The sequence below is a fragment of the Colius striatus genome, chromosome 4 (genome assembly GCF_028858725.1).
Source record: "Colius striatus isolate bColStr4 chromosome 4, bColStr4.1.hap1, whole genome shotgun sequence".
NCBI lineage: Eukaryota > Metazoa > Chordata > Aves > Coliiformes > Coliidae > Colius > Colius striatus.
In genome coordinates this window covers 73,178,761-73,234,689 of record NC_084762.1, presented here as the reverse complement: position 1 = coordinate 73,234,689, position 55,929 = coordinate 73,178,761, and the positions used below count along the sequence as shown (strand labels likewise).

The 55,929-nt window shown below is 44.5% G+C and overlaps 4 protein-coding genes across 10 annotated transcripts in view; 2 read left to right on the top strand and 2 right to left on the bottom strand.

Moving 5' to 3' along the window:
- The window catches only part of TP53INP1 (tumor protein p53 inducible nuclear protein 1), an 11,921-nt gene extending 8,182 nt beyond the window's left edge, over nucleotides 1-3,739 (top strand). For 3 of the 4 annotated variants that reach the window (XM_061995653.1, XM_061995650.1, XM_061995652.1), the window contains exon 4: nucleotides 241-3,739. In XM_061995653.1, the coding sequence (XP_061851637.1) occupies nucleotides 241-490 (250 nt within the window). In that variant the 3' untranslated portion in view covers nucleotides 491-3,739. The remainder of the gene's footprint in view (nucleotides 1-240) is intronic. The other variant, XM_061995654.1, reaches the window with a different exon arrangement.
- A 10,223-nt stretch (nucleotides 3,740-13,962) lies between these two features.
- On the bottom strand, nucleotides 13,963-14,922 carry LOC133625376 (collagen alpha-1(I) chain-like). Its single transcript, XM_061995890.1, has one exon. It carries the CDS (start codon nucleotides 14,920-14,922, stop codon nucleotides 13,963-13,965), a length of 960 nt encoding a protein of 319 aa, XP_061851874.1.
- Nucleotides 14,923-15,268: 346 nt separating this feature from the next.
- Nucleotides 15,269-28,175, top strand: CCNE2 (cyclin E2). Of its 2 annotated transcripts, XM_061994514.1 has the most exons (11): nucleotides 15,269-15,310; nucleotides 15,404-15,512; nucleotides 15,699-15,758; nucleotides 18,039-18,190; nucleotides 19,768-19,903; nucleotides 22,513-22,659; nucleotides 23,905-24,000; nucleotides 24,757-24,891; nucleotides 25,660-25,771; nucleotides 26,432-26,586; nucleotides 26,950-28,175. In XM_061994514.1, exons 1-11 carry the CDS (start codon nucleotides 15,297-15,299, stop codon nucleotides 27,049-27,051), a joined length of 1,218 nt encoding a protein of 405 aa, XP_061850498.1. In that variant the 5' UTR covers nucleotides 15,269-15,296; the 3' UTR covers nucleotides 27,052-28,175. The 2 variants fall into 2 exon arrangements, with proteins under 2 accessions (XP_061850498.1, XP_061850499.1); XM_061994515.1 differs by lacking the exon at nucleotides 15,699-15,758.
- INTS8 (integrator complex subunit 8) lies at nucleotides 28,133-53,820 on the bottom strand. 3 transcript variants are annotated; one of them, XM_061994511.1, is made up of 27 exons: nucleotides 53,600-53,820; nucleotides 51,985-52,159; nucleotides 48,620-48,760; nucleotides 48,123-48,194; nucleotides 46,989-47,040; nucleotides 45,879-46,061; nucleotides 45,292-45,399; nucleotides 44,421-44,576; nucleotides 43,846-43,946; nucleotides 42,373-42,514; nucleotides 41,183-41,253; nucleotides 40,871-41,046; nucleotides 39,269-39,402; nucleotides 38,539-38,649; nucleotides 37,652-37,853; nucleotides 36,964-37,085; nucleotides 35,741-35,925; nucleotides 34,291-34,324; nucleotides 33,584-33,640; nucleotides 33,440-33,501; nucleotides 32,232-32,350; nucleotides 30,363-30,466; nucleotides 29,545-29,595; nucleotides 28,850-28,923; nucleotides 28,709-28,773; nucleotides 28,572-28,615; nucleotides 28,133-28,399 (listed from the first exon to the last, which is right to left on the bottom strand). In XM_061994511.1, the coding sequence occupies exons 1-27, from the start codon at nucleotides 53,727-53,729 to the stop codon at nucleotides 28,283-28,285; spliced, it is 2,988 nt and encodes a 995-aa protein (XP_061850495.1). In that variant the 5' UTR covers nucleotides 53,730-53,820; the 3' UTR covers nucleotides 28,133-28,282. The 3 variants fall into 3 exon arrangements, with proteins under 3 accessions (XP_061850495.1, XP_061850497.1, XP_061850496.1); XM_061994512.1 differs by lacking the exons at nucleotides 28,133-28,399; nucleotides 28,572-28,615 and having other exon boundaries at nucleotides 30,363-30,425; XM_061994513.1 differs by lacking the exons at nucleotides 48,123-48,194; nucleotides 48,620-48,760; nucleotides 51,985-52,159; nucleotides 53,600-53,820 and adding an exon at nucleotides 46,554-46,621.
- Nucleotides 53,821-55,929: the final 2,109 nt, after the last annotated feature.

Here is a 55,929-nt window from a genome sequence, read left to right as displayed (position 1 = left end):
AATAGTGTGGGATGTCCAGAGTCCAAGGGCTATTGCATGCATTCACACAAAAATGAGTTAGCAGCACTACCCACTACACAACCAGTGGGATTTTTCTAAACCAGCTTGACTTTGCCTCAGCCCAAATCTATGTCCGTTTTGAAATGCTGGATGTTGAAATCCATGTTCTGCCCTTCATAGTTGACATATCTTTCCAATGCACCTCAGTAATGACTAGTAATCTGCTTGTTGCCTTTCTAGACTGGAGGCCCGAAGTGAAACAGGACAGCGTGTTCACTGCTACGTCGCAGGTCTTGCTACTCGTTCAACTTTTCTGGAAAAAACCAAGAGCTTTCGTCCTACCCACTGGATAAAAGAACATAATGCAAGACACTATCTCAACCGAAACAGTCTCCGTCGACAAAACCTTACCAGGGATTGCCACTCTCGGCAACTCAAGCACAACGGACTGTTTGTTCACCAGCCTTGCCAGCGTCAGTTCAATTACTGATGGCTCTTGTGGTTTTAATCTATAGTCTAATTGTTTTTAGATTGCTCTTGTTTTCATGCATAGGTAAGCGTGGTCAATCTTGAAGCCGATCGTCAGTCCCTCAAACACAATCATAACTCATGTCGCGTTCTCTTCAAGTGACACACAAACCTCCGAACGCCTTGCAGCAAGTCCTAAACGTTGGTGTTAAATATCAGTGTCTCAGAAGCCTCTCAGTGCAATAGTTTGTGTGCTGTTTTATAAACTACAATGTATAGTTGGGTTCTTAGCTGGTGGTTTAAAGACACTTGACTGAGATGGAAATCGGTCACAATTCACATTAATCCAAGCAGAGTTAGAAAACTCGAGGTTAGCCGTGTGCTTTAACGACCAGTACGTGGGAGCTCGTGTGTCTGTCTGCATTCAGCATATACAATTACTTTCTAACAAGGAGATACTATAGCTGCTGGTAGATATTACATAGCTATGCTGAACTGTTACAGGAAGGTCAGCTAACCTAAGTTGCCTAGTGCCTACTTGTGTTAGTGGAGTCTGTGTAGGTGTGTTGGGTACTTGATATGAGTGTCAGAAAAGGGTTAAGTGTTCCCCTGATGATGTTGCAGTATGATATGGCACTGGTGTTACAGATGTAGTACCTCACAGTGGAGTGGAGTGAAATGGAAGGAAAAGTGGACCTGTGGGTTAAGTGCAGATGCACAACCCGGAGAGCTGAACTGGGTTCTACTTGGTACAGTTCCGAATTCTTATACTCCCTTTCTCTAACCCTTTCTGTCTTTGAGAGATATATTTTCCCCTATTCTCTTCTATTGAATCTCTAGTCCAGTTAAAGGAAAAAGATGATGGATCAACCGTTATTTTAGTCCCAGTGGTGGCTGACTGCTCTTTAAAGAAGTCAGGCTGATGGATGGCTGTTTCTGAGCTGCTAATTGCTGTTAGATCATATCATATTTACAGATTGAGAGTAGCTCAAAATGTAGTTGGAAGAAAGGTTTTACTAGAAGCTCTTTTAATTTTCTCTCTTTATCTCAATGAAGATACAGTCTGAGTTAGTTGTGACTGGAAATGAAGGCCAGTGCGTGGCAGGGATAAGAGATTGCTAAAAAATAATCTTACAGGAAAATAGTCTTACAGAACAATACTTACAGAACTAAACAGTGATAACACGGTATATAGAAATCAAGACAGATCAGCAGTGGTTGTTCTCCTAGCCCACTGTGGGCAGAAGGACCGGATAGCAATTCTGTGGGCCAACAGGAAAGAAAAGCCATTCAAAACTAATACGTTGTTTTATTCGGAACACTGTGCAAGATGTCTTGGAAGTTGGCAGGGACTTAAAGCAACTTAAACTTCACCTGTTAACAAACAATTTATATTACACAGCAGCCGTGTGGCATGCTAAAACCTGATAGACCGATCTGGGAAGTAGATTGAATGATTAATGAGGTAAGGAAGCAGAAATCTGCACTGAAAGAAGGTGGGGGGAAATATAAGTAAGTTTATCTCCCTTTCTCTCGCTACTTAATGTGACCCCTTTGTTTCCTTGTGTGTAGTGTCTAGGGTATTAAAGCGTTAACATTGCATTCAACCACGTCTTCCAGTAGTCTTTATACAGAGGTTAGTATAAGGAGTCATGTGCAGAGTCTTTGGAATTAGGGAATTCACGATAATGTGAGTTACTTCAGACCTATGAAATATCTAAAAATTCAGCCAAATGCTTCGGTCTCACTGGAACAAAACCCCAACAATTTGGATTGACTTTGATGTAATGGTACTGCTGCACATTCTGCAGCTGAAATTGTTGTGGAACGTACTCAGTGTACAGGAAAGACCATTTATAACCTCTGTTTCACTACAGATGTGCTGCTTCACTGGGGTTAGTTAGGATTGTTGTAAAGGGATCTCAACAAATAGTTCAACTTATAAAAGCAAGAGGTGCTTTCCTGGATACGCTAGTCTCATTTTTATCATGCATTGAACTTGCATGAATGACAAAAGAAGACAAAATTGGTCACATAATGTTTCCAAAACAAAAGATTTTGTTACTGCTCTTTTCAGCAATATGTGCCCATGTCCATGTAACAGTTCTTTTGTGGTCCAAATACTCTGGTTTAGCTGCATAGAGCTGTAGTTTTACCAATTTCTCATCTGTTCACAAGTACTCTTACTTGCCTTAGATTACCTACCTTTATCACTCCAACTTTTTGCCCAGCTTAAACTTCCTTTTCCTCACTGCCAACTTTCTAGCTCAGGAAAATTCTCTGCTTTCCTGTATTTTTTCTTATATAAAGTAACTTCTTTCCTTCAGCTTTAATTTTCTTAAAGTGAAATGAAGGAAGGTGGAGTCTCCACCTCCCCGTGTTGGAAGGCGTAAGTAATCCTTTAACTGTTAAAACGGGGAGATGGAGTTGAGAGTATAAGGCTCTTGGACATTACAATGAGCCTTGGTCTGTTCTTCTCAGTGGGCAAGTAAATGCAACTTTAGACTGCTCCTAGAGTTGGGAGATACTGATCTTTTTATACTACATTACTAGATGACTTTCTGGTGATGAAAACCTATATCTTTCAGGATATAAACTATGTTGTTGCACAAAGCTGTGCTTCTCAATTTGTAATATTGGAAACCATATTATTGTGTGAGAGAGTACTGCATCAATGGCTTTTTGTTAATTTGTTCTATGTATTTATGTTGGTCTAGCCCTGTTTTGTGCCTGGAGCTATTGGGCAATTAGATTTGTTTTGGTTTTCTGTTTTAATAGTGAGCTGTGTTGCTTTTTATATGGTTTTTGAATTGTATTAAAGTGTGTGTTTTATCTTGTAAAAGCGGAGGCCTTGCACTGTCTCGTACTGATTGATATTCACAAATCTCGCTGAAAATGTATTTTCATACGTATTGGTCAATAGATTTGCATTTTAAACTGTGCCTTCTACACAGCAAACTTGAAGATTCAAAAGGGACATTTCAGTTGGGGTTAATACTGTACATCAGTCTATGCATATATGGCAGCTTCTCTCCAGAGCCACTTCTCTATTTGTAGCAGTCCTTTTGATATGGAAGAATGTCTGGCTCTTATTTTTAATAGATTAACACAAGCTGGAAAATGACAAAATACAGCACTTTGCCAAAAAGTAGCATTGCTTAACCGGTGTGTATTTACTAAAGCGATCTTCTGTATTTTGTTTTCATAGTGTGTCCTGCACACCACAGGGAGACGTGATCTTAACTCTCAATAAAAAATGGCCTATTAAAAATTGCTGTCTGGTCTGTTGTGTTGCAGGTTGGTCAAAATCCAAGTGCCTGAGCATCCTGTTCAGCTGTGGCAGGTACAGGTACGGAGTAGCTTGAAACGCCACCTTAGATTTCCAGAGGACAGACTTTGCATTGTTTAGGAAGTTGGTAGCCAGTGTCCCTTGGGAGAGAAGGACCAAGGCTCAACTAGAAGTTAAGCTGGCCACTACTGTAAAAGACAATGTTTCTACAAATATATTGGCATCAAAAGGAGGCCTAAGGGGAATCTTCCCCCTTTAATAGATGAAAAGGGAAACCTAGTAAATAAGGATGAAGAAAAGGCTGAGGTACTTAATGCCTTCTTTGCCTCAGTCTTCAATAATAAAACCAGCTCTTCTCAGGGCACTTGTTCATCAGAGCCAGAAGATGGGGACAGACTGAAGCTGTCTTAGTGCAAGGGGAAATGGTGTGTGACCTGCTGCTCCACCTCAACACACACAAGTTGATGGGGCTGGACAAAATGTAACTGAGGATGCTGAGGGAATTGGTAGAAGTGCTCACCAAACCACTCTCCATCATCCACCGGCAGTCCTGGCTCATGAGGGAGGTCCCAGAGGACTGGAGGATGGCAAATGTGACACTCATCTACAAGAATGGTCAGAAGGAGGATCCTGGGAACTACAGGCCTGTCAGTCTGACCTTGGTGCCAAAGAAGGTTATGGAACAACTCATCCTGAGTGCCGTCCTGAGGCACATGTAGGGTTCAGGGCCAGCCAACATGGCTTTATGAAGGGCAGGTCCTGTTTGACCAATTTAATCTCCTTCCGTGACAAGATGACACACTTAGTGGATGAGGGAAAGTCTTAAGGCCTTTGACACAGTCTCCCACAGCATCCTCCTGGAGAAACTGGCTGCTAATGGCTTGGATGGACCTACTCTGTAGTGAGTCGCAAACTGTCTGGATGGGCAGGCCCAGAGAGTCGTAGTGAATGGAGTTAAATCCAGTTAGTGGCAGGTCACCAGTGGTGTTCCCCAGGGCTCAGTGCTGGGGCCTGTTTTGTTTAATGTCTTTGTCAGTGATCTGGATGAGGGAATTGAATGCACCCGCAGTAAATTCACAAATGACACCAAGCTGGGCTGACATGTAGATCTGCTTGAGGACAGGAAGACCCTTCAGAGGGACCTGGATGAGCTGGATAGATGGGCCAAGACAAAATGCATGAGGTTCAACAAGGCCAAATGCCAGGTCCTGCACTTGGGCCACAACAACCCCAGGCGATGCTACAGGCTTGGGACAGAGTGGCTTGAGAGCTGCCCCAAGGAAAAGGACCTGGATTATTAATTGACAGCCAGCTGAAGGTGAGCCAACAGTGTGCCCAGGTGGTCAAGAAGCCCAATGGCATCCTGGCCTGTATCAAAAATAGTGTGACCAGCAGGACCGAGTGATTATCCCCCTGTACTTGGTGCTGGTGAGGCTGCACCTTGAATACTGTGTCCAGCTCTGGGCCCCTCACTACAAGAGGGACATTGAGGTGCTGGAACATGGCCAGAGACAGGCAACAAGGCTGGTGAAGGGTCTAGAGAACAAGTCTTATGAGGAGTGGCTGAGGGAACTGGGGATGTTTAGCCTGGAGAAGAGGAGGCTGAGAGGAGGAGATATGATCACTCTCTACAACTACCCTTCAGTAGTGAGATGGGGGTTGTTCCCTTCTCCCCAGTAACAAGTGACAGAACATGAGGAAATGGGTTCAAGTTGCAACAGGTGAGGTTTAGATTGGACGTTAGAACTATTTCATGGGGAGAGTTGTTAAGCATTGGAAGGGGCTGCCTGGGGAGACGGTGGAGTCACCATCCCTAGAGATATTTAATAGACATATAAATGAAGTACTGAGGGACGTGGTTTAGTTTAGTGATGGGCTTGGCAGTATGAGATGAGTGGTTGGATTTGATAATCAGCATCTTCATCAATGACCTGGATGAGGGGACACAGTGTTACCCTCAGCAAGTTCACTGATGACACCAAATCGTGAGGACTGACTGATGGCCCAGAAGGCTGTGCTGCCATTCAGCGGGGTCTCGACTGGCTTGAGAGGAACCTCATGAGGTTCAAGAAGGACAAGTGCAGAGTCCTGCCTCTGGGAAGGAACAACCCCATGAACGAGTACAGGCTGGGAATCGAACTGCTGAATAGCAGCTCTGCAGAGAGAGACCTGGGAGTCCTGTTTGATAATAAACTGACCATGAGCCAGGAATGTGCCCTTATGGCCAAGAAGGCCAATGGCATCCTGGGATGCATCAAGAAGAGTGTGGCCAGCAGGTCAAGTGAGGTTCTGCTCCCCCTCTACTCTGCCCTGGTGAGGCCTCATCTGCAGTCCTGTGTCCAGTTCTGGGCTCCTCAGCTCAAAAGGGACAGAGAACTTCTAGAGAGAGTCCAGTGCAAGGCCACCAAGATGATCAGGGGACTGGAACATCTTTCATACAAGGAGAGGCTGTGGGAACTGGGGCTGTTTAGTCTGGAGAAGAGGAGATTGAGGGAAGATCTTATTAACATTTATAAATATCTAAAAGGTAGATGTCAGGAGGTTGGGACATCCCTTTTTTCTATTGTATCTGGCAACAGTATAGGGGGTAATGGGATGAAGCTGGAACACAAAAAGTTCCACTGAAACATAAGAAAAAACTATTTCACTGTTCAGGTTAGGGAGCCCTGGCACAGGCTGCCCAGAGGGGTTGTGGAGTCTCCTTCTGTGGAGGTCTTTGAGACCCACCTGGACCTGTTCCTGTGACCTGATCTAGGTGACCCTTCTTTTGCAGAGGAGTCGGACTAGATGATCTCTAAAGGTCCTTTCCACCCCTACCATTCTATGATTCTATCTTAAAGGTCTTTTCCAACCGTAACGTTTCTGTGATCTTGCCAAAGTGTATGAACACCTAACTGAGATAATGAAGAAGTGGGACAGGCTCTTCTCTAGTGAAGAGCGCCCAGTGAAAGGACAAAAGACAATGAGTGCAAGCAGAAACATGGGAAATTTGTTTTAAATGTAAGAAATAGGCTCACTAGTCTTCTCCATGTTGTTCTTTTGGCTTTTTCTGAAACTGCATGAATTAACTTTTTTTTTTCCCCTCCAGTCATCAGGGATCCTTCATTTCTGTAGCTTTTCAAAGATCACAGAAAATGGCCTTGCAAGGACATCAGCCAGCTGCCTTAGTGTGTTGGATGCAGGCTGCTGGGCTCCCTGGACTTGTATGGGCTGAGTTGTTCTCACTCACTGAACAAACTGGGTGACAAAATGATCCATTTAACTGACAGCAATGAAAGGGAATTTGTGCAACAAAGCATCTGTCTTCCCAGAGCAAGCACTAAGTAAAACCTTTCCTTTTCAAATGTAGATTTTGGAGCTATACATTTATTAAAGCAGCCTTATTAAAGCCTGTGCTGAGAGCTGTACAGTATTCTGCAGGAGAAAGTTTGACCAATTATGCCTGCATAATCATATCCATACAGATAAGCTAACATAGCTATACTGATAGTGTTCCTCTTGGGGGTGCTTAGTTCAGACTTAATGCAGATTTTTTTAATTTAGATTGGACAGTTTCCAAAACATCCTGAACTAGTGTTTTTTAAAACTTTATTTTGCCAAAGCAAGAACATTCATATAAAGAGTCATATCAATGTAACCCTGTTTACTTGAGTTCTTACCCTACATTCTGATTTTCCTGTTTGTATAGTGTACTAATTTACTAATCACTGTTCTTTCTGACACTTAGCACTGATGGAGGCACTCTGTTTCCTCGTGGAGTTGTTCAGTATCTGCTTTCTTTGTCTCCTTTACTTCTTTCGGTGCATGTTTATAACCACAAAAGTATCTCTCTCCACTGTTGAGAGATACTTGCAAGGAGAGTTCAGGCTTTTTGACACATGCAGATCTGACTCATCTAAAGGGCAAGCCAGTGCTGCTGCAGCACTGTTGTTCCCATGATGTGGTCATGATAGATAAGTCTTAGAATAAATGGGACTGAACTGAAACTTAACAGGATGTGAATAAAATTTGGTTTCTCAGCCAGCCTTTTTCTTCATGTAAAATACTGTCCTGGAGCTACTGCTGTATAATTAATACCTCAGAAGTTAATGTTTCTCAATTTGTTCCAGAGTTTTGTGGGCAGATTGATAGTTGGAGACTCAAATATCTTAATGAGGCAGATAACTATACTGTCATTTAATGGGCAAGCTAGCAAAAAGAAAAATAGCCAGAAAAATAAAACCCTGATAAGAGTAACAAGACTAGGCTAGTGGCCAGGAACAGCCTTCAGATCTCAACTTGCAGACATGGGCTGTGCCATAAGTCTATACCTTCTGAAGCGCAGCCTTCACATTGTTGTGTCCAAGCAAGATGATCCAGTCAGTCAGTATAATAAGAAATACAATTACGTTCAAAAATCAGCTTATCTAAGCACTAAAAGAATTGCAAATTCCCTGAAACGAGACTCTGCAGAGAATTAGTAGAAATAATTAGTAGGGGCCTCAGGCTTTTGGGATATGTGGTAATTGCCAACAGCTGTCATTTTTTGTAAGGTGAATAAAAGAGATGAGATTGTGATTAGGAAAGGGGATATTGACATAGGTAAAGGTATCCACTTATCTACTTCCAGCACTGAGTTTCAGCTCCAGCTCCTGTCTGTGGTGTGAGACTGAGGAATAGGAAATGGAAATGTCTTATTAAATGAGGAGTGAGAGAAAATTGACTTCTGTAGCAGGTGATAAACTACCAGGAAGCTCAATTAGTACATACATCTTTACCAGTGTCAGGCAGTTTGTGATGGAGTATTACCTCCTGCACATCAACTTTGCTTTAGAGAGATTCACGATGTACCCTAAACATAGCCAAGATCGGGGCTATGGAGAATCATAAGTCTCAGTCTCCAAGTGATTAAGAAGTGTTTACTACAATGTCTGGAAGCTAGAGCATCAACAGTAAATGGTCTTCACTTGTGTTCTGGGAGGGAAAGTCCTGAGCCCAGGGCCCAAGAGCTGTAGGTTTGATGAGGTGATGTGATTCATCTGAATGAGGAGACACATGGAGACGCATACAGTCCTAGGTCAGAGGCTGAAGTAGGGACAAGAGGAGGTTTTTTTCTGCAGTCAGGTGCTTGCTTCTTCTGGCAGCAGGGGGAAAGACTGTTTCCTAACATGCTGCCCACCTAGGATATCATGGTGAGCAAAAGTTAGTCTATTTTGTTTTTAAAAATACTGTAGTATTGTCCTGATTATGTTCTACATGGCTCTTTTCTATGACTGAAATCCCTTCTTTTTCCCTGCCTACACTTACTTCCCGGTCCAAAAAGGTGTCATGTTTACAGAGCAGGGGTGAAGCGATGCTGGGAAATATGAGGAAGAAATTTGTGTCTTATTATTTCTTTGAGCTGCAGATAGGAGATTCAACACTGGGGTAAGTGAAGATAGACTCAGTGTTTGGCTGTTAGCTACAGGTGATGCTTGCCACTGCAAAGATGCTGTCCTTACTGAGGTGTGACTGTGGGCTTTGTTTAGGAGATCAGCCATATGGATTGTGCGTTAAAGGTGTTTTACCTTTGGTGTGTTAAGTGGGAATTAATATTTATTGTATAATACTAATTATAATATTTATTCCAAGCTTCTTACTGCTGAGGGAGATATATAATCTACTAATGAGAGCTAGAAGGCTCTTTGGTTTGTTTTATGACTGCTGGGAAGTGATGGCATCTACTTCTGAATGCTGGTTTAAAAGGTTGGTAACTCTTACTCTCTCTGCTCCATTCCCCCCCCGCCCCCCACCAAGTGTGCCTTGAAAATATTGTCAGAGGAAATACTTGTGTTGTGCTGTTACAAGTCTGACTTTGAAAATTGTAAGGGAACTGTTAAATTATTCTTGATCTCTACTTGAGGTTTCTTCCTCTGTTACAGAAATAACCCTTAGTACTGGTTACCTTAAGCTGGTCTGATTGTCATAAAGGCTGCTTCTCAATAGCTGGTCATTGCCTATGCTCTGTGTTGCTTGTGTTGACCTGGTGTTCACAGTTATGAGTGAAATGTTTGTTCCACGTTGTATTTTAGCTAACAGGTTCTTAATAACTGTAATATGGTCTCTCACCCCACCAAATCAAAAAAAAACACCCCAAAAACATCTAAAATAAGTAAATCTTGTAAGGTCTTAAAAGTATTCCTTAACGCATTTTAAATTGGATCATGCTTTGTTTCAAAAAGACTCTGAAATGGGGCAAGCAGGAAAGTAGTAGGATATTATAGTTCCACTAGAAAACAAGGGGTTTGAAATCTCAGGGTTTCAAATTGTCCCATGTTGTTCAACAGAAAAAAACATTACAGTTTGGGAAGGCTGCAACTTCCTACTAAAGGATTCCTCTTCAGGAGAGGTCTAAAGGCTTTAATGGTGCTTTGCTTAGGTTATGTAGCTGGAGCCATTCTGCAATAAATAAGCTTAAAATTCCTCTCAAAACCAATGAAGTTCATCCACACAAGAGTCCTGGAGCAGGTTTTTTCCCTTAACTAAGTTACAGAAGAAAGTCTAGCATATAAGTGAATGCCCATAGTGGAGCTGGGTGAAAATATTTATAACAAAATACTGCTCCCTTCCTTGAGAACAACCATGTGGATTTAGAAGCTCTGGGAAAATGGCAGTATTAAACACACTCAGTAACTAGATTGATCCTCATGGCTTTTGATCTGTGCCCCATAGATCACTGATAGGCTCTGGACTCCTTCAAAGAGGGATAACCAAGAAAAGCAACACCAGCTGTGTAAGGAAGGTCCTGTAATTCCCACCTTTCTAATGGAGTTCACAACTTCTCTAGAATGTATCTAGAAGTGGTAATTAGGAAAAAGAAAACCACTAGACTAATCTGAAAGGACTTATCAGATCCAACACAAATCATAGAATCATTGTGGTTGGAAAAGACCTTTAAGGTTAAGTCCAACCACTAACTTAACACTGCCAAGCCCATTACCAAACTAAACCATATCCTTTAGCCAGGGAGAAGGGGGTCTTACCCTGCAGCCAGTTGCTTATTGTTTAGTAGTTGTAGTGTATTTTTAGAAGATTAAAAAAAATCTTCTCTCTTACACTCATTCTCTCTAAAGAGTCATCCACATAATGAATGAGGATGTACTGTATGTTAACTGACTTGGAAATGTCCCAGTGTGGACTAAGTCACTTTAGTTTTATTGCCACATCAAAAGGTCAGCATGTTAGCTTGCATTAAAATAATAATTTCACTGTCTGCAGCAGGAATTTATTACACACTACTTTCTGAGTTCTTTTTTCTGTACTGCTGAAAACCCATTCATGGCAGCCTGACCTACTCAGTTTTTAGCTGCTACTCACTTCTCAGTATCTACCAGTGCCGTGGAATTTATTCCTGGTGCACCAAAGCTGCTTTGTTGCTTAGAGGCTGGCTGCCACCAAACTCTAACTTGACATCTGTGAGGGGTGGAGGTTTCTTAGGGAAAAAAAAATTGCTTTTTCTCTCCCCTTTTGCTAGCCTCTTCATCAAGTTCCAGTTGGTTTAACAAGTTGGCTATAGAAGGGTTTCAAGGTCAGCAAGTCAGTTAAAGGCCTGAGGTTAGAGTTAGGTCAAGTTTGCCCAAACTCAGGAGACCATCTTCTTTCTGAAGCTAGTGGAGTGAAAGATACACTTCCAGACAGCAGGATGTGTCTTATTGGTGGACTTCAGTGGAAATCAACTAGCAGAGCTACCCGAGTATCTACTTCAGGCATCCCAAATCATGACATGACTTTGACTTCTTGAAGTGAGCTGGTGCAACAAAGGCAGTTGACAAAGATCGTTTCTAAGTGCCAGTGAACTTGAACAGATGACAGTGGTTTGTGGATTTTTTTTTTAAACTTTTGAACCATAACTCAATTTTCTCATGACTTTCTCCATGATAATGACTGGAACGGACACTTTGCAGAGCTGAGTAGGCTGAGTGGCTGCAATGTCCAACTTCATGCATTTGTTGTGCATGCTGCTTTACTTGAAGTTTGCAGGACTCATTGTCCCCACTCCATCAGGTGCTGTAAGCACTCACAATTGAGACATGGCCCTTGCTGACCAAAATTTGTGGCCTGTTAAACTGTTGTTAGTGACCCTACTATCACATCTCTGCCTTTGGTGGTCTGCACTGTCTTTTCTCTTGCCCTTTAAAATGACAAAAGCTAGGAGAAAGTAAGCAACAAAACCTTTCATTCTGAAATGATATATATTTGGAGGTGAAAAATATGTTTACTCTTTAATAGCTTTACACTTGGGGAAAGAAAAAGCAGAAGTGAAAAGATGTTGATGAGGTGGATTTACTTGAAGGCATCTGCATCTTTGTGCTGTTTTGTGGCATGTGTGCTCTGCACTGCAAGGCAGGAGAGGAGAGGGAAAGTATCACTTGTTTCTCATCAACAAAATGGTTGCAGGTGCTCTGCTTTGAGGTGAGAGAGGTGTTTTAAAGAAAAGTATGTGTTCGAAGCACTGCTAAGTACCTTGTACTGTGAGGTTTGGTTGCTTTTGGAGTAGTGTGGGTTTTGCTTTTTTTCCTGAACATTTGTTAAGAAAACTTCACACCACCCTTGGGCAACGTGACCCAGTGACTGGGAGGCATGCCTAGCACTGAGGGTGAGCTCCAGCATCCTCTCCTGATAGAGAAGGGCATTTGGGGGCGGGTGCTCCCATGGGACTCGATGGCAGCAGTGGGGGAGGCCTGGCTGACAGTTGTGGAAAGCTGCTGGGTAAGGGACAAGGCCGTCCACGGCAAACTATGTGCTGGGGAGAGGCTCGTTTTCTCCGGGGCTGAATTTCTCTGCGGTTAAGTGCACGGCAAAAATGGAGAGAGAGAGAGATGGGACCCCAGGGAAGGTTTGGGACGTTAAGGCTCGGGTCCCTCGCGGCAGAGCCGGGCGCCTTCGTGGGGCGCAGCAGGGTGAAGGCTGTCCTTCTGTGGTGAGAAGCGAGCCGGGCGGCGAGTGACATCCCCCGCGCGGGACGCGCGGTGTCCGTGGGCTGGTGCCTCACCACGGGCAGAAGGGACCTTCCGCCGGGGTGTGCGGGTTGAGCGCCCCGCCTGGCACGCTCCTCGATGGCGGGCGCTGATGGGGCGGCAGGACGCCTCGGCCGGCGGGAGGAGCCGCCCGCCCTCAGGCCGCGGCGGGGGCGGCGCGGGGCGCGCGGCGCGGCCGTGTTTACATTCCGCCGCCCGCTGCACGTTGCCGCTGAGCGCCGCGCTCCCATTGGCGGCGGCGGGCGCCGGCCCCGCCCCGGGGCGGGCGGGCTGCGGCCCGCCGGCAGCGCGGCGTGAGCGGCGCGTGGGGCCGCCGGCAGAGCCGCCCCGCCACGGCCCGCACCCGGGACTCGATGCAGCGGATCGGGATGACGGTGCCAGAGGCGCCCCGCCAGCAGCGCCCGGGTGGAGTGGGGGAGAGGGGCGGCGGGCGGGTATCTCTGTGGCAGCCCTTTTCCCGGCACTGGCCGCCGCGCTCCCGGGACGCCTCCGCCGAGAGACCTGGGGCGGGCGGGACTCGGGGGTGTCCAAGCAGCAGCGGCGGCGAGCTGGGGAGCTGGTGGGCCTGTGGCGGCCCCGCGGCAAAGGGGCGGCGCTGGGGCGAGCGGGGCGCGGGCGCTGTCGGAGGGCGGGCGGCCGGCAGGCGGGGGAGCTGTCTGCCGCCCTCGCACATGCGCAGCGCGGGCCCGGGCCGCGCTATATAGCGACTTGGCGCCGGCGCCAGCTGAGCAGCGCGGCCCGGGCGGCGGCGGCAGAGGTGCGCGGGGCGGGAGTGGGGGGTGGCGGCGGGAGAGGGTCCCGCCGGTGGAGATGGAGGGTGGCTGTCGCGACTGCGACGATAATTATGATGGGGGTGGTGGTGGTTACGATGGTGATGATCGTGGTAGTAGCGATGGTGATGGGTAATGATGGTAGCAGTGGCGGTACCGGTACCGGCAGACCCGGTGCCGGTGTGATGGGTGCAGTCGCGGCCGCGAGGCAGCGGCCGGGAGAAGGAGCGGTGAGGCGGGCTGCCCGCCCGGCATCGTTTTGGAGGGAGAGCGTCTGAGGAAAGCTGGGGTGAGGGGCTGATGGATGACCGCACGCACCCCCATCAGCCCCAGTGGTGTCCTCCCGCCCGGGGCAGGGAGCGCGGCGGGCACTGCGGCGATGGCCCGGGCGGGCGCGGCGGGCCGGGGTGTCGGCGGGAACCCGCCATCGCTTTTCCCCTTAGTCCCTCCACCCCACGTCGGGGCCGCCCAGCGGTAGAGAGCCCCGTGGGGCTGGCGGGAGGCGGGCTGCGGGGTTTTGGAGGGAGACGGGCGCGATGGGGGCGGGGAAGCCGGCCGAGCCGCTTGGCGGGCTGACCCCGGTCGCCGTCCCGCGCCGCACGCCCTCACCCCACACTGGCCCTGGCGGGTCCCAGCTTCCCTCGCTCTGGCCTTCAAGACAGGGGCCTGGCGCGGAAGGTTCCTGGCGGGGACGCTGCCCTTCGCAGCCCCCGATGCCCGCGCTGCCCCAGCCCGCGCTGTGGAAGCGTGCCCTGCAGAGGGAGAGTGTCCTGGCGGCGGGGGCAGGGCGGTGTGATTGCCCCCCGGTGCGAGGGTGCCGTGCCGGCAGCCCCTCCTTCCCCTTCAGGTTTTGGAGGGAGCCTCCATAGCGGCAAGGCGGGAGCGCGGGAGACGGGTGCCGCGGTCCTGCTCCGCTCCCTGCCCCCTCACGCGTCCCCTCAGAGTCCCTCAGCTGTGGCGGCTCGGGGGGCAGGCGGCGGCTCGGCTTCTTTTGGAGGGAGAGCGAAGGCGGCAGCGGCGCTGCCACCCCTCTCCGTCCCCCCGGGCTGACCCCTGCCGCGCCCCGGGGCTGGCCGAGGCTCCCCCCGGCCCGGCGCAGCGCAGGCCGCCGCCTCCCCGCTCGCTGCAAATTGGCGCGGAACCGGTGCGGCGGGAGCGCGGGCGGAGGCGGGCGGGCGGCTGGCTCGGCTCTGCACGGCACGGCCCATCCCTGCAGGTGTGGGGGGCCGGCGGCGAAATCGCCCTGCAGGGAGCCGCAGCACCGGCAGAAAGTGTGTCTGTGTGGGTGCCTGGTGGCTGCGGCGTGCGGGGTGTAGAAGGGAGTAGGGGGGGAGGTCACAGCCCCGGGGAGCTCCAACGTCCTCTTTCGTGGGAAATATCCCCCACGCCCCCACATCATTTTGTGTGGGAAATATCCTTTTACAGCTACCCTCCGTGCCCCGGGGCTAGACGAGCCCAGCTAGCTTGTGCCAAACTGGCCACTGGCATATGTGGGCATCCCTGTGTAGCCTGCTTCAGCAGAGTAACCCCCCAAAAGGACATGGAGCTGTGTGTGATTATATACTACAGATACCACAGATGTCTTCTGCTCAGGTGTTCCTCTAACCAGCAAAATATTTGTGCCTTTCTCAGTCGTATAAACACTGTGGCTCTTATGATGCCTATTTTGCGTCTTATGCAAAATAAAGGACTTGGTCCTAGCTTCTTGAGGGTACATTGACTGAGCCAGTGTTCTTTCTTTGATCCAGGTAGAGAGCTTGCAACCCAAAGAAGATGTCAAGACGGAGGTAAGCTGTTAGCATTGTAATTCACCAAGCTTATCTGTATTCATCTAACAACTGCTGCTCTCCTAACCTCTAGTATCTTTTTGCTCTTTGCAGTAGCCGTTTGCAAGCCAAGCAGCAGCAGCCACTGTCATGTCAAGAAGAGTCTCCACAAGAACTACAGGCATCAGAACATCTCCAGACTAGAAAAAGGAGAACAGTAGAGGTAACTGATTTGGGCGATTTGAGAAGTTTAATAATAATTCTGCAGTGCATTTGGATGGGAGAATCTTTATTCTGTGGCATTAGAGTGGAGTTAGAAAGTGAGGCAAGAGTAGCAAGGTTTTCCTGTGGCTTTAGAAGTGTTTGTGCTGGTCATCATCAAGTTATTGATGTGTGTCTCTCTTCTCAGCAGGAGATCAAGAAAAGAGAAGATGGGAAAATAGCTAAAAAACATCAATATGAAATTAAGGTAAATCAATCCTGAATACTGGTTCAAACTGTGTGAGGGAGTCCATCAGGTTTACATTGGTGGATGTGCAGTTGTGCCTTCCATGCTAGAAAGTATTGGGTAGGGGAAGTTTCTACCTTCAGATATTAAAAAATTACGGGAGCTCAGTACCTTAGCATCTTTTCCATATGTTTTCACTTTTTTACTCATAGCTGTGTTGCAGATAAAGGGTCTTTCAATGTGGAAACCACTAAACAGTAAAGTTAGGTATAAAAATGAGAGTAAAGCCAGGTATTTCAGAACAGTACCATCTGCAGAACAGGTAAGGCCTGGAGACAAGTCTCAACAAGATCAGTGCACTTGTTTTAACTTTAGGTGTGGTTTCACGGCCATTTAGTGAAGAAGACTCATAACCATGTGGCCCCTCTTTACTTTCATTTAACAGTTCTTTTGATTCTTTAAATAAGTTTAGGAGTCTGTTTTAACTAACATAGGCTACCCCTAAACCAAGTGAAGGACTTCAGAGTTGCTTATTTTAAAATGAATTAGTAAAATAATGTAACTTTCTCTTGCAGTCTTGTTTGCAGTTACTTTGTAAAACAAATGACACTAGCAGCTATGGTGAAGCAAAGCTTGTGATTGTGAAGTTGTCTTTGCAGACTTAGTGTAGGGAAAAACACTGTGTAAGTACATCAGCCGTACCTGGGGTGAAACCGTGGGTCACAACTTACCTTTACCGAAAAGATGGGTATCCCGCTCCACTGCCTTTCCTTCCTTGATAGCTGGCCATGCACTCCATCCCCTGCCTTGCTCCATTTTTTGTCCTCTTCAAATGAAACAATATGCAGGTTCAACTTGCTATTTGGCACTACAAAATAAGGGGTATGACTTGGGCAATGAGAGTCACAAGAGAGAAGAAGCAGCAGCGTCTCCCTCTTGTAGCTATGTGCTGTTAAGATCAATCCTGTTGGAATATGTAACTTCACTCTTAGGGTACTTAAATCCAACTATGAATAGGTTTAGGTAAGCTAAGGAAATCGCGTGTAGTTTGGCTTACAAAACAGCTCTTCAGGAAAAGTTTCTGTGTTCAGGGGCAGGTGTTGCCATTCTTTGTGAATGGAATCCCCTCTCACTTCACAGAGCAAAATTAAAGGTGTCTGTCACCATTTTGAAGGCTGTCAGCCATTACAGCATTGCCTGAATGCTTTATGCACCCATTACCTCCTTGGACTGGTTATGTACAACCAAATAAGTAGCAGTGAAACAACTGACAAAGTAATAGACAATTCCTTCTCTGAAGCTTTCTCCATGAATAACTTTGCACTCTTCACCTTTTGAGTCATTTCATTCTATATTTGGTGGCCATCAGAGGGCCACTGAGATGATCAGGGGACTGAAGCATCTTTCTTATGAGGAAAGGCTGTGGGATCTGGGACTCTTCAGTCCGGAGGAGACTGAGGGGAGACCTCGTTAACACAAGTGTTTAAAAAATGTGTGTCAAGAGGGTGAAATGGCACTTTTTTTTTTTTTTGTAGTGTCCAGTGACAGGATAGGGGGTAATGGACAAAAGTTGAAACTCAAAACTCACTGTTCAGGTGATGGAGCCCTGGCACAGGCTGCCCAGGGAGGGTGTGGAGTTTCCTTCTCTGGAGGCTTTCAAAACCCGCCTGGATGCATTCCTGTGCGACCTGATCTAGGTGGACCTGCTTCTGCTGGGGGGTTGGACTGTGTATGATCTTTAGAGGTCCCTTCCAACCCCTACCATTCTGTGATTCTGTGATATTTGGCATTGGCAAGCTGTGAGAGATAGTTCACAGCTGCTGCTTGCTCAGTGGGTATCTAGCTCTGGAGCTGAGATGGGTGGCTCCTCTCTGGAGTGCTTAATTGGAAGATAACCAGTTGCTGAATTTCCACTGAGAGACAGTAGAACCCCCACCCTCTCCTTTCTTTTCCCTTTGAGTAGATAAGTAGATAGGACCAGCAAGCTAATGTTTTAGTAGCAGTGAGTACCTTTGCCTTATGTACTGTAACTGAGCAATGGATGAGTTACTTGTGGGTTCAAAAGTCTTCCTCAAAGCTGAGTTTCCCAAACTTATCATGTTTGTCTTTACGGGTTCTATCTTGACTATGAAAGACTTTGCTGGCATTTAATCTCTTTCTTGGTTTCAGTACTTGAATCTATGCTGAGGTCCAGAAAGACTTAACACATGTTACAGATAGTGTTTTTGTTACTGTAATCTCTAACCTTTCTTGTTCTCAGAGTAAAACCAGCACTTAAAGAATCCCTCATTTATGTTGCAGAGTTGTTGGCCACCCGCAATAACAGGCGGCATCTCACCTTGCATCATTATTGAAACGCCTCACAAAGAGTCAGTAACCACTGACTTCTCCAGATTCAAAAAGTACAGGTTCAGAAACCTCTTCATAAATCCATCACCTTTGCCAGAACTCACGTAAGTTTACCTGGTGCACCAGTTGGTGTTTCATCAAGTCTGCTGGACTACTGTAGTAAAGTATGTTGTTGTGCTGTGTTTGTATACAAGTGGGTAGTAGTCAACCCATACCTCTGCTTGTCTCCTTAAAAATGGACAAATATGCAAATAAACTTGTGGCAACATTGCTGCCCAGGAAGCTTACTGATGCAGTGCAGTGTGCTTGGTGCAGTCACAGTTGTAGAACGTTTCCCTTCTGCAGGGGGATAGATTAGCTGACTCAATTGGACTGTTCAGTTTCTGAACTTCTCAGCCATTCAGGTGTGTTAGATGAGCACACACTGGTTGTTCTTTCTGTCAGCCTGGTGTTTAATGAAAGAGTTGTTAAATTTACTGTAGTGCATTAGGGAAGACTGCTGAGGTGAGTGGGAAGAGAAGTGTAACATGGAGCATTACTTTAAGAGGCCCTTTCCTCTTTGTTCTGGCCAAAAGCACTGGGAGATGCTGCATGGTGATGTTTAGCCCCAGTGCAAAGCGATGGGTCTCTCACAATCTGTTCACTGAGTTTCACACTCAACTGCTCTTCTGCCATGTTGCTCCCAAGCCAGCTGAACTGTGCTTGAAACAACAGGGTGCTGTTCTCTGGACCTACCAAACCCCATTTGTGGGTGTGCTGGAAAGCTTAGTGCAAAGCAGGTTTTAAAAAAATAATAATAAAACCGCTGGTGAATGAGGGAGTCTCCTGCACTCCTTGAGCAAGGGGTGGGAAACTGCTGAATCCCAGTCCCGATTGATAATACACTAACCATGAGCCAGCAATGTGCCCTCGTGGCCAAGAAGGCCAAAGGCATCCTGGGATGCAACAAGAAGAATGTGGCCGGCAGGTCAAGGGAGGTTCTACTCCCCTCTACTCTGCCCTGGTGAGACCTCATCTGGAGTCTTGTGGCTTCTGGGCTCCTCAGCTCAAGAGGGACAGAGAACTTCTGGAGAGAGCCCAGCGCAGGGCCACCAAGATGATCAGGGGAATGGAACATCTTTCATACAAGGAAAGGCTGCAGGAACTGGGGCTGTTTAGTCTGGAGAAGAGGAGACTGAGGGGGGATCTCATGAATATTTACAAGTATCTAAATGGTGGGTGTCAGGAGGTTGGGGCAGCCCTTTTTTCTATTGTATCTAGTGACAGGACAGGTAATGGGATAAAGGTGGAACACAAAAAGTTCCATTTAAGCATAAGAAAAAAACTATTTCCACTGTTTAGATGAGGGAGGGCTTTTACTTTCCTTATGGGGGAGTGTTTGGTCCTTATCTTGCTCTGTGAGCAGCCACCTAATTAGGTAAAATAGGGAACTGATTTTATGTGCAGCTTTGGGATGCATTTTGTATTGTGCTGCCTGTTCTGCAAAGCTGGACTTGCTGACAGCCTTGGCAAGCTGCTGGTGTAAAACATTCCAGGTATAACCTGCAGCTTTCTATTTACCATAAGGATCTTTTGGTATGTAGGTCTTGTTCCTGAATATCTGTAACAAATAATGTTTTTATACTCCTTTTGTGAAGGTGCATGTGTACTTAACAATACTTTGTGTAACTTTGTTCCACAGCTGGGGAAATTCCAAAGATGTCTGGCTCAACATCCTGAAGAAGGAGAGCAGATACACTCATTGCAAGCATTTCACATCGCTACATTCTAGTTTGCAACCTCACATGAGATCGATACTGCTGGACTGGCTCTTAGAGGTGAGTTCTTTCGGTTATTTTGCCTTGTGTTAGGCCCGTGAAACAGGCAGATAACAGCACAGCTTTGATGTAAAGATCTAATAGCAAAATGTATGATAATAAGTGCCAAATCCAGCATGCAACAAAAGGCTTCTGAGTTACTTGGTGAGCTACGTACAGGCCTTCTCCAGCAGGAGACGCTGACCCTTCCCCACAGGGCAGCAAGCAGTAGTGCTTCATTTTTGCTTTTGCCATGCTACTTCCTGCAAAGGGGAAAAATCTTGAGACACTCATAATTGAAATGGCTGTAGGTAACCTATGGAGTTCTAACTTCACATCTTAGGCATTATCTAAGCCATGACACAACTGCATCTGTACTGAGGATGTGAGTTACCACCCTGACCCTCTCTGCATCAAGAGCTCTTAGATGTTAGCTCCTGACACTATTTTCTGACTTATTAGTGACTTCTTAATTCTATCCTATGATGAGGGCAAAAGAAAGCAGTGCATTATTGGCTGACTTCTGAGAGCTCATGGTACAGACAGCTTCTTGTTTGGAAAGGATTACAAATCATATTCCAGCTTCATGGCTTTACTTCAGACTATTCCAGTTGTCAAATGAAGTGGAAGCTCTCCAGCCTGGCAACCTCTGTGAAGGAACATTGGTATTGTAAACAGAGAGCTGTCTTCTGGAGGCGTTTCCAAGAACTCTGTGTTGGGCATGTTCAGCCACCACTGCCAAAAGCAGCGTTGGGCTTGTGCAATCCTTGCCCAGCATCAGAAGGGATCTTGCAGGTTTACCAGGTCCTCAGGGGCACCATAGCTGCCGGGGGGAACACTGCTGATAGCAGGGAATCTCAAGGGAAAGGTTTGGGGGTTTATTCTTAAAAAATAGGGTCTGACTGTAAGAACTACTCCAACTGTGTACTTGGCTGCTTCCTCCAACGTGTAACTTGCATAGCACCATTACAGGGGGCAGTTGTTACTTTTTAAAAAAACCTATAAATCTTTAACTCTTAGGAAATTGTCAGCAAAAGCAAAATGTCAGTGAGGGCCTTGTTGAGTTCAATGGCTCTATATGCCGCAGCGGATTAAAAACCGGGCAACTTTGAGACGACTTCAGCGGCCCCTAACACTGTCTTCTGGAACATCACAACTGAGATGCTATTTAACGTGACAGCGTGGTAGTGTTTAGGCAGTACACTTTCACAGGAACTCCTCCATTTATTCCTGAGTGAGCCCCATCTGTACATTTTTCAGTTTGCAGGAGATGTCAATAATATCAGTCACACAGCAGCTGGCAAATATTGGATCAAGCCTAAAGGAGTGAGCTGTGGTGTTGCTACCAACCAGCTGTGTTTTTGATGGTCGGGAAGGGTTTTAATTTGCAAAGGGGCTTTCAACCTTATCTTAAGAAACAGCTAGTAGTAGTGAGACTTTATTCTGACTTTATATCCAAAGTGAAGTAATAGAGCACTTGTGATCTGTTTCTCGGGTCTTCTTTCCTGGTGGCTGTACACAGATCGCGAGTACTGTACAGATACCTAACTAGTCTCTAGTTGTGGGAGGGATACAGAGCTTGGAGAAGCTAGAGCTGTGCAGCCCCACCCCAATCCAGCTGGAGATGAGAGGAAAAAGCAAGTGCCCGTGTAAGGTGCCTGGGCAGGCTCCTCTCATTTCTGTGGCACTGTGGTACAAGGCTGTGCAAGTGTTGGATCTGTCCCTACCAGGGAAGCATGTGGGGCAGGCGCCTGCCTGGGGAGCTGTGGGGTCAGCAGCCCTGGGGCTAGGGCAACGCTCCCACCTCACCAGCACGGCCCCTGCCAGCAGCAGCTCCCATTCTTGGCTGCTGGAGAGCCACAGGCCTCAAGTCTTCCAGTGTCTCTCCTCTACAAGGAGTACAGGCAGGATCTGCTCGATGGCTCCAGCTTGAGCTCTGAGCCCAGAGTATTCTTAATCAAGCAAACTACTGGGCCTTTTTTGCTGGTTTGGGATGTTTTTTTTTAATTCCCTCCCAGTAAGGCTTTCTTGTCTCTGTGGGAAATTGTTTGCACTCACTTGTAGGGAAACTGGATCCCATTTCATTTGGAAGAATTCTGCTCTGTACGTATGTTAGTGCATCATGGACAATCTGTTTAGGTGGGCACATCAGGAGTGCCACATACTAACCACTGCATCCTAACACATGGTTTGTGATGGCTTGTGTTGTACTATTACAAATATTATAGACTACTTACAAATATTTGAAAGGTGGATGTCAAGAGGATGGGGCAACACTTTTTTCTGTTGTCTCTTAGTCATAGGACTAGGGGTAATGGAAAAAAGCTGGAACACAGAAAATTCTGCTTTAAACGTAAGGAGAAACTACTTCACTGTTCAGGTGAGGGAGCCCTGGCACAGGCTGCCCAGGGAGGGTGTGGAATCTCCTTCTCTGGAGGTTTTCAAACCCATCTGGGTACGTTCCTATGTGACCTGATCTAGGCTTTAGCAGGAGGGTTGGACTGGATCATCTCTAGAGGTCCCTTCAGACCCCAACCATTCTGTGGTTCTGTGATGAACGTTTGAATACTCTGATGTGTGTATGTGGTTTGATAATAGAAAACTGATGGATTTTTTTTTTCCTGTTGCAGGTGTGTGAGGTGTATGCACTCCACAGGGAAACCTTCTACCTGGCTCAAGACTTTTTTGATAGATTCATGTTGACACAGAAGAACATTAACAAGAGCATGCTTCAACTCATAGGAATTACCTCACTGTTCATTGCCTCCAAACTTGAGGTAAGAAGCTCTGATACAGGGAGGAGGATGTGCAGTGTGGAATAGCTAAAAAGACAGCAGTGACATAATTATTTCTTTTTTCTGAGTGTTTTGGGCTTGGTGGTGTGTATACGACACTGAAGGTCAGAAGGGGAAGTTTATTTCTCTCCCTCATCTGTGCGTATGTCAGCCTCTTGGAGCACAGTCTTGGTGCTCCCTTTCGTCAGCAGCAGGGAAGGAGGCCACGAAACTTAAGAGGGATGCAGATACGCTAGGAGTAGTTCTGTTTTGGTGTGTCTTTTTCCAAGTACACAGCAGCTGGCAAACAATCTCAGGAATGGGCATGGGACTTGAACAAAAGCAAGCCTAAGTTTCAGACCGCGTGTGTATCAGGCTGACAGCCCTGTAAACCTATTTAACAGAGTTTCGGTGTTTTTTCAAGTGCAGTGATGGTGATGCCTTGTGTAGACTATACCTCTATGAGCCAAGGGCCTGTGTTTTGCATAGTGCACAGTAGGAAAACTTGAGATATTCAGTTTCCACACTTGGAAGCCCCTGATCTAGCTGCTGTTCCTAAAGCCAAGGTGGTGTGCTATGAGCAGTTGTCTGTCCTAAGGAAGTGTGGGGGCACCAGGCCATGGAGCCAGCTGGTAGCAAAGCAGTTCTGTGGGCAAGTTCTCTTTGCCTAGCATACCTACCTACACGTGGCCTCAGCTGCTGTGACAGGCTTGGCAAATTCCTTTTAAGAGTGTCTGCGCTGTGGGTGTTGCTAGTCACAGTTGCTGTGGGGTTTTCTCTCATCTTTGAGGGTTTTTTTTGTGTTTTGTTTTGTTTTTTAAGTCTGTGACTGCATTGAGCAGTGATGTTGCAGGTGGCCTGAGCCAGCAAGCCGTTTCTAAGGCAGCTGTGTGCTGTAGAAGAACCAAGGTGGGGTATGGTTTTGCATCAAAGAGGAAGGGCTGAGTGGAAAGCTATGTCAGTGAAAGGCTGTTCTGATTGCTTGGGCAGCATTTATTTCCCCAAAAGTGCTGCAATAAATCTATTGTGTTTTGCAACAGATAATGTGCAGCCTAGTGGTTTTTAGTATCTCCTCATCCTGTGTAAGTTCTAAGTCACTTCCTATAACAACAAAAAACTCTGTTCTGGCATAGCAATGTTAATATTTCAGTACGGACTGAAGAGCAGTTGCCAGTGCAGAAAAGGCTTGAGCTTTATCTAGAATTGTAAGGCACTCTAATGTTCATTTTCCCCCTCCTCACTTTATAGGAGATCTATGCTCCCAAAATACAGGAATTTGCTTACGTCACTGATGGTGCTTGCAGTGAAGATGACATTGTGAGAATGGAACTTATTATGTTAAAGGTAATAACTTTGCTATGTTTCTAAGTGATGGCTAAAAGACTGTCCAGCTGAGCCTTGTGTTTGGATGCTACTTATTTACTTAAAACCAGAATATGTTTCGTATGTCCCTGTTTCTGCAAAGCAATGAAGACTTCATTGTGTGGGCAGTGATCTCTGAAGCCCCTGGCTGGGGTGAAGTGCCCGTCTGTTAGAGAGGGATGGATTTTTCATGCTTGGATGAAAGTAAAGGCTTTTCACAGGTAGAGCCAGCCGGGGCAGACCAGGAGGCTGGCGCTGGAGTGACACTTGCCAGGGTCCTTTACTGAGAACAGGGGCCTCCAGGAGAGCCAGGTGAAGATCTGACTCTGCTCAGTGCTCACCCTGTCAAGAAGGACCTGTCTTGGCCATCACAGAGCTCCATATACTTTTATTCTTCTGTAATGGATGTGAGCTGCAGGTTCGGGCAGCTGGTCTGAGGGGGGAAAACACTCCCACTGCCCACCTTCTGAGGGGGAAGCTACGGCAGATCCAGCTGCACAGGTGTAGGGCTATAGATACCCGTTGATGTTGATTGTAATACAGCCTGTCCAAAAAGTAGTGAGAGCCTAATCTAAAATGAATACACGTACTTGAAACTGCACATCATCTTTAGTGTAGTTTGAGGATTGGTGACGTAAGCTGAGCAAACCCAGCAGGGGAGGCATGGGAAAAGAGGTCAGAGCCCAAAACTGTCAGTGCGTGGTTCAGGGTGCTTAACTTTGTGTTCAACATCTGCAGGCTTTAAAATGGGAACTCTGTCCAGTGACAGTCGTCTCTTGGCTGAACCTCTACCTTCAAGTGGATGCTCTGAAGGATGTTCTGAAAGTGCTGCTACCTCAGTATTCTCAGGAGAAGTTCATTCAGATAGCGCAGGTGGGTAGTGAGCTCTGTCACACAGTGCTTTTTGGAGGGATTGCCAGCACAGCTGAACATTATGTCTCAAAAGGCACTCAAGAATGCTTTTCCCGGTTTTACCTCAGCTGTTACTTTGTTAAGGAATGTACAAGTTTGTGCTGCTGGTACTGGCTTTTGGGGACAAGCTCATGTAGCGTTCTCAGTGCCCCACCTCACCTATTTTTCTGTGCACTGGAAAATTCCAAACCCATCTTGTGTTTTTAATTGCTGCACTAGAGTGTTCTGTACGCAGCAGCAGCGCTGGCAGGAGAGTGGGTGAGTGGTGAGGCTGGGGACCATGGGCTGCCTGTGGCTGCAGTGCCTGTAGCAGTGTTTCTCTGCAGTGGCCTGGAAGGTCGGCTGCGGAGACCTTTGGCTGTTTTGAAACTGCTGTGGTGCAGTTTTACGGGCTCTTGGTGTGTCTTGGGGCGGCTTTACTGAAGAGAAGGCTGGTCTAAGTCACCAGGCTGCTGGGTGTCTCTGCTGAGAGTGTAAAGGCGCACTTTAATCTGTCCAGGCAAAATGTTGTGCATATTACTGATAAAAAGTGCAAATGTGTTTGCACCACTGCTCTGTGAGACCCACTTTCACTGCAGCTGGTGCCAGAAGTAAATGAGCTGCAGGCAGCCGATGCTGCACCTCTCAGCTATCTTCCTGTGCCTGGCTGCAGGAGGGCGGCTGCTGTGGCAGCTGCTGAGCCAGGCTACAGTAGCATCTTGTTAAGTCTTGTAACTCTGATTTCCTCAGCTCTTGGACCTGTGCATCCTGGACGTGAATTCTTTGGACTTCCAGTACAGAACACTGGCTGCGGCAGCACTCTGCCACTACACCTCCATTGAAGTAGTGAAGAAAGCTTCAGGTGAGAAGCCTTGTGACGCTTGGGCATGTTGGGCAGGGAATTCTGGCAGCTGTCACAGACCTGAAGCTGCCAACAGCCTGTGGGTTTACCAGGCTGCCAAAGAGCAAAAGCTACCTTGACACCCAGAGTTTGTTCTGTTCTGTCAGGTTTCTCCACACCCCCCTCCAGTTTCGCTTCCTTCCCACCACTATTTCAGATGTTACAAAGACCAGAGAAAGAAGAAAATGCCTTTAAAAGGCAGAGCCTTTGCTAAAGGAATGAAGCAGAGTGATCATTCTTGCTTTTGGGTCAACACTGCTCTGTAACTTCCAGTTGGTTTGGGAATCATTAGATAGATATAATTTGGCTTCTTTTTCCATAGAAGACTTGTGACAACAGTGCATGTTTTTACACTGTGACCCAAAAGCCTGTCTTCAAGGTGAACAAGTCCCTTCAGCCTCCCCATGTGTGCAACAGGAACCCTTCTGGCCAGGGGAGGCCTGTGCTTGCCCTCCCCAGCAATGACGTGCTTAAGCAACAAGCACACGGAGACGCTGGGAGAACACTTCTGAATTTGTATTTGCAGTGTTATTTGTCATCCTTTCTAAATTTAGGACCATGTTGGAACACTGTACAACTCCTTGATGGTTTCTGAACACATCACTATGTCCTACCCTCTAGGTTTGGAGTGGGAGAGCATTTCAGAGTGCATGGAATGGATGGTTCCCTTTGCAAATGTGGCCAAAAAGATCCCAGTGAAGCTGAAGAACTTCAAGAAAGTTGCAGCAGAAGATCGACATAATATCCAAACACACACCAATTACTTGGACATGCTGGTAGGTGGTTCGGGAGTGTGTTACACCCCTCGGAGACAGCTAAGGGTGGTCAACACCTTCCTGCCCTCACCCAGTGTGAGTGGCAGTACCTGACAGTCTGTGCCTGGCTCCTGCTTCATGACCCTATAATCTAGACCTGTTTTACTGTAACACTGGCAGGACAGAACCAAAGGCTTGGGTTCCAAGTAGATAGAATCTTTACCTTGCTGTGCAACATCACCTTGCTTTGTTATTCAGTATCCTAACTAACTCTGCTTCTACAGTTCAGGTACTATAGTGTGAGGAAGCCCAGCCCAGTACTAGTGAAACAGAATAGAACTTTGTTACAGCTCTTCACTGTCCTCTTCCTCCCCCAACACGCAGGAAGAAGTTAATAATGGAGTAGCAGCTACTGCCCCTGGTCAGTTATCACCTGTGACAATAGGAGGAATCATAACCCCTCCCAAAAGTACAGAGAAGAAATGAAATATGGACAACAGTCACAAACACTTTCAGAAACAGGTCTTGGTGCTTCAGAACACGACCCCCCTCAAGGTAACTCAGGCTCTTTACTGCTCTTCAAGACTTGGGAAAGAAAAGCCTCGGAGCAGCAGAGGGAACACCAGTGTCTTCCTACAGACTGGACAAGTTAGACCAAGCATCTCCCCAGGCTGTCCCAGGAGCCTGGGCTACTTTGGTTCCTTCTCAGACACAACTTAGTTTAACTCTGACCATTCCTAACTAACTTATGAATTTTTAGAACTTTTTTTAAAGGGCTGAGTGGAGGTTTGTCCACTCAGCTGTCAGCCTTGCTTCAACTTGGGCTAGTGCTACACGCGACCTCAAGGGCAGCTTCTACCGATCACCTCCTCTGGACCTGTTTTCTTCCCTTCCTGGGCCAGGCTGGAGCTCAGTGTGGTTCTGGGCCCTGGGGGGCCAGGCTGCCCTCTGCCTTGCACTGGCTCCTTGGGGGGCTGACAGGGGTCAAGTGGCGCTCCAGGACGTGTGTCTCGCTGACCCTGGGCAGTGGCAGAGGCCTGTCTGCCACTCTCCTGGAACTGGGAAGAGCAGAGCCTAGCTGGAAGGGCTACTGCCCCACAGCACCCAGCCACTTACCTTGCAGCAACAAGGAAGGCACCAAGAACTGCAGAGGATATGGCCAGAAGCAAGCTACTGGTGCTCTACAACCACTCCCTGCCTAGGAACAGTATTTTAAACTGTGGAGCTGTCTTTTGTCAGTGTTTATAAACAGCATTAACTACTGCATTTTCCTTGGAATATTCACTACCTCTGACTCACTTCTGTGATGAAGGGACAGTCCTGGAAAAGATTCCTGTTGGTGGTCTCCTTCCTTTCATGATGGCCCTGGAGGTGGGGCACAGGGAGGAGCAAGTTTGAGATGACCCAGAGCAGTCCCAGAAGCTGCACGAGAGAATTGGTGCTCCCTCCTCCACCTTACCGTCAGGTCACCCTAACTTGGCAAACTTGAAGTCATGTTTTCAAACAAGCCATGTGGAACTAGCTGAAGTTGCTTCCAGCCTTCTGTACAGTTTGTAAAAATAAGGGGTTTATGATAAGATTTCATTTATTTCTAAAAACAAAGCTACTGGACTGTAAATGTTGTAAAAAAAATTAAATGAATTTACAAAATAACAACCACCTCGTGGAAGGTATTTTTTCCACTGCCACACATTTCTAACAGGCGCCCAGCTTTAGCCTAGAAGTACAGTTTTGCCATTGCTTGGAGAAACTTCTTTTTCCTCCTCTGGGCAGCAAGCTGCAGGACCTCCTCCGGGTTGCTGGCATTCAGCTCAGTCTGACCAATGGCTTTGATCTGGAAAGAACAGAGGAGATGGTGCTGGAAGCAGCTCCTCAGGCAGAGTGAAGCCCCTCCAGCGCCAGGGAGGGCTGGAAGAGGCTCTGCTACTCCCCCAGCAGCCCCAGCAGCACCCATGCTCCACGGCCAATTGCCCAGTCAGGCAGCCCCCAGCCCTGGCTGCACTTACAGCTATCTGCCGCTTGTCCGTCTCGCCTCGCTTGTGGTGGAGATCTGAGTGTGAGTCAAGAAAAGGCACTCGGGTGGGGGAAGGGACTGGCTCTGCCCATGCCCATTTTCTGCAGGGGTGTTCTAGTGAAAGGATACAGGTCAAATACTCCAAGATGGTGACATCCCAGATGTACTCGTAATAGGAGTCCATGGCATCGTGGCTGCCAGAAAGCACAGGTCAGGTTAGTCACAGTCATCACTCGTGCAGCTGCATTTACTCCCTGCTCTAAGCTGTACCTGTTTTGTTCCTGCAGTGCCTTGAATGCAGTTTTATAGTCCACTTCTCTGAGGAACTGGCACAAAATGGCCACCTGGAAGGCAAAGCTCACAGTGACTGGGACAGCCTGAATGCCCCAGGCTGTCACCCCAGCAGTCTCCTCCTCTTCCCAGGCTCCTGCACTGCAACAGCACACACAGCTCGTGCCCAAATACCAACACGAGCAGCTAAGAGTAAGAAAATACTTTCTATTCACAGCTAAAGAGACTGACTCAGCTTCCAGGTTTTAAATGCCCTTGAGTAACTTACATCACAGCCTAACAAAAGCCTTGTCACTTCTTGGGCATCAACCACCCCCCTTGAACACCACTGGCCATGTAAGGTTATCCTGAAGAACAGGGACAGGTTCCCACCACCACCCCACAGACATTACACCAACTACAAAAAAATGCCTTTTTTTTTTTTTTGTAAAGTGTGTAGCCTAAGAAAAATGGGACCCAAAACTTCCAGACTTTCTATTTTTTACATTTCCACGGACATGTTTATTTGCTCATTAATTTCCATCCTTGGGGTGTCCTAGAAGCAACAGTAACACCACCAAAGTCTGCCTTACAGCACCTTGCACTCACAAGGAAAGCTGCATGAGGTCTTACATGTCATAAAAGTCCCCTTTTTTAACATCAACATGTTTATAAACAGAGGTTTCACTTCTTACCTGGGTGTGACAGTTGAGTAAAGAACAACACTTGATCATTCTTTTTATCACCTGCAGAATGGTCAAAAGACAAAACACAAGTTTTGAGATGCCAGTACTGGAACACAAACAGCAATTTCCATTCTTTTTTAAATACAAAGGAGCAGCAAAACAGCCACCCATGTTCTCACCTCCCTGACACCTCCTGGTGTTTGGCACAGCCACTGACCTCTGGGCTCATGGCAGAGCTCAGCACCCGGCTCCTGCCTGAGGGGCACAGAGCACAGCTGGGGCTCTGGGCAGCAGCTGGGAGCTGTTGCCACCCCAATGCCACTGCAGCCCAGCATAGGGCACAGCCTTGCTGGGGCTGGGAATGTTCAGGGCACCAGCCAGTGTCTGACGCACAGGGAAACAGTTTTTCCCAGGGCCAGCTGCTTCCTAAGGCCTGCTGAAGGGCAGTGGCTCCCTAATGCTCCAGGCAAATGGCTGGGGATGGCCACACCAACATCACACTGTGCTGTCCCTGCTCCTAGCCCTGCCATTTGCTCCCGATCACGCTGCAGCCCAACACTAGCACAATTCCCACTGGGAGCTCTGCACCTCCAGTCTATGAGCTAACAGAAAAGCCTCTGGCCTTCAGCAGAGCAGCAGCCTCAGGCTTGCCATGGCCTCCAAGCAACCAGCAAAGCAAACCAGACCTATGAGCATTCATACCCCTACATGCATCAAGACATAAAACTGTACAGGTGACAGGAACACATGCATGTTGGTTTCTATGGATTCAGTCAGGTATTCTACACAGAGAGCTTTCTGTAGATCTAGATCCCATTTGAACTCACCTGGTCTGTGTACACATCTGGTGGTACCATCTTGTTGAAGAAGTCTGAGCACACGGCTCCTGCCTGTAGATAATAGTGAAGGGCTGCAGAATACTGATTCGTTGCTGCAGCACAAAAAAGCAAAATAAGGTCTCAAAAGCAAACACAGCAGTTATTTCCAAGACTCAGATCAAACGCTTACAGAATTATTAGATACGGTGTCTCACAGCCAGATGCTACTGGGACAGTGACTTGCATAAGAAACAGACACTCGGGAGGTGGTAAACCAGCGACAGGCAGAGAACTACGCAATCAGGAAAAGCGGCAATACAGGCAAAGTCCGGCCTTAGGAGAATTACTTTTCACTTTCTGGGTATTTAATCTTCAATCCATCAACTTTAGGAAGGAAAACAAGTTTGCTCTCATTGAAGTAAGCAGGCAGGTGGTTGTGGAGTTTAGTTTGTGTGAGATAGGGGGGGCCAGCTGGTGCCACCACACACACCTCACAGCACTTGTCTTACTCCCAGTAAGTGCTCACTGAACGGAGGCACAGACAGCACCGGCCAGAGCATCCTGCTCATCCACACTGCTGCTGAAACAGACCTGGCTGTGTGCCAGCAGTGCTCCAGCCTGAAAGCTGCTCTTTCAGGTGCCTTTCTGAGATAAATATCCTCCTTTCTAGGATACTGCTGCACTATGCCCAAGCAGGAAACACTGACAATTTATGACCCTGCATCATCCTCCCATGTATGAGGGGACAGCAATAAACATTGGATTAAGACCCCTGCCCTCACCCCAAGGGTTATAAAGCATCTTCTAGACACATTTGCCTCCTTTGAATGCAACAGGCTAGGATTTCTGCACTACAATATTACTGCACACCACAGACATGCTTCCAGTCCAAAAAAAAGAGGTCTGGAAATGTGCCCCTTGCCTTCTTTTGACAGCCCAGATGGCAGAGGCACGGCACACACCCCATTTTATTGCCAGAAACAATCAATCTGGCCTAGATGCTAAATTTCACTAGAGTAGTCTCAACAGATAACTGAAGTGGAAGAGATGCCCAGCTCCCTCTGAGGCTGGCTATGGGAACATCCCTCTCTAGACACACACCAGGCTGCATCACACTTGTCTGATATCTTCTGATAGTTCATTCTCCAGCAGCTACCTCTCTGCCCTCTCTCTATGAAGTCAGCCCCAGGAACTGAATCTAGACTAGGCAATAACTGAACAAAGCCAAGTACCACATTGGCTGGGCCAGGCTTCCCCAAGTGGCTGCTGCCCTGGCACAGCAGCAGGGAGGCAGGTGGTTTGTCATGGTGCCCACAACCTGAAACATTTTATGTCCCAGTTCCAGTGCCTGGTCTCAGCTGAGGAGCATCAATATGTGCTGGGGAAGTGGTGGGTGCAGGGACAACAGGCAAGAGCCAGATCAGGAGTTCATGCTTCTTCACAAATCCTAGACACTTCCCATACAAAAACACAGGCCCTCTCCACTCGCCTCAGCTTCTGCTCCAGTGAAGCTCATCTCCACATTTAAAAGCACACACTAGTCACACAACTTTCCCTTCACTCAGTAAAAGACCTGAATGTTAGGAGTTGGCATAATTATACTACACAAGGGCCAACACACTAAAAAAAATGTGAAATTAAGGATGACTCTTGAAGTTTCTCTTACTTGAAAGCATGTTTGCACCAGCCACCAAAAGCTGTCTCTCTGTAGGTTTAGCCTCTCAAATTCACCTACAACTGTGCATCCAAAGATTTTACACTCATATCACTTCAGCTTCTTCTCGTAAGAGGAAACAGAAGGAGCGATTAGTCAAGCAAATCTCCGAGAAGCAGGGTACCCCAACACACAGGCTAGAAACAGACACTGGTTTCACTTACCAAAATAAATATCTGCCTGAATAATTAACCAGAAGTGGTTGTTTGCATTGATAGTCAACGCATAGCTGACCAGCTCTTTTACTGTAACAGCCACAGCTTCGAAGTCCACTGACTGAAGACTAAAGAAAAAAAGGAAGAAAAACAATTCCTAAATGACTCTTTGGATTGCCAGGTTTTTTTTTTAAACCCCCATCTGATTTCCAGTCTAGTTTAAGTCCAAAGGACCTCACATTCCCTGTGAAGCAAAAGTAACCCATATAAATGTTTGATGTTGACCAAGACTGCTGTTGGATCATACCCATGCAATAAATCTGACAGAACACATCCACCCTTCACACATTTGGAAAAAGAGACAGAACTTCACCTGTGGCTGACACCATAGAAGGTTTCTGTGCAAGAATGTGTTTTTTAGTTTCAAGAAGTTTGAAGACAACACCTGAAACCACTACAAATTTACCCCAACATCTGCATGAATGGCTACAGACAGCAGTCTCTAAACCTGTGTCACTGGCTTGGAAAGGAGGGCACACTGCTGGGGCAGCCCCTCCCAAAACTCACATGGAATCTCTATTTTTTAAACTATCTTTTTTTCTCACCCTACTGTCAAATTCTGGTAACAGTGACGAGCACCTTCTTCTGCTTGGCCCACAGTAGACACTGAAAGCTACATCAGTAACAAGGAGGCTACTCAAATCAGACCAATTAAAGACAGATTACCTGCACTAAGCATCACACTCTCTCATAAGAGTCACATCTCCTGATGCATTCACAGGACCTACAGCAGTGAGATTCTGGCCTCACAGAGCCTCTAAACTTCAGTGGAGAAACACAGCTCAACTCAGCCAGGTCAATACATACTATATGTCACTTAGTATTTTGGCAATTACTCAAATACACCTAAAAAACACTTGTATTAAAACAAATAGTTCTCATTAATCTGTTCTGTAGCTCACATAGTCACTCTAACCCAGCAAAGCACACGGCTAAAACACTCCTCAGGTTCTCACACACACATGCCCATCAGGACCACCAAATTAGGAGCAAAAACCTCGGTACAAATCAGCCCCATCTGCCACAACCTGAGGGTCAGCGATGCCCTCACTTGGCAGAGTTCACGGGCACACACAGTAGCCAACACACAGTAACTGGAAACAAACTAATTACATAAACATGCACTTTGAAATTTGCATTTTTAACCATCTTCTTACTTGGGGATGGATGAGGGCCAGATGGAAATGTGCTCTGCTGCAATGTCATTCACAATATCTTCCTAAGAGAAGAAAGATGGTAAGAGAAATCACAAAGAGGAAGGTTTCAGGAAAGCCAGGGAGATGTTTATGGTATATACTAACCCGGACATTGTGAAGCTTGACAAACAGAGACAATATTGTAGTTAAAACCAACGGCTCCTGTAAAGGAAAAAAAAGTATTCCCGTGAACTAACAAAACCCCACTTTCCTCCTTGAGCTTTAAAGCTAGCTAAGAAATTCTTACATCTCTGCAATTTCCTGTTGAAATAGGGCAATAATTTAAGAATACTGTTACACAAGGATATTATAAGTTTCTGTAAGGAGTCTTTAATTACTTCAGATCATCCTGAACAACTCCTTGGACATAAACTTTACTTAGGTTTTTACACACCTTCATGCTGTTTCTGTGGCCACTACCTAACCTTAAACTTCAGCTCCGTCTCCTACAACTTTCCAAGCCTTTACAAACCAATAAGCTATAAACAACTACTCTTCCTCTTACTTATGCTGCTTAGCTATGACACAAATAGCAGCTTCCTTCTCCCTACCAAAGGAATGCTTTGCTTCCTAACAGCTGCAGTAAAAGATACTCCTGGCATCAACAGATCTGCACTGTCACAATTTAGAAGTTTTATTTTTTTCCAAGCTACCCCCCAGTGCTGTATGGCAGATATGGCAAAGTCTTCAGCCCTGCAAAACACATAGATGGCTATCAGGTTCCTGGAACTTAGCAGGTAAAGTCCAGAAAAATAGGATATCCAAGTAAAGTTCTGGCTGCAAAACACATTGATGAGACCCCTGTAACTTACCCGAAGTTTTTTGATGAAGGACAGCAATTCACTCCTAAATGAGGGACACAAATACCCGTGTAAGTAATCATTCACACAAAGAATCTACCCAATCTTCATACACTGGAGAGTCAGTAAAACAGACTCTTCACCTACCAAGAGGCCTTTCACCACTAAGGTTACAAGTGTAGGGTATGTAGCTGAAAACATTCAAGCAGGTCATTCACTTTTAGTACAGTCACTAGCAAGTTTTACTCTCACATGTATACCTGGTTAAATAAGAGGTATCTGTTAGTCCATCAAGCTGTAAGTCAGCAAATCTTTGCAGTGAGCCAATCACTGACTCTAAAGAGGAGAGCAAATGAACTGCACTGCAACTCCGCAAGCTAGGATTGCCACAATGACCTGTAGGCTTATGGAGGGTACATAAGGATCATTTCTAACATATGTCCATGTCCCTGTCATCATGCCACATCAGAAGCTGTCATCATAAGACCATCCAGACAAGCACAGCCTGTTTGGAAAAGGTTTTACTGCTTCTTTTCCAGAATAGAAACAGGGCCACTGCCCTTTGCTGTTTGAGTCAGAGGGGTCAGAAAAGGTTCAGTATCCTCGAATACACCTCTGCTGCTTCCTTTTCCCTGCCAGAGTACACAGCTGGGACCTACAGCAAGCACATAAGCCCCTCACCCATCCCACAGAAGCAGACACGGCTGGCCTTCAGGTACACATTAACCTGGGCAGCTCGAGGAAGGTAAAGAAACATCAGTAGCTTCACAGGGGCACCTTTCCCCGGTTTTTAACATGGAAAGCTGTTTGGTATAAACAGATAACCCATAAATTACTGTAACAGGCAACTTATAATCAGGCTTGGACTTCAGAAAAGGCTGAACACACTTAATGAGTAGAGAAGACAGCAAATCAATCAATCAGTCAGTTAAGGTTAAGACTGGCAGAGGTTAGGCAACTAACAGTGAAATTTCTCCCCAGCAGCTCAGCTCAACTAGAATTTCATTTTAAGACTGAATAACATTTAACTTTAGATTCAGAAACTAAAAACCAGGTACAGCCCCGTGTGGTGAGCTAGGTGTTTAATACAGTTATAAAAGCAGTCAACTGATACAGTCAATGGAGTCTGGGGAGCAATTCTGTTGGAGGTGAAGCAGACCTGTCCTCTGGGTGCCCCTGACGTTACCAAAGATCTGCACTGTTTATGACAGAGGCACAGGCACATGCACTCCTGTGTCTATCCATCAACCTGAGCCCCACACCTGCTCCTTCTCCTGTCTCCAGAAAGGCAATCCCACACTTCCCTGACAATACCCAGCAGCACCAGCGGGCAGATTGCTCACTCAGATGAGACCTTCAGCCGCTGCCACCACTCATGTTGGAATCCAGACAAGTTCTGAAGGGAACACAGGGTCAAATACAGAATCCAAACAATCTTTAAAAGTAATTTAATAAAACACACCTGTACATAATTCCCAGTGTAGACTCCCTGTGCTTTATCAAACTCACTCTGCCATCATTGCCCCGTTTGTGCTGGTTGGACACACTGCAGATTTGTACAACAACTTCCCAAAGGTCTTTAGCTGTCCGTCTGCTTTCTTTGGGACCGGGAAGTTCTTTGCATGTAGCAGCCAGCAACTGTCCCAGCTATGCAGTGCAACGGAAAAAACACAGTAACTACAGCTTCTCTGGATGTTGACTTCAGCAGAGGAATTATTGGCATTTAAAACAGCTAACAAAGCTATTTTAAGTTATAAACTAGAGTAATGCACCTAAACTTGGTGTCAGAGGACACTGAAGAGGAACCTGCAAGACAGGAATTAAACAGAGGATTTTTCCCTTTTAGTTTCCTTAGAGTGTATTATTACTACAGGCTCCAGAGAACAACCTTTACACTCTACTTAAGCATACTGCAAATGATCTAAACCCCATAAAATATATTACAAAGACTGGCTCCCTAGAACTCCCTTAAGTGTCATATAATAACTAATCTGGACTGCAAGTGGCACCTTCAGCTATGCAGGCAAACCTCAAAATGGAAATTAGGGAATACCACAGGGAAGCAGAGCAGACCAAATCAAATCTATCCAGTAATATGATCTGCAGCTTCATTGCCTGAGTCTGAAGTAGAAACGTTACTATAAAGCCACTTTGAAAGTAAAGTTTTAAAACAGGCAGTGCTTGAATGTCTCCAGAAATCCAACACTGGTTTTGGGTTAACAAATGGAACCATTGTAGCACCTTTGGAAAAGGATTGTCTTAGGAACACACAACTAACCAGACATGAAGCCTGAGATCTGTACACTTCACACACCTCCTTCGTGAATCTAGGCTCAGCTCCACCTGAGAGGAAAGTCCTTTATGGAAGTGCTACAGGGTTTCGATCAGCTTATGGGTGATAACTATGTGTGCCTGATGCTCATGGAAGCAACCTCAGCTGGCAGCTGACAAGGACTTAAGTGCAGTGTGTTTCATCTGTGCTTACAGCACAGTTTCTGTGTCTGTGGTCAGCCATCAAACAAACTGCTTAGCCCTCATGTCTCCTATCCCAGACTTAATTCATTACAGCCAAAAAACATGATGCTCATGACACAGAAGGGTACATACTTTTAGAAGTACAGTAAAAAAGCTTCAGCAGGAAAAAGTCAATTACAGCCTGGCAAGGCTTTGTGATTGAGCACTCACCTTCACGTAAGGATTAGTCTGAACCAGCGGTAATGGAACTTGCATGGTCAAATACTCATTCTCACACCAGTTTAACAGGAAGGCAACACATTCTTCAGCTATAACTTGTCGAAGAGGAATATCTGGAAAAAAGGGGCTCTAGGCTTAATACTTTTCTTTTTTTTTTTTTTTGAGAAAACTGTTATATGAAAACAAGCAAAACTCATTCCCTCTGATCAGACATTTCTGTTCCCTATCTAGCACATGAAATCATGATGCTCAGCCCTACCAGAGACTCCGCCTCCGAAAGTTAGAGCAACAACAGCTTCCTCTCACCACATCAGTGCTACACTCCTCCCACAGTGTGAAATCATGCAGAGAGCTTTAACAACCAGCAAAACTTTTCATGCAAATATGCACACCATTATCCTTGTCAGGTTCTTCAAGTGGCGCTGAGCACAAACTGTCAGTGCTCAGCAGCACATAGGCTGCTGGTCTCATTTAGCAGTACATGATGCTGCTGGTCTCATTTCCAGCCTCTAAAATCTAACCAAAATTCTCAAGACTCACTAAAACCAGTGTCAAACTCCACTGCTGTTTTTCCAGTCATACTCCTGAACGTAAATTTACAATACAAAGTTGAGGTTTTTCCCCTTGCTCTTAACATTTGTGCTTTACTGGATCCCAGGAAAGACAGCATTGTACTTACCAGGTACTCTCATTTCCAGATATCCTCGGACTCTGCTTATAAGATCAGAAGGGGGACGTTCTCCAGAAACACCAGCACCAGCTTCGTGAGTGTAAATGTCCAACAGGAGCATTTCATTCAGCATGACTTGACGGAGTTTTGGAGAAAACTCCGTCACAAGCTCCAAGCAAGCAGCAAAAAGCTGTTTTGCGTGGACAAAATCCTGCAAGGACAAGCATTAACGATTCCTAATGGATTCAGGGAAAAGACTAGATGTTAATGTGCTGTTCTGCTCTACCCTGGGTGAACCAGCCTCAGCAGCCCTTCTCATCAGCAGTGCTCACACATCTCAATTACTATTTGTGTTTTTTGAGTCCTTTGGACTTGCTATTAAGCTTAACAGTTACAATCGTCCCAGATTTTTCACACAAAACCAGAAGTTTAAGCAGAAAACATACCAGAAAGTAACTACTGGCACAATAAGTACCAACTGGTTTTACTCTATAGTTTAGCAAAGCACAATATCGTCAATTAGAAGGAAAACAGAACAGCACTCCTGTAAATTCCTCATGTAAATGAAAGAGATAGCCAAAAGAAGAGCACTTTGTATCAGCAAATCAGATGATGGCTGGGGTTAGATGCAACATGGCTTCATAATCACAATCAAAACTTCATATGAATGAAGTTATCCGCAGGGCCAGCTCCCTGGGAAGTCATTATTCTTGCTCTGACGCAACTCTGAGACAAATCTTTAACTGTTACACGACACACCGAGCTTGTATTAACACATCTCCCTCGCCTACTAGTTGTTCAGTTCTTTTTCTCATAAAGGGCTTTCTATGTTTCCAGTGTTGTTAAAATTCAACTATCTAAACTAACTCAACCAGTTCTTCAGGCAGCCTGCTCACCTTAATCGCACAGCAGTGTAATCCCTTCGCCATAAGGATGTAGACCAAATCCCTAGTCAGATTGTCTTTGATTCCTAAAATAACATTGCCGTAAACATTTGGTACTTCCCACTGGGAGAGAAATACACAGGACATTTGCACAGAAACAGGTTTTAGAATTCATGTTGCTGCTTAAAACACTATAAACAAAACTCAGATGGCAATTGTTTTCAATATCTAAGTGTCAACACTTACAATTTTACATCTAATCAGAAGTAATGTATTGCTCATATAGAAGTATAGTAAAAGCAGTTAGTTACCCCGCTCTCAACAGGCAATAACTTGGGGAAAAAAAAGCAACTTGCCCCCCCCCCCCAAAAAAAAGACAAGAAATCCTTACTTCACAAAAACCTCACTCCTCCTCCCAGCTTTTAATGACAAGAATTTAAACTAATATTGCTAATTAGTCAGAATATCAATAGCAAAAGCTACAGAAATGTAATCTCTCAAGGAAAGCCTGTGATACAGCCAGTAATCCTTAAAACAAAGGTTATGCATTTTGTTCTAATACTTTTCATAGAGAATGTGAGTTTAGATATTTATCATCTTTCCTGTTAAACCACAATCATGCAGAGAGAAGGAAGAAAAGCAACACCACACTGAGGATGCATGACAAAACACGTACTGCTCGTTTCAGTCTGATACCTAACCACTCCATGAATTACCCTCATGATCACAGGAAATAAGTTACCTTATTTGAAATTGTCCAGAACTGTCGTTCTGAAGTCATACCATGCAACTCAATCAAGATCTGGCGAATCCTCCAAGGATCTACTGACAAGATGAGCTGATGTTCGAGCTGGCCAATATTGACACTTGCTGAAGCTAGAAGAAAAGCAATCAGATCTCCAGTGAAATCCTTCTTTATGTAGATCACAGAGTCACAGAATGGTAGGGGTTGAAGGGACCTTTAGAGATCATCTGGTCCAACCCCTCTGCAGAAGCAGGTTCACCTAGATCAGGTCACAGGAACAGGTCCAGGTGGGTCTCAAAGACCTCCAAGGAAGGAGACTCCACAACCCCTCTGGGCAGCCTGTGCCAGGGCTCCGTCACCCTCACCGTGAAATAGTTTTTTCTTATGTTTCAGTGGAACTTTTTGTGTTCCAGTTTGATCCCATTACCCCTTGTCCTGTTACTAGCTACTACAGAAAAAAGGGATGTCCCAACCTCCTGACATCCACCCTTCAGATATTTGTAAATGTTAATAAGATCTCCCCTCAGTTTCCTCTTTTCTAGACTAAACAGCCCCAGTTCCCGCAGCCTTTCCTTATATGAAAGATGTTCTGGTCCCCTGATCATCTTGGTAGCCCTGCGCTGGACTCTCTCCAGCACTTCCCTGTCCCTCTTGAGCTGAGGAGCCCAGAACTGGACACAGGACTCCAGATGAAGCCTCATCAGGGCAGAGTAGAGGGGGAGCAGAACCTCCCTTGACCTGCTGGTCACACTCTTCTTGATGCATCCCAGATAGATGCTTATGTTTCTTTACTAAGAAACAAAGTCTAACACAGCAAGAACAGCAGATACATCAAGGCTTTGGTAGGCCCCAGTTATCCTCTCGTGCCCTCCCAAGGAACACCTTGTGCTAGCTTCTCAGCTTCCCTGGCCTAAAGGGCTGCTTGAAATGACCCCTTTTCCCAAGCAGCAGTTCTGAGTATTCCCTTGCCCTTGCTACAATAAGGTTCAAGATTTGCATAAACAGAAGTTCCTCTACTGCTTTAGTGAAAACACACATTTTCACAACTGTCTTAGGCCAATGCAAGACTGTATTAGAGCCAAAAAGCTAAGTTATTTCCAGCTCTGGTCACTACCTGGCACCTCTTACATTAACCTTGACTTGTGCAGCTGCACAGCCAGACAGCCGTATCTGGGAAATGTACTGGCCAAAAAGACCTGCATTTCACTTTGCTAAGTTCAAAACTTCATCCAGATGATAGACCTGGTCCAGTCCACCACACAGCCACACGAGCATTAGTGTTGATGGAGGTCCAGAGGCAGGGTGCCCTTTCTAGGAACATCTGCCAGAGTCAGATTTGGTTCAAACCAACTGCCACACCTCTTTCCCTTGGTCAGCTGGGACACGTTACTTTGAGCATATGATATTCAGGTGAGATAGAAGGAAAATACAAGCAAACAACAGCTGCCTACAAGCAGGATATTCACCAACTAAAAATGGCAAGTATTCTTTCTAATTTTAGAAACTTTCTCTCTAATCTTTTCCTGAGAACAGACCTGAACATAGTAACCTCAAGAATGGAAACAGGTAACTACCTGCATACAAGTTAATGGAAATTACCTGGGATATCATAAAAAGAAGTCACAGGTTTTGTGCACAGATTGATTCGAGGAGATCTCTTCCGCATTTGATCAATGAGCAGCTTCCGTTCATCGTCTTTCAGCAGTTTTATGAACAGCTCATGCGATGAAATCATGAAGACAAGATGCAGATCTTCCAAACCCAAACACAAGTTCCTAAACAAATAAAAAAAGATAATACATAAGCAGGAAGAAATTGTTTATTTTTCCAGCTAGTTCTCAAAACATTGATTGTGCTGCATTAGCACGCTCCCAAAGCGCAAAGCCGTGTTACCTTACTATGGGTACATACTTGAGAAATGCTGCCATTTTTCTCTTCAGTGCTTCAGAAGCATTTTCCAAGTTTATTGATTTTGAACAAACCTGGGAAAGAAAATAGAAAATAATTAGACAACCCCTTAGAACCATTAAAATACCTAATTACAGACAGTCAGAGCTCAATTTTCTGACTGGCAATTAGTATCAACCAGTAATCCTCTCCCTCAAGGGAGGCAACAGTTACCTCATAAACACTGTAGCCACCACAGATGGCTCTGAGTTTCTCTCAACCTGTTCACTAGACAGGATGTTTCAGACAACTTCCCTTTTTCCTATTTCTATGATACATTGGTGTATCCAAGACTAAGTACATAGCAGCCCTTCCATGTGAGCTTAAAAATGAATCAACATTTTTAAGTGCAAATCTATAAGATTCGCCAAAATTAATGTTGTTTTTTTTTAAAGAAAAGCAGCAGTTAGAAGATAACTAGATCGTTGAACTTATCAGTTGAAAGATAACTAGATAGTTGAATTTGCTTTTTCTTTTGAGAATATATTTAAGTCCTAACATAAGGAGCTGACGTAACACCTTTAACATGCTCTGAAGAGTACTGCCAGTCAATTTTTACCACATGCTTCAGGAGACAAGCAAAGGAGGAGGCTGAGATTAAGGAAAGATACATAAGTAACAGGAAAGCAACAAAAGGAGTAATTTGAGTTTGAGCAATAATAGTTTCTCAAAAAGCTTTACTAAGGGTAACACTTTGGGTTGCACATATACAGTAACTCAGGATCATTTCATGACATGCTAACTTTTACAACAAAGCTGGTAAGGGAAAGCAGTCCTCTTCAACAGATACTTCTTTCTAGTATCCCTGTCTGGGAGAATTTGTTCCTTCATTCCCTGAAAACACATTCAATGTCTCTATATAACTTAATGATGTCAGGAATAGCAGCAATTTCAAATCCAAGCTGAAACAACAGATCAACCTAAGTCCCCCCCAACAGATGGAATCAGAGCTATGAACCCAGATGCAAGTCTACTAACAAACTATAACTGTACTAACTGCAAAGAAGCCGAATAAAGTTTGAGGAGTTACCTTACAAAGTATTTTTCTCTGCTTCAGAAATGTGAGGGTTACTTGGAACAGTAATACAGTTATACAGAGAAAGAGATATCTCACTAAATACTGATGTCTTTTTTAATTACAGGTAATTTCTTACCTCAAGGAGAAAGTCTATTTTCTCTTTGCTGGGTTTCAGAAACAGTTGACAAAACTGAACATCAACTGTTCGACCCTGCAATACATCACAGACTGTGTTGCACATGCACACTTTGAAACAAACTTCATCCAGAGAATCATTCCTGCATGAACACAAAACCAAAGATCACAGAATGTTTCTGACAGAGTTGGTCAAACACAGAGCAAAGTTCCAGGTGTCAGATACCAAAACACTCTATCCAAAGACACACTCAGAAAATCTTTACTCAGGATCTACTTCAGTTTACCCAGGAACAAACCTGCTTTAGAAGAAAATTCCCCTCTCTGCCCACAGCTTTGTTTCACACATAGATCTTATTACAGATCAGCCTGAACACCACTGGAACTCCAACTAGTTCCAGCAGAGCGATTGCTACAAAGGTGCATTGCTTCTTGGCTACTATGTCCTGAGCATGGCTGACAGCCCAAAGGACTTCAGGAACATTTATGCATCTCGGAACACATTGTCAGGAACAAAAACCAAAACAAATAACCAGAATCCATGTCTTCTTTCTCTTAACCCTTCTCTATCTGCTGTGACTAGATTGCAAAGTCACTCCTCCATCTGTCTAGCATTCATCATCAAAGGTACTCTGGATGAGCTGTATCAGAAATTAAAAGATCCCTACAGTGTCCAGCTACGTCCTCCAAGATGCTCTTCTAAAAGATATTTGAATCCTCTCTGGCTGAAGTGAAAGCTGAATTCGGTAACTACTAAGCTCTTATCCAAGAGGTTGTTACCATTGATACTTCTTTTTACTCATACATGTGTTTATGAGGCTCTCTCACTTCAACTGAAATACTTGTAGGCACTTTTCCTTCAAAAAAGAGTAACCATCATGGCTACATGGAGATGCCTTGAGATGTCTTGATTCAAGTATCTAAACTCCACAGAAGGCTGCATTTTGGATGCAGCCTATGTGCTCAGCATTTCTCAACTGGGAGTCAACCACAAGCTCCCCTTGTAATGTGCCCAAATCTCTCTGCTTTTTTAATCTGCTGTATTAATCCTTCAGCCCTGAGCTAGTTCAGCAGTGCACAAAGATTCTAATCACAGGTAACTGCATTGACACTGGTCCTGAGGAACCACAGCTCTCCTACAACATTACTGCTTAGTATGGTTAACGTGACCAGCTTTGACTTCAAGTTTAAGAAGAATTTCAAAGCAGCGTTAACTTATTATTTATATATATACAGCCACACACACCCCATCAATTATGACACTTTTAAAAAAAATGGTAAAGTGGTAAAATTCTGTGTTAAGAGTGAGACACATCCCAACATAGCTCCTCAGTTGGCAGACATAGTTTAGGCTACTGGTAACAGACATAAAGGCTGAAGTTTCTTGGATGCAAGTAGTTTGTTGTAATTTGGTATACTTGTCAAGAAAATTGTTTTTCATCATCATTGAACAGGTCATTATTTAAGGTCTTACCCTTGCTGAGCTTTTTGGAAGAGTTCTCTGAGCACTGACTGCCTGAACTGAACAGGTAAACTGAGGGTTAGATTATCTTCAAGGAATATCTTCACTAAGTCCTGCAATGCAAATACAGTTGGAATAATGGATAATGCAAAAGAGACAGAGAAAGTATTTTTCTTATATACAAAAACGATCAAACTAACAGAAGCAGTTTGCACCCATATCTAATACTAAAATTCATTTAACAACCAGAAAGGGACCAAATAACAGACAAGTTCTCTGTCATTAGGGAATCAAAGAAAAAAAAAACCCAAACAACAAAACTTGCTCATCTCAGCAGCAACATTTGCTGAAACACAAAATTCCACACACCAGCTAGCAGGAAATATTTATATTGTATGGAATCCAAGATATTTTCATCTAATGTATGAAGTAATATTATATTCCTTTACACGTGTGTTCTAAACCAGTATGTTAATGGTCAAATGGAACACTTAAATATACTAAAATCCCTATCAGCTCAGGTGGAAGCATCCATGTAGAACAATAAAACCACCTCAAATACATGTAGGTTTATTCTTGCACCCTACCTGATAGTTGCCAGATTTCATACAGCTATGGATCTGACTATAAGGTGTTGCCTGCTGAGATGCGTCATCGTCAGATGAGGTAAGAACTCCACAAGCTTGGCAGTACCCAGCTAACCGTTCCTCATCTATGGTGAAGTGAAGCGATGATGAACCATTCTGAAAGGGAACAGTTACTCAAATCTTAGCGGCCAATATAGGATGGAACATGAGCATCATTCAGAACCACAGATGGAGACTCACAACTTCTCCAAGTAATGGATAAACAACAAAAGAATGTGTGTGGACACACTTTCTTTTTAAGAAAAGGACTATTTTTATATCTGCTCTTTACTTAGGCCATGTTTTGTCTATTTAAATAAAAATCAGAATTTTGCAGTTTAGCAACATAAATATGAAAGAAAATAAAAAAGGAAGTATTCTTTAATTGTAACTTTAAACATATCTTTTAAGAGGTCAGGACAGACAATCTGATTTCCAAGGGAAAGTCTGATTTTAAAAAAACCAACCAAACAAAGTTCTATATGGTTACCTCCCTCAAAAAACACATCATCACAACCAAAATACCACAATGGACACAGAGTGTACTGTTCAGTTGAGTTAATATTATTACCTGAGGTATTATTCTTGCATCAATGCAATTTGTGTAAGAGAATGTTCATTGTAGCATGTAGAACAAAGCAGTTATATATATTGCAGCCAATTAATGCAATTTCAAACAAAAAACATGAAAACACAAAAATTACCATTAAAATCCCATGAAATTTCTTTAAGAACAAGAGTACCAGTTAAATTGCTAAAGAAGGAAGCAATAATTGACAGGCTTTTTTTTTTTCCCCACAAGTGAAACAGATTCTAATAAACCATTCACTACCTTTGCAATCAACTCCTTGGTTTTGAAAAATTTTTCTTTAGCATTTTCATGAACAGCTGCATTTGTAGCTCCTTGTTGAAAATAGATTGCACCCAAATCATAGCAAACCTGCAAATAGCATCAACATAAAACAGGTTATCTCGGAAATTTACATAACATTTAAAATAAACATTAAGTATTTTAGTTCAAACCTTACACAAAGTATTCTTAGTTTTATGTAATATACCGACAGACATTCCCTACATATTTCCTCTTTAACTATGACCTCACTATGAGTTAATTGCCCACAAGCATTAACTACATGGTCTGTGGTTTGGTAGGAGCAATGCAATGAGCTGTCCTTACCATAGCCTGGTTTACTCTAGGGGCAGGTGAGGGAAGTGAGGTGCTTGGTGAGGAGGGAGCAACAACATTTACATTGTCAAAAGAATTTATAATCATGTGAGTTTATAATATCTCATTGCTTTAAAAACAAACACAGGAAACATTAACAGAAAAATATGACAATTTGTCCAAAATATATTAGTTAGCAATTCATCTAAAGAAAGAGACATGCATTCTACACAGATGCTTTCAATTTAAGCTACCTGGCACTGTATCTCCTCTGCAGTGATTTTCAGTCCAGCTGTGGAACTCTCTGTTTCTCCATTCACCATACCAGGCTCCATGGCTAATAAATCCAGAGTTCTTATAGTGTGGACATAAAGATCTTTGTTTAATTTAAGTGCTCCTTCTAGGACCAGGATGGAATCAGCAGCCTGCTCTTTCAACTGTAAGAGTTCAAATGCATTGAAAACAATGAACTTCTTGGTTTTGAGTCTAGCTCCAGGTTTAACACTAGAAATGTACAGTACAGTAAAATGATAGTAAAAAAAAGTCCTTATACACCTGTCTTATTGCTACACAGAATCTGCTCCTGCTTTTCTTATACAACAAAGAAGTTTACGACTTCTTCAGTTTCAAGTACTCTGAGAAAAAGAATCACATCCTTACTTCCAATTAAAACAAAACGTTTTCCCCTGTTTCACCTACACCTTTTTGTTCATTTTTGGAGCAGTAAGTTATGCAACAACCAGGTTGTAAGCTACTTTAAGTTACTATTTCACAGATTAAATAAGTCTTCTGTGTGAACAGCGAGAGTTTTTCAAAATTCATTATCATTATAATAATAAAAAAAGAAAAAAGTGTAAAAAACTTATAATACAAATTCTTTAAATTATTCCAAGCAGAACAAGAGGAGGAAAATGAGCTCAACTACTTACCGAAGTAGAGGGTCTGGTCTTTTTGCTTCTCTCAAACTCTTCAGGCACAACTAGCATTCAGTTAAAAGCTACATATAGAAACAACTCAGCTACTAAATACTTCTAAAAAAAACCACTTTAAGTATTGAATCTTGATGCCACATGACTTTGCAGCTCAACCATGGTTTATAATACATCGATTTTGTAGGGGCTTGCTCAATTCATATGGCTTTCTGGATGGGCTGATAAAAAAGTACTTTAATCAGACAAAACAAATTCCATATTATGTGCAGTGCAGAGGTAACACTGTCCCAAATGCACACAGGGGAACTGTGGCAAATAGAAATGTACTGAATGTGCTGAATCCAACAAAACTGTGATGCAATTGTTTATTTCCTGTCCATTCATATTGACATGCAAATTCAAGAAAAATTAAGAGAGAGAAAAAGGTCTCACCACTTTCAGAATATTTTCAGTTAGTTCCTTTTCTTGTTGTATCTGGTTCATCCTGGCAAACAGAGAGAAGAGGTAAAGATCCCAATTATAAAGCAAATCTGCATGTTATGTTCTAGACCACAACAATTCATTCACAGGAAGTTTTGTGTAATTACATTTTAAATGTCATTACATGGGACCACTGATTGTTCTCATGTCTCTGAAATACAGAATTATCACACTAAAGTATAGTTTTGGATGAGAACATAAAAACAGTGGAAGTTACAAAGTTTTTGTTGCTTTTTTTCTTTAAAATCAGGTTGTTAATATTAGCAAAACAATCAAGAAGAAATCAGGTTTCTTGAAGCTTCACTATTTAAATGTTCTTGAGCATGTGTCAGGGGTGGGAGTGTTTTATCCAAAATCTAAAAGTATTCTTAAATCATTTCCCATACAGATTTTTTTTATTCAGTATCAGACTCTGATACATACAGAACAATACAAGACTCATAGTAAAATTAGTAAAAGGAGTAGTACTTAGCAGACTCTCTCAAGTATGGCCTAATGCTAGAGCATAAAAGTCAATACAAGCCACTTGAAAAGTGTTCCTGACTTTCAGAGAAATTTATAATGCAAAAGTCAATTTCAAGGACGGGTGGTGAGTAAAGCCACACAACTTCTAGAATGCAAAATGAATGTTGACTTAAAATTACAAATTGTTGCCTAATGAAGCAAATGAAAATACTTCAGTATTTCGCATTTTATCATGCAATGCAGTGAGTTGTTACATCAAAATAACCACATTCATCAGGCTACTGTAAGGTAAAACAGGATGCAAGAAACACCCTGCCTAAACTAGAGAACTATCATTCTGCCTACGCAAATTGCCACCACTCTCTCCCACAATTTTTCATGCCTCTGCAAAGTCACAGAGATTATAACATGTTAAGAGTAGAACAACAAACAAGTACATCTATGTATCAAACACGTCTGACAGGAAAGTAAGAACATACTTGAAACATATGCAAGTTTTTCATGCTACAACTAGCCATTTTAAGCAACTGTTTGTTATTAACATGATTTAATCCAGTTAGAAATTAAATTTCTGGTTACAAATTACACATGAAATCCTAACTAATTACACCTGTAACTTACACATTTAACTGAGGTGGACCAGGTTTCACTTGCTTTACAGGAAAACTACTTTGAACGATGGTTCTTATTGCCCTATATCAAGGAAAAAAATAAGCAAAGAACAATATCAGCCTCAGAAATGTAATAAGCAGATTTCATACCCCTTAAATATATCAGTTCACCATTTTGGATACATTACACCATTAGAATACATTCTCTACTCAAGAGCATATCTGGTATTTAAGAAATGCTTATACATCCATAAAAAGCTAAAAGACAGTAAGATTTTTATCTTTACAAGTTGAACATTTAAACTGCTACCTTGACTATTTTTTTTAGGGAACAAAACCAGCGTAGAATAGCTTTTCAGACTCAGCTCCTCACTAAAATCAAACTACAGATCACAAAGCTATTGTTACTTGGAGATTCTTCCTCGTTTTACATACCAGTATAAAAATGAAAGAAAACATTGCTTTGTTCTGTCATTATTTTAAGATCATTGCCTTAAAGTAGTTTACCATCTGTTGTAGAGTAGTATTGCCATTGCAGTGGTTGGGGGCAAGCTGGACAAGTCTACATCCACGTGTTTGGTTCCCGGGGGAACTTTGCTGATACACAGAAGTTCATTCAGTAACATGTTCAACACAGGAACAGACAAGCTATTAAAAAAAAAAAAGAGAATCAGATACCTCATATAGTAATCCTACTTCTGGAATGTTTAAACAATAAGCACTACTATTCAGTACTACAACAATATTACTCAACATCCTATGGAAGCAGCGGTAGCACATTTATGTAGCATAATGAAATGCTATCAGATGCCATTCTAGATCTGGTATGTAAAGCATAAGCCAAACCCAAGTGGAAGGTTGCCCTCACTACTGAGCTACCAATATGCACCACTGCATTAGTCCTCATAAACAAGTTCCCAGGATAATCCAGTCATCTAGAATAGTAGGTGGCAGATGGTAAGATGTTATTTTCAAAGTAGTCCCAATCATACTTCCAGAAGGTAAGTCACCACATTTCCACTGCAAATGGAATTTCACTCACATAAAAGGGAACATTTCTCTGTGCTATCATGGCTTATCTCCCTTTCTGCAGCATCCACTAGCTGGTGGATGTTAATGAAGTTAAGAAGCAAAGCCTTACCTAGTGAAGACTAGGAAATGGAATAGGGTACTATAGAGCATCATATGCTGTATTATGTAACATATACATTAGTTGGGAGAGACGTTCCTTGATAAAATTAGAAAGGACACAGGCTGGACTTCATCACTTGGAGCTTTTGAGGTATGACTTAACATAACTGAAACACTGTTGTTTATTCAGATATTATTTGAAAGTAGAAGTCATCAACTACTACTGAAGTACCTCTCATCTTGTGAAAAATCTGCATTCCTTGCAAACAGCATTGAAAACAGCCAGTGAAACTACAGGTGTAGCAACTAAAGCCAGAATTCTTGTTTAACAAATGTTAGGTCTTGTGTTACATCAGACTCAAAGTCTGCTGTCAAGCTACCATTTTAACAAATGCTGGTTTTACTATGTGAGGTCCAGGAATCCTGTTTTCACTACACAAGTAGAACAACAGTCAACTGTTTATAACAGCAGAAGTTTTAGAAAAAAGCTTGTCTCAAGTTGTTATTTTATTCCTTTTAAGCTACCATAAATGAACTTTTGGGTATAACCAGTTAAAAAATAAAATTTCTTAATGAAAAACAATCTCAGGCTTCAGGAGCTAACAGAATAAGAGCAACTACCATACAGATGCTAAATTAATAGTTGAAATGACTTTGGATTAGTTCTCAAAACAACCACCATAGACAAGTCAATCCTTTAAAAACCCAGAATCAGTCCCATAGTGTCATAGAGCAGAACTTCTTTTTAATCAGCATTATACCTATATTTTTAAGAAAAGGTACTGAAAGAAAATACACAGCATCAACTCCTCCTGTAAGAAGGGAAATAGCCATACAAGAAAAGTAGTCCTCTTGTACATGTTCGCATACATTTAGCTTTGAAGGCAGAGGTATGTATAAAAAAAACCTCCTATTGTATATCATATCCTGCCCATACAGTATTTTCACAACTCACCACAATAAAAGATCCTGCCCATTCTCTGCAGCTCTGCAGTACCTAGCAAAGGTACTTTGACAAGTGTTAAGTCTGCCTCACACCACTTCACCAAGGCAGACATGAATGACATAGCTTAACAGGTGACAAAAATATTATTGCAATATAGATTTTTTTGAATGCTTCTGAAATTTACAAAAGAAATCCATACAACATCATAAAGAACAAAGGATTTTCAGATCAACTCAAGAGAAATCATGTAACATGATTTTTTTAAAATAATTTTAACACACTCACTAACTTTTATCCAACGAAGAACTTTCTTCTTTCAAGGTGTCTGCAAGCTAAATGTGTTAACATCTTTATCAATGATTTGGATGAAGGGACTGAGTGCACCCTCACTAAGTTTGCAGATGTCACCAAACTGGGTGGCACTCTACACCTGCTTGAGGGCAGGAAGGCTCTTCAGAGGGACCTGGACAAGCTAGAGTGAAGGGCTGAGGTCAATTGTATGGGGTTTAACAAAACCATGTGCCATGTCCTGCACTTGGGCCAAAACAACACTAGGCAATGCTACAGTCTTGGGGCACAGTGGCTGGAAATTTGCCCCAAGGAAAAGCACTTTGGGATGCTGCTCAATGGCTGCCTAAATGTGATCCAGTAGTGTCCCCGGGTAGCCAAAAAAGCCAATGGCATCCTGGCTTGTATCAAAAATAGTGTGAGCAGCAGGACCAAGGAAGTGACTGTCCCCTTGTACTCAGTGCTGGTGAGGCTGCACCTTAAATACTGTGTCCATCTCTGGGCCCCTACAAGGTCATTGAGGTGCTGGAGAGAGACGGGCAACAAAGCTGGTGAACAAAGCTGATGAGGAGTGGCTGAGGGAACTGGGGATGTTTAGTCTGGAGGAGAGAAGGCTGAGGGGAGATATGATCACTCTCTACAACTACCCGAAAGGAGGTTGGAGTGAGGTGGGTGTTGGTCTCTGCTCCCAAATAACAAGTGATAGGACAAGAGGAAACAGTCTCAAGATGCACCAGGGGAGGTTTTAATTGGACAGTATGAAAAATGTCTTCACTGTTGTGAAGTATTGGAACAGGCTGCCCAGGGAGGTGGTGGAGTCACCATCTCCAGAGATATTTAAAAGATATGTAGTCATAACACATAGGGTCATGGCTTAGTGGAGGATGAAACAGTGCTAGACTGACAGTTGGACTCAATGATTTTAAGCATCTTTTCCAACCTAAATGATTCTACGGTACTATGCAAGTTTACAAATGAGGCAGGTATCACCCCCACTAAGATTTCACACTGCTGCAGTGCAGCTCCCTAATGTGCTTAGCATTGTCAGAGTAAAGAACATTCCGACTTTTCTACCTTATAAGAGCATTCACCAGCCAAAATTATTTGGGTTGAAAAAAAACTAAAAGGAAAAATGCAAAGGTGGAATTTTCTGTTTCTCAGTTCAGTAATCTAGTTCACAGATACATGAGAGCTCCTTAGATGAGCAAAACTGAAGCAATTATAACCTAAAATTCATCTTTAGGCAGTTTAGATGTACACATCTTAATGTCTAAGATGCACTATTCCTGCTGTCTAAATCATAAACACTATTGATTTGCTCACAGACACTGTCTTTATCAAAACCCTTCTCTAGCTCACAGATGAAACTAAACTTGATTTCAGCTGTCACATCCAAGATTCCTCTTAACATAAGGAAGATACTGCAAGACAGATTGCCTCCTATTAAAATAAAGACCTCAAGCCACTTCAGTTTAGTAGTTTCATCATGAAGATGTATGGACGATACCTTTTCTCCAATACATCCAAATCCCACTTCAGATGAGCAGCAACTTTAAGAGCCAGAAGTTTTAAAATGCGATTTCTTTTGTTATCAGGTGGTGGCTGGACTTGATTCTGTTCATTCACTGATGGTTTGGAAGCTTGTTCCAAGAACTGAACAATCAGCTGTACAGGTGGTGGATCTGTAAAAGACACAGTCACTCTTCAAATTCTTTGTAAGCCCTGAAATTAACTTCTTGTTGCAGGTATGAACGGGGATTTTATCTCCTTGTCATTTATACAGTTGACATTGTCACCCAGCAGATTCTGATTCCAAAAGCGTTATCTCACTTGTGCTGACTCAAAGTAGACTATCAACATCTCTTTGTTTAACCTTCACCATGGTAACCACTTTCTCACACTTCATTTTCACTACTTTGTATTAATTATGTTTCAGTATTGAATCTACAGAAAATAAGAGATGTCTGTTGAAAACACAAGTCTACTATTGCAAAAAAATATATCTACTTATATTTAGAATGCAGAAAAGAATCACATATGTACAAGCAACTGCTGGTACTTCACATTTAGAAGATAGTTTCAGGCTGATAAAAAAAAGTCCCCAAATCTCTCCCTTACAATAAGTCTCCCCAGTATCTTTGATCTGTTTAGAGAAACTGATGTGAAATCATAACTGTTACATGCTCACTGAACTTTGCGAAACATAAACCTAGTATCAATCACAATTTTAAGCTGCAGAATGGCAGTGTAAGATCCAAGCACAAAAAGATACCCTAACGATGCTTAAATTTGCTTTTTATAAAGGCAACACTGTCCCATGTTTTCCTGTTTCCTCCATCTGCGTGTAGAATTCAGGTACTGACAAAGACTATGCCCCCTTAAGAACACCAGAATATCAGACATTTTTAAATATAGTCAGTTTCTTACAATACATCTAGTCACTCCAGGCCTAAGAAGGCAGAGCAGTACCACCGCTGAGCCTTTAGGAGGACTCTAGTTCCGGGCGCTAGCGAGACGGGAACGGGAAAGACCCCAGCTGCAAATTGTTATGATATTTAGAAACAACACTTCGCATTGCAAAAATAAATAACTTGTAACATTTCCGCAAGCAAAACAGACACGCGAAAGGAGAAGCGATGGAGCACACGGGGAAGACCGAGAAACAAAGTTATTCAATAGCAGTGTTAATGTAAACCTGGCAAAAAGACGGCGTTTGCGCTAACTGACGCAGCACCGCCGCGGCTGGGCCCGCCGGCCCGGCCTCACCCTCTGCGCCGCGGCTCCCCACCGCCGGCACCGTCCGGGCCTCCGCCGGCGGCCCCCCACGCCCCGCGCGCCTTGCCTGGGCCGCGTTACCGGCGCGGGGTGGCAAAGCCCCGCCGCACCTCCCCGAGGGTGTGAGCGAGGCAGAGGCGGAGCGGGGAGGCGGCAGAGGGCGGATAGGGAAGTGGCGCGGCCGGCAGCGCCTGCAGCAGGCCCCGAGCAGGCGGCGGCAGTGGCCTAGCTGCGGGCCGCGGCGCAGAGGGAAAAGGCCCACCGGGAAACGAGTGAGCCGGGGGGGCACGCCAATGGCTGCGCCCAGAGCCGCGGGGAGGGGAGCGGGGGCGGCCGCCAGCACGCACCGGGAGAGGGCTTCTGCAGGTGCTGCTCCAGCAGCCCCTCTTCCAGCAGGAACTCGAACCAGGAGGTCTGCGGCGGCGTGCATGGCCGGCTGGAGGTGGCGGCTTCCCGGTCCGCCGCTTCCGCGCTCATCGCCGCCGCCCGCCCCGGAGAGCGGCACCCGCACCACTCTCCCCTTCCCCCGGCGGAGGCGGCGGCACCAAGATGGCCGCCCGCCGCCACCCCCTGGCGAGGGGCGGGGCTACGTGCAGCCCCGCCCCATGGGGCGCTGGGCGGGGCCGGCGGCGCCCCCAGAACTGGCGCTTGCCGGGGCTGCCGCGGGGCGGCGGCTGGACGCTGCACAAGGCCTCGGCGCCTCACCCCCAGCGCTGCCGCAGCCAGCCTTCGCCATGCGTGTCCTGAGCCCCAGCTACCCCTGAGGAGGTGGCTGTTGCCAACCTCCCTCACAGCCGCAGCCCACAGGCCACGGGCTTGTAAATCGTGCCTTGGCTTACCTCTCCCTCCTAGAGAGAACATCCTTTCAGATAGTTGTAGAGAGTGACCATGTCTCCTCTCAGCCTCCTCTTCCCCAGGCTAAACAACCCCGCCTCCCTCAACTGCTCCTTGTAAGACTTGTGCTCCAGACTGTTCACCAGCTTTGTTGCCCGTCTCTGGACGTGCTCCAGCACCTCAATGTCCTTCTTGTAGTGAGGGTCCTAGAACTGAATAAAAATTCGAGGTGCGGCCTCACCAGCACCAAGTAAAAGGGGACAATCACTTCCCTGGTCCTGCTGTCCACACTATTCCTGATACAAGCGCAACAGTCACCTTAACCGAATGAAGTTCTGCTCATGCTCAGTAGTCTTCATTTGCACTAACAACATACATATTTCCCCCAGATGTAAGAGATTTAGTAGTTTCTTACCACACCAAATTTACATTAAGCAAGATGTGGCTATATTTTAATACAGCTACAATATTTATTTTTTATGACTTTATAAGAACAATCAGTGCCCAGCCACATGAGACTGGCATGAAGGAGTGGTTCGTACCAACTCTTGCTATATTAAATATCATTGATATAAATAATTTTATGGAATGAATGTGGATTGTTTTATTCAGTTCACATGGTGGGTTTTTGTCAGTAAATTTTCAGCGTGAATTATACTTGTCTTAACGGTATCAACATTTTCCTTCTAGGTACAAAACTAATTTACATTTGCATTTTTTTATCTCAAGTAAAATTACCTATAGCGATGAAGGGTCTCATTTTAAAACAATATTTATAAATCAAATATAAGAAAAAAACTATTTCACTGTGAGGGTGAGGGAGCCCTGGCACAGGCTGCCCAGAGGGGTTGTGGAGTCTCCTTCCTTGGAGGTTTTCAAGACCCGCCTGGACATGTTCCTATGCGACCTGATCTAGATGAACCTGCTTCTGCAGAGGGGTTGGACCAGATGATCTCTAAAGGTCCCTCCCAACCCCTACCATTTTATGATTCTATGAAAGGAAGTGTCAAAACTTAGATTAAAATAGTGAGTAGAAAAGAATTTTAAAAGACATAGCACTTCCGAGCTTTCAAGCACTCTGTAAGCACCTATTAACATCCACACATACATTGGGAGCTGCCCCTATTTCAGAGAAGTAAGAGAGAAAGGAGGTGATTTACCCATGGTCACCGAGTTGAGTGTTCAAGATTTCAGAAGCTCTTGATTCCTTTCCATGCTCAAACCACAGTCCTTCTTTGGGGGGAGAGGGAGTAGGAGGAGGTAAAAGGGAACAAGGTAGGTTTCTGGTGATTTGTTTGGAGGATCAAAACTTTTACTATGACTGTCCTGATTGAAAAAGGTCAGTTCCAGCTCTTGCCTGGATGCCTTTCTAGCTTCTCTTCACTCCTGCTCTTATGTTTTCCAGCTTCAGACTTGGAAGAAGAGTTCCCGTGAAAAGCAAAGGTGGAAATAAAAGCTCCCAACTACTTTTAAGAGTGTTAAACACCATCAGTGTTATTCACATCTAGGGTCTTTCCACTCTTTTCCCCTCTTTACAAGTAGTTAAAAAAGGGTCAGACAGAGAAAGTCTCATACAGTAGGGCAGCCTGTAAATAGCAAGTGCAGTGTGGTCATGTGTGGGATGTCAGGGGAGATTACAGTTTAGCAGGATAAGACAAAAGCTGACAAGAAAACCAGAAATTTAACCTGTTTTATATTTAACATTTGTGATAATTATTTCACAGTCTAAAATGAATCCAGTTTTTAAAAAATACCCTGCCTGTTGCTATCCACCTGATAGGATTCATATTAATACTAGGGACAAAATGAAGTTATTGCATCTGGGATAATTATAGTAAGTCAC

Coding starts and splice junctions, on each gene's coding strand:
- CCNE2 (XM_061994514.1), top strand. Junction 18,191..19,767: donor TCACCTTTGCCAGAACTCAC/GTAAGTTTACCT, acceptor TTTGTTCCACAG/CTGGGGAAATTCCAAAGATG. Junction 22,660..23,904: donor TCATTGCCTCCAAACTTGAG/GTAAGAAGCTCT, acceptor CTCACTTTATAG/GAGATCTATGCTCCCAAAAT.
- INTS8 (XM_061994511.1), bottom strand. CDS start 53,729: ATGAGCGCGGAAGCGGCGGACCGGGAAGCCGCCACCTCCAGCCGGCCA. Junction 44,577..45,291: donor CCAAGGAGTTGATTGCAAAG/GTAGTGAATGGT, acceptor GTTCCCTTTCAG/AATGGTTCATCATCGCTTCA. Junction 29,596..30,362: donor CAGATGTGTACACAGACCAG/GTGAGTTCAAAT, acceptor ACCATTCTGCAG/GTGATAAAAAGAATGATCAA.
- LOC133625376 (XM_061995890.1), bottom strand. CDS start 14,922: ATGATGTGGGGGCGTGGGGGATATTTCCCACGAAAGAGGACGTTGGAG.